The sequence below is a fragment of the Lonchura striata genome, chromosome 2, assembly GCF_046129695.1.
Source record: "Lonchura striata isolate bLonStr1 chromosome 2, bLonStr1.mat, whole genome shotgun sequence".
Classification (NCBI taxonomy): domain Eukaryota; kingdom Metazoa; phylum Chordata; class Aves; order Passeriformes; family Estrildidae; genus Lonchura; species Lonchura striata.
In genome coordinates, this window is record NC_134604.1 from 47,774,859 (window position 1) to 47,840,490 (window position 65,632).

Here is a 65,632-nt window from a genome sequence, read left to right on the forward strand (position 1 = left end):
AGAACAAATCAAAGAGCTGGATCTAAAGCTCGGAAAGGTAATAGGGATGTTCAAATAGTGCCCCAAGTTTAGATATTTGCAGGCATTCATACAATCTGACTCTGCAGGAAATAGCGTGAGAAAGAAGCTCTTGCTTGGACAGCTTTCTGCTTATTATTTATCATGCTGCCTCTGTCATAACAGCTGATCTTACCAAATAAAGAAAAAAAAAATAGAGCAATACAGGAAAAAAAAATAGAGCAATACAGCTAAAGTCTTCCTTGCCTTTTTTTTTTTTTTTAAATTTATTTATTTCTCATGGCTGCAAATTTAGAGACACAAAGAGAATCAATTTTCATCTTGGAGGGCTTAATCTAAACATCGTTGGGAAACAAGGGACTGAGCCATACTGGAGTCAAAAAAGTACATAACCAGATGTAATTCTGATTTCACATGTTGCATTTCCACACATTTTAGTCCCCAGGAACTCCAGAGACACATGTGTTCCACAGGAGAAGCTCAAAGAATAATTTATCTTGGGAAGGAAGGAAATGAAAATGTATACACGTGTGTATATAATTTTGACAACAATCTGCAACCAGATTGTTTGCAATGATTTGCACTTCCATTTATTCATTCCAAATAAACATTTTAACTCAATGGCATGGGTCTATGTAGCATGTTTGTCCTGATTGTTATGCTTTCAGATTTTTGAAATAAAGCTGAAATACAGTTGAGACCAAATTAAAATTCCAAAACCGACTAATTCTTTCTCCCAGAGGTTAGCAGGGTCTTCTCAGCATGAACCTAGACTTGCATTCAATTCTACATTTTGGTGCCATGTAATCAATGGAAAAGGGCAAGCCCCATAATGGGGCCAGCTCTCCACAATGAGCACATCCAAACTTAAAAAAAGAGATTTTCAAAGAGGGGCGAGTTGTTTGTATGCAGTAGCATCTAGAGGCTGCACTGCATTTGGAGCTCTTCTGCAGCACTCTAAATATGCATACATACATGCTCTGTGTGTGTACATATGCACTACCCATGCATGTATATCACATATATGTGTACTGTACCCATATATTCATACAATACAAACTGCTTCTCTACCTGATCTTTAGGAGACACATTGATTGAGCTTAGAAGGGAAGCTGGAGCAGGGAACTGTGTGAAGAGAAAGTGAAGAAAGGGCTGGAATTGTTCAAGGTAAACCCCACCTCAGGAAACCTCTGAAGACTGCTCAAAGGCAATGCCAGTGTATGATCCAGCTAATTTACAAAATGGGCTTAACCAGGACAAGAATAATAATGGAAGATCAAAGGATAAGCAGCAGATGGGCTTCAAAACTGCCAGCAGAATTATCATTTTTTGTAGGGAAAATCAGGTGAAGGCAAGATTCAGGCAAGATTTAGACCACCAAACTTACCTGTGGCTACCTATATCCAGGTAGCCAAAGGATCCTGAAAGCCTGTACTAGAGAGCAGCACCAAAGCCTGAGGATTCTCCTCAGAGCCTCTCTGGTGAGCCTGGGAGCTTCCAGAATCCCTTGCCTTGAGCACAGTCTTCTCCAGGAAGAGGCACCCATCTGCCACATGGGCTCTGCAAGCTGCTGCTTCACATCCTGCAGAGCTTACCTCTACTACTGAATATAACAGACCTGGGACATTAAAATGCTCTGCATCTTGAAAGAGGTGTTTGGTGCATCCAGGGTCCCCTCTGAGCATACCTCTGGTGCCCTTTGTGCACAATTTTAGTTCTTCTGGTCAGAGCATGGTGCTAATAATGCCATGGTTGTGGGTTCAATCCCTGTATGGGCCATTCACTAGAGTTGGTCTTGGTGATCCTTGTGGGTCACTTCCAACACAGAATATTCTGTGATTCTGTTAATGTCTCGAGAAAGTGATTCAGGCTTTACCTACAAAGCTTCCATAAAGAGCCCATGGTGAAAAGAAGTACCTTGCCACTGGAAGTACCTTGGCATTATCCCTGGGCACCTTAACTGGCTGGACAGGGTGTCAAGAGTGAGTTGGAGGAGGAAGAGGAGTTGGGGGCAGAAAAAACTTCAGACTTATTGTCAGGGCATAGAGCTGAGAAGAAATAACAGACCAGCTTCCACAGTTTTCAAGTCACTGCATGTCTTAAATGAGACCCATCCCCAGTCTCTTTCCATTTCCTAAAAATTCCTAGCTATGCCAAAGAGGTAACCTCAGAGAGCTGTTGCTCATACAGAGCTGGGCTAGTTAGGGGAAACTAAGGTGGCCTCTATTTCTGTAGAAGGAAAAAAACACCATGAGTGGAGGCTCAAGAAATGGTACATTCGCATGAAAAATTGAAGTGTATCACAGCATCTTCTTTCCAGATGTGGAGAAAAAAAATATGAATGCTTCACCTCTGACATCAGCCCCACAAAGCTGGGAAGGCGGCCGGGGACAGTTGGAATGTTCACTCCTGCCCCACCATACAGACACTCATCCAGGGCACAACAACAAACAAACAAAAAAGTGGTAATATTCATAGCTGCATAGTTACAGAGTTGTGAACGTAACATTTGGGGGTTTTCAGCATAATTACTACATTCCATTTATTTGGATTTGTTAGACCAAAAAACAACTCTCTCGGAGGCTTTTACCTCATAGTTAAATATAGCGGTGAAGCAGTTAACATAATTTTATGCATCACCCTGTTGGCACGGGGTTTTTATCTTTTATTGGCACCATTTTATCCCCAGAGACAATAGGAGATTGTTCTCACTGTGTGTAAAAAGATCTTGTTCTGGCAAGTAGGGTTTTCCCAGTCAACAAGTTTGGAATCCTTGGTAAGGGAGAAACAGGCCGTGTTGGGACTGGCCTGCTAAGCACCTCCTCACTGCAGCAATCACTGTGCCATTCACTGCTCACGGGGCTGCTGGAGCTCAGAGCTCCTGCCTGCAGCCCAAAGTGGTGAAGGATGGAGCACCAAACCCACAAGCCTCTGCTGTACTGCTATTACAAAGATGGGACAAAAGTCTCAATTGATCTTCTCTAGGCATAAACTACATCGTAACTGCTAGAAACTGTGTGGCAAGAAGAAAATACATGTGCTTAGAGGCCTTTTTCTTTGCTAAAACCCACAAAATCTGTATGAAAATAAAGATTCTGATTCCCCGATTTGGATGCTTTTGTGTACCCCTAAAAGACATAAAGCATTTTCTTTTTCAATCGTCTCTTCCTGGTTGTATAATACTGCAATACACAATTACAGCAGTCAGAGGCATTAGGGATAAGAAGGTATTTACATCAGAGATGTACATATAAGATTATGTGAGAATGGTAGTTTTATCTCCATCTTTAAATAAATATTATGCTTCATCCACACCCAAAGTCTTGAAAGAAAGCTGTTTTAGTGTAAACAATTAACTTCCTGGCCAATCATTCACTTTTTTTGATGACTTGCTGCTGAGAAATTCAGGTTCTGTACTGTAGACTACACCTTACAAATTTTGATCAGTCAGATAATCCACCCCAAAATCACTCAGACACTGCAGTTTATTTGCAGTCATACCACAACATTTGGCAGGCCTGGTATTTCAGTTGTTCTTATTTGCAGAGGCTATAAAGTGATTTAGTTGCTACTAGGATTGACAGCAATTAGGAACACAGGCATGAGCGATGGCAGCCTTTGCTGTATATTTCATGAGTGCCCATAGTTCAACCCTTCTGCAAAACATGCCTCAGATCTCAGATTACTGAAAAATAAAGTCTCTAGTAGTTAAAGCTGCAGTCAGCTTTCAAAATGTTTACTGAGCATAAGGCAGTGCAAAAGTGATTCCAAACCCAACCAAAGCCGCGGGCTCTGCGATGATAGGAACCGCCCAGGAGGTCAGAGCTGAACTGAGATCCTGCAGCCATGACTATTTTCCAGATGAACTGAAATTCATCATCTTGTGGCAGACAGAAAATGAAAAGTTATCTCCTTGCCCTGCAGGGATCAACCTGCAGCTGCACTTCTCTCACTGCCTTTTCTCTGCAAGGCCCAGCAAGCTATAGATGTGTCAATAAATTCCTTGGGTTTCTTTCATTTTACTTAAGTCTTGAAAATAAACCACTGAAGGAAATTAAAAGGATTTTTTCCAAAGCAAAATGGGACTTGCAGAGCCATGTCCTTAATGACATTGAAAAAAACCAAACTGTTTTGTGGCACATGAAATGCTCAAGTGGCCGTTCTTCAGCATTATCTGCAAAATTAAGTAGTGCTTTTATTCAACAGCTAGCATGCTGGATTTCAGAGATACTGGTTCAGGATGTGGAATCCTTAGCAGCCATCTCATGGGAGAGGATCCTGCCTGCCCTGACAAAGCAGCCCTGTTCTGCCAAGCTCTGCTCCTGGAGTGGTTCCACTCCTTTGTATAAAGCAATTACTTAAATATACATTGAACAAAGAGAGAGGGAAATTACTTTAAGGCCTATCAGTTAGGGCACTCTACTGGGAGGTAAAGCAAACCAGTAAATAATTCATTAATGATGTTGCTATTTCAGAGACCTAATAAATTTTTATTGGGTAAGAATAAAGTCATCATCAGGGACTGGGAAAATAGCCCCCAGACACCTTGTCACTTGGGGGTGCTGTTTTGGCATGGCATAACTGTCACGTTCCAAATGGATAGGGATTTAAAAAATCCCCTGCAGGTAAAATGAGAATTGCAGCTTCCCCTGGCAGGTGTTTTAGTGACACAATTTTTGGACAAAATGGGAAGTGAAGTTTGTTTCAGAGCCTTAAAAAGGCTCACATCTTAAGAGAATTGCAGCTAAGGTTTTTAAGGAGCTTAGGTCAGATAACATCTTTAATAAATTAAATAAACTGTAGAATTCCTGAACTAATTGTTTTAAATGCATCCTCCCTGCGTTATTTGCCAGCTCTGGACTCTGGGCAGGGTAACTCTGGGTCCCACCAATGTCTGTTACAGCTCCTTTGCTCACTTGCAGCACAGCCCAGGAAGAGGTAGGGCAGACAGATGGTCTGAGAGCAACTTAGACACCACAAAAATTAATAACAGGCTCCTACATTTCCTAAGATATGAGAAAGAAAGATGACCAAGATGCTCAACAGTGCCACATCATACTCCCCAAGTCTTGCTGAGGCAGGAACTGGCAAATCCAGCTTAATGAATCAAGTGTCATCAACAGTAATGACCATGTCTGTCACAGAACTTTATATTTTCAGCTTCAAACCACAGTAAAGAAAAGGAGGATGACTAGCTCCAAAGGTAAGCTAATGCGATACAATGCACATTGTTGGAAGATTTAGACACACCTCCTGTAGAAAGTGGTGACAGGGTGCCCTGAGGAGAGCTCCTTGTCCCACCTCTTTCCTGGCCATGGAGAAGTCTCCCTCTTTCTTCCAGAGCCTGAAAGCTTTGCCATCTGTTCTCACTTGAGAAAAATTCCCATTTTATCTTTTCCAGTTGTATTAAATTGTTTTCAAACAGTAAAGGTTTAATATGCAGGCTGTGCAATAGTGAATGATACAGTTAATTTCTCTCACCATCTAATTTTAACAACATATGGAGACTGGCCTAAGCTGCCAAGGACATAAATCTATCCTTGCCTCCTGGTTTGTTCACTGAATCTCATTTTTTTATTACTGCACATTCCTCCACAGGACTTCACTAAAACACCTGGCAGGGACCTTCCAGAGGACAGAATATCACTCTTCTCAAAGAAAAAACTTCTCTTCACCCCACCCCCAGAAACAGCCCACCAGTCTCCTTCCTCCCAAATCCAAATTCCCATTTCCATTGATAAACCACATTCCATTAACAAAACTGACTCATATTTACCATGTTATATACACGTCTACACTGTTTCTTTAATGTTGTTTGACTTGTGGGTCATTTGAGAGCTCCTGATGGCATGGAGCATTAGTATCAGCTGGAGCAAAACCAGTGGCAGGCAGGTATTGTGCCAGCTTCCTCACCATTTTGCCAGCTGACCTCACTCCTGACACACCAGTTGGCTGCTGTTCCCTTCACATGCCAAACTATGCAGTGGTTTTGAGATGCATACAAATAAACTATCCAACATGGTGAATAAAACAATGTTTAAATTCAAGTTCCAGGATGAAGATATTTACACAAACCTTGAACTCCATTGCAACCAAATTTGGGCATTTCAAGGACATTGGATATCACTTTTGTAGCTTTTATTACTTACTGTAGTGAAATTGCAGATGAAATACTGGAGATGCAAACTATAATGACAATTTTTCTACACAACTGCAAATGGGCTTACAGAGCAGCTCACTGGAAAACCATAGAAAAGGGAGTAACACTGCAGACTTGAAATGGGCTTTTTTCTTTCACTTTCCAAGTACAACTTCAAGACAAACATGGATGGTTTTGTCCTTCTCCTTGCATACAGCATTAAATGCTGCATTCTTAGCTATGTAGACATGAAAGATGGACTCTGCTTGCAATCAGCCTATGCATCTGGTCTCTCACACAGCCTGTATATGAACAGTAAAATGGAACCAAATCCAAGATGTGAAACCCACATCTGCCTCAGGTGAAACCAGATGCTAATTGATGCCTGCTTATTCTCCTCTTTATGTATCCTGTCTCTTTACAACATATGTAATGTATATATTTCATCTTCACTGTAGCAGTACAAATACCTTTCAAGTCTGTCAGAGATAGAGGACTAAGCTGTCATCAGTACAGGCTATGAACTCCTTTCTGTTAAAGGAAAAGTTAATTATTTAAAGTCAGCTGGTGACATTTTCTTTAAAAAGTCTTTGCTAAATGCCTCTAGAACAAATTTGACCAGAGTTCCCTTTGGAAGTTAATTCAGCCCTATTTTCATAAAAAATACCTGGCCTAGTAACGTTGAGCAATAATTCTTTTTTTTTTCAGTATTTACTGAAATATCATATGATGAACTGGATTATTCATTATAAACTCCTGCCCTATTGTCTTGCATACTATGAACTCATCTGGATTTCCAAGAATGTGCAAAGTTATATCTTCACGTTTTCAATCACTCTTATTAATTACTTTGCTTTGGATTTCAGGCTTCTCACCCAGTTCTAGCTCTTAATCACATTTTCAGGAATACATTATGCCTAAATAATATCAGCATGCAAAAAGTCTTTTTTTTACAAGGAACTGTCTTTTCTTTTTATGGAGAAATTAATCCAGAGTTTGTGTTTGGAGGAAAAATCCCAAATCTGAGAGCAGCAGGTAGAGGAGGAAGAGGAAGCAGGGCATGTTATGCCCCATCCAGACAGAGGCTGAGATCTCTCCTTGACACACCAGATCCCAGCCCAAAGCTTTTCGGTGCTCGGACGCACCTCGCCTTTCACAAGCAGTGAAAGAAAGGAGGCTGTATGGTGCAAACGCGATTTTATCGCTATGTCAACAACAGTGTGGGCCCCAGCATTCAGCAAGAGATGTTTGCATTGGACCTGAGAAGTTTCTCATCAGCCGGGGCAGACAGCACACACCACCAGTTTCACCACAAGGCCCCTGTTTGTTTTGGTGTCGTTACAGCAAGGTGCAGAAATGCCTTGTCCAGCTGCTGTATTTCTCAGGTGGAGAGTTCAGGTCAAGCTCTCACTGCCTCAGGCCCCACGGAGAGGGGATGGGGAGGAGGAGGTGGCTGTGGGGCAGAGAGCACAAGGAGCTGCCTCCCATCCACACTGTTTGCCAATCTGGAAAGGAGTCTCACAAATAGGTCACTCATTAAAACTTTATATAGCTGAATTCAGGAAGCCTCTGCTCACTAGAACAATGGCAAAAGGAAAAAAAAAAAACAACAAAACAGGTTTTTATAGAGCCTTCTGGGTGGGCACAACCACCAGGGATGAAGACAAAGCCCAGGTGAAGCATTACCTCCCAGATACCCATCCAGCCCCTCAGAGAGCAGCTTTATGCTTGGGCCAACAGCTCTGCCATCCTTTCTGTACCTCGTTACAGAAAACCAAACGAGGAAAAACACAACTAAAATATTAAACAAGTCACATTTTCTGTGTTTGCTCCTTAACCAAAAACTTTTATTGAAATAAAAAAAAAAAAATCAGAAAAACCCTTAGTCCCCCAAAGAAAAGGTCTCTTCTAAACTCCCCCACTCTTCAACAGCAAGGGGACCACTAACAAATGCAAAGTGAAGATTGTGCGCTAATGTTGGCAAGATTTGAGGCCTTAGAGCTTATGAAACTACCCAAAGAGTGGTCTTCCTGCCTGTGTATTCTGTAACACACTGTCCTTTCATGATTGTTTGGACTCAAGGATATTTTCAGAGCTCTCTGAAATTTCCTTCCTTTGTGTGGAAACTGCCCTGCCAGAAGATGGGACACGGAGTAGAGGTGGCAGCAGGCAGGCCCTCCTATGTCACACAGAATGAAAATTAACATGCTCCTTCCGCTACCTGCCTGGAAGTCACACAGTCACAACATTTTAACTTATATAGTGGTGGTGAGGGTAACTTTGAACTTACAAGTGGTGTTAGACTCTCCTGTTTTCCATTTTGGATCACTTCTCATGTCATGTAACAGATTAAACCATTCAGGCTTAACCTTCCAAATCACAAGAAAATCTTGCTTATTTAGGAGCAACTGACTCATTTTTCCAGAGCTGACAAGTCTCCACTACCTCTTAAACAATATGGAGGTTTTTCTCAGACTTTGCCAGCTTGAGCTTGATGCAATGTAAATTTGTGGTGCCATGAAAATAGGTTTTAAGGTTATGCCCACATTGATCAATGAAGGAGCCATGGATTGAAAGCAAGCATTAGAGCCCCAGTATTCTGCACACAGGAATTGCTAGGTCATTCTGTGGTGCTATTTTGGACTGCTTTAAGTTCTCTCCCCATTGACTGGACTTAGATGCAGCTCAGGCATGAATTTATTCTAGAGGAGGCTCCCAGCAGTCAGGTAGTATGACTCAGACTGCATCAGGTTTGACTCTCTTTCCTCTTCTGTCTCAGTCCTCCAAACACTGTCTCAGAAGTCCTAGGACAATTGAGTATTGTATGTATATATATGCAGCATGGATGCAGCCAGTCTGCTGCAGGCCTCCTGTACCACTCTTCTGCACACTTCTGCAAGCTCTTCTGCACCACTGGCCTAGGTGTCAAGGATTTCTGCAGTTACACTGAGTGTCCCAGGCTGCCTCTGAAAATCAGTTTAATCCATATTAGTCCATGTAAGTTCATAAATCCCATCTAGAAAGTGTTGTGTAGTGGCTGAGCAGCACTCCTGCAGCAGGATTGTTGTTCTTTGTGCCAAGTGTCTAAGTAAAACTCAGAACTGGGGGAGTTCTCGCAGTTACAGAAGAAGGATTCAAGAATCAAATTGAGCTGTAGGCCTTGGAGCACTTGGGTGACCCCCCAAAATCTCAAAATTACTCAAGTAGCAAATAATACCAAAATAACATCCAGAAAGATTGCTCAAAAACTAAGTAAATGAGCTGGGAACATGAAAATTTTTGACCAGCAGCTTGCTGTGTGGCACTTTTAACAAACCTTGCTAGCTCTATCATGGAAACATGCAGCCCCAACAAGCCATACCAAGAAGTATCCTGGCCATGGAAACTGGTTTCTTTGGTCTTTGTTACGAACTCAGCCACTTTAATCACAAAAATTACCAAAATACTGGGGGAAGGAGTCCCATAGCTTAATAGTATGTTCTGTGAAAAAATGTTGACATCTGTATACTTGCTTCATTATATCCTGACAATTCTTGGATCAGAAGGGAGCAAACAGCTGATCCTTATTTGCTTATGAAACAAAGTCTGTAGGAAAACAGGATTTCACAAAGCCCAAACCATTCCATTCAAAACACCACAGAGTGAAGTCTATTGCCAAATACACGGCTGGATCCGGGAGAAACCCAGGGGACTGGCAACTCTGGAAGTTGTGGTATCCTCAGCCACAGGACAGATGTTCCCCAAGGGCAGGAACATTGGAAACCGTGGAAAATTGCACAACTGAATTTCACAGAAGAAAAGCAATTTTCCTATAACTAAGGAACTCTTCACCAAGTCCCAGTGACACCAAAAGCTATTGTTTCCTTAGGCACATTTTTGAAAGGTAGAATTTTTGAAAGGTACTGAAAGGCGCGGTTTACAGTCCCAATATTTTAAACGCTGATTCCGTTGATTTCAGTTTGGACATATGGCTTTGGGTGGAAAAAAGCATCATTTGAAATTGCAGTTCTTGATTGGTGACAGAGTAATCCCTGATAAGTAGCTTAGACTAGATGGCAAATGAATGCAAACTTTTAGGCAAATGAAATTAGATTACATGAGTCCTGTGGCAAGTGATCCAGGCACTTAAACCTACAGTTAGTCGGAAACAGGAATCATGGAAGAATATCCAGATGCCATGTATTGAGGGAGAGGCCTCATGAGGGAGATAATTTCAGGAACAATTAACAGTATTCACAGCATCCAGTGCCCTGAGTGCTACAATGCTTAAACAAGCTGGCAGGAAATAGCAGGAGATCCACAATCCTTTTTTTGGTGTTGGAAATGTGAGCAATTCATTAGAGTTTGGACATTCTTTCCCTCCAAATGCCTTCTGCCCTTTGTCACTTGACAGCAGAGCAGTTTTCAGGGCTGCTCAGTAACCCAGAGACCTGGGTTACATTTCTCCTCATGGCAGGGTTCCCTTGTCAAGAGAGAGCTCAGAGCTCTGGGGTGCTGTGGAAGGACACACTGAGCACACCCCTCATCAATACTTGGTCAGTGATGACAACACAGGGATAGTCAAACACTGGGACAAGTCATCCACGGCATGTGGAAAATCATTGTGCTTTGAGGTTTTTAAGATCCATCTGAAAAAGTCTTAAGCAATGTAGTCTGAATTCAGCACCAGCCCTGCTTTGAACAGGACCTCACATCAGATTCCCTCCTGTGGTCCCCTGTCACCTGAATGACTGACTGTGCAGTGAGTGTGGAAATTACTGGTCCAAAGGAGTGCAGGTAAGAAGCTGCCCAACCCTGTAAATTAGCTATAGCACTCAGAAGTTGGGATTCTTGGGAAAGGTGACTTTTGTTCATTCTAAATGTAAAAATAACCCTGAAATAAGAAATTCAGGACAACCCATTGTACAACCAAGCAATACATCTAAACCTGTCTTCATAAAGGAACTTAAATGTAATAGAGATCAGTCTGATACTCATTTCTCAGTATCATTAAAAAAATAACTGGTTAATATGTATAATCAAGATGTGTTGAAGAGAGTCATGTTCATGCCCAACTTGGCCCCAAAGGCAAGTGAAGTCAGCCTCATGAAATATGTTCTACTTTCATTACAACCAGCCATATCAAACCCAAACTGGTGCCACATCTAAATTTCTGCACCATAATTTCCAGTAGTCCTGATCAACTAGTCCTAGTATCAACTAGTCACAGTTTAGGAAATTAAAGATAGCTCTGGATGCAGCCAGATCAGTTGCAAAGGTCTTATTAGCTTAGGATCAGGGAGATTGGGTTGCTATGGTAATTTTTCAAACTCAAACCTAAATCCAAGCTCTTAGCATGGTTGCTGTGACTAAATGGATCCATACACAGACTTGAGTGCCAAACAAGACCAGGGCAGGAGTCAGTCTGTGGGATATACCATGAAGATAGATAAGCTGCCACTGGATAGCTGAGAGCTAATAGTATGGTATTTATCATTTGAAGTGCAAAACAACTCTGTACTAATCAGGAGTACAAATAATACTGGACTGAATTCTATGCATTTCACAAGCCCCAAATCTGGATTAAATCACACATGTGTTTTGTAATGTGAGCTGTTTAATCACTCTTGTAACACAGATGCTCTATAATTGGAAGCTCTGAAAAAGATGAGGAGTGGGACTGAGCTAAAACTTGCACAAGCATTAACGCAGGCATCAAAAAAAGAACGAGTACAAAATCCAAGGAAGTAAGTATGCAAAAATCACCATTACAATTAACAGTTTAGGGCTGAGATGCAGAAGTAATAAACAGTCTACTGAAACTTCTAAAGTGAAACAGAAGCAAACTTTACTAGACTTTTTATTTAAAAAAAAAAAACCCACACAATCTCTTTTCTCTTAATAACTTAAATGTATACTGCCCACACATAAAATATAGTAGGTCATTTTATAAGCAGGGACCACAGACCAAGATCAAATTCTATATATAGTACTTATATAGCCCAAATACCATGAGTAAGTCCTTAGAAAAACCACAGGGAAATAACAAACACCAAAAATGCTGTGATAGCATTTACAAAGTTAGTTGTAAGAAACCTTTAAAGGTTATCTAGTCCAACCACTCTGCAATAAGAAGGAACATCCTCCAACCTGGGCTTGAACATTTCCATATATGATGCATTTATCACCTCCCTGGGCAACCCTTCCATTGGTTCACCATCCTCATAATAAAAAAAAAAAAAAATCTTTCTTAGATCTAGTCTAAATCTAATATCTTTCAATTTAAAACCATTACCCCTTGTCCTATCACAACAGACATTGCTAAAATAGTTATATCCCATCTTTTCTGTAGGCCCCCTTTATGCCCTGGAAGGCTGCCATAAGAGGTCCCTGGAGCCTTCTTTTCTCCAGGCTGAACAATCCCAATTCTCTCACCCTTTCCTCATAGGAAAGCTGCTCCATCCCTCTGATTATTTTGGTGTCTCTTCTCTGGACTCACTCCAACAGGTCCATGTCCTCCCTGCGCTGGGACCCCAGAGCTGATGCAGCCCTGCAGGTGGGGTCTCACCAGAGCACAGGGGCAGAATCCCCTCCCTGTCCCTGCTGCCTGCACTGCTTTGGATGCAGCCCAGGACATGTTTGGTTTTCTGGGCTGGGAGTGCCCATGGCTGGGTCATGCCCAGCCTCTCAGCCACCAGCACCTCCAAGCCCTTCTCAGCAGGGCTGCTCTCCATCTGTTCATTCCCAGCCTGTGCTGACACCATGGCACCCCCAACCCAGGTACATGACCTTTTACAGTTATTTGACCTTTTGAAAGCAAAAAGCAAATAAAGAATAATGTATCTTGCCATACTACCAAGTTATTAATTTTTATATTATAGAATTAACAAAGCTGCAGGATCTTCTTGCATTATACGCCTTTAAGAGAATTGAGGATGGCAAGAATCATGCTAATGTCTTGCATTACATATACTTGTCAGATTTAACATCTACAGCCTGTCCTAGTAATTGTACTGGCTTCATGACACCCCATTGAAGGGGTGATCATGGAGGTAAAAAGAAAATCCCAACAATACTTTACCCCAGAAGTTCCTTAGAACTAACAGCAAGTGTGCAAAATTTCAAGGTAATGATTACCATAGAACAGATAGCTGACAGACTTATTTACTTATCTGGGGGAATGGAGAGAACAACACACAATGGCTTTTGCTTTATTTCTTGGCTATACCTCCTTGATCAATTTGATTCTTAAATTCTTGATAATTCATTGCTCTTGAAACTTTCAGATTCACACCTCAAAGATGCATAACCCTCTAAGAACAAAGTCACTGAGCCTCTGACAACTCTTACATTCACCATTTAAATGTGTTCTACCATCATTCATATTAAATGTGAAAATCAAAGTTAGAAGTAAAATAACACTGCAACATAATTTAAACGGTAAGCAAAACTTTTCACCCACTGAAAAATTAGTAAGAAGTGCTGTTGCTCTGGTCTATGCTCCCCCTACAACTGTTGCTGCTAGTGAAAAGATAACATTTCTAGTATGCAGCAGTTTCTCTTTAAAAAGTGCAATTTTAAGACTAAAATGCTAATTCCTAAGCAGCCTGTCACAAAATTTATTGACTCTTTGCACCAGGTAGCTGTAGAGAAGTCCTGCCAAGATCAGGAACAAGTGTTAATGAATGCATCGCATCCACCTCTGAGATTTTAAAGAGCATTCAGGGAGGGAACACATCTTTTTCTACCCTAAACTTGTGTAGGTACCACACTAAGCAAAAGGGTAAGGAAGGTGCCAGCATTATGAGATTTGTGTGACAAAATACAAAGTTGTAAATACTGATTTCTTCATTAATGTAAACTTCAGTGTTGAAAAGCTTGAGTCTATGACATTATAAAGAAAAAAGATAAGGATCTCTGGATGGTGGAAAATAATAACATACACTGGAGAAACAATAGCCTGGACTCTGCTGTTTCTGGGTAGCTGTGCACATGTTAATCATGTTTTAGCATGATTAGAAATACTTTTTTGCCTTAGTGAGAGACGTTTACTTCCATATCAGAGGTTGTTCATCTTCTCTTCAAAAGTCCAGGAAGCTATCTATAGTAATTTCATGAGATGAATGTTTTTTGCTCGAGCGAACAATGTAAGCAACCACACAGGAAGGACTAATGCAGAGTATTTTGGGAAAACATTCTCAAAAGAAGAGAGATTAAAAGCTTTCTGATGTTATGATAACACGCAAAGTCACTTTTCCTCACCTGCTGTCATCATTCAAAGGTAGGCAAGCAGATACAGAAAGAACAGGGTGTTGAAAGGTGTTGCAGGATGAGGACTGTTGCCATACCTTAGGTGAGACAGCCAAGGGAGCTTGGAGGGGACCGAAAGCGTGAGTGTCTGATCATTTCTGAAATGTGCTAATAGAGTCCCACAGACTGCCTGAATCACATTCAAGATGTCAATATTCCTGTGATAGAAGTAGATAACAAAACTAGAAAAATTTCAGTGCCACTACTCAAATAAAACAGAACTTTCTCTCCCCACCTCCTCTCCTCAGATGTTTTAGTCCCAAGCTTCAAAGCTTTATTTGCATTCATGCAAAATCTGTTTACAGTCAACTTCCCTGCAATACTGGAGCTTCTCCCCCCACACCCCTAAGACACAAAGCAAAGCTGGCCAGGTGTCTCTAAACCACGGAGCCAGCTGCTCCAAACCAAGCTCACAGGAAATAGCAAGGAAAATATGCAGCATTTGACACATCTGGAATAGATTGCAGAGTCTTTGAAAATACTGTGCCAGTTCCCTTCCTCCTGCTGATGAGATTTCAGGCTTCTAAACTGATGCACAACTATAGAGGATTAGATAATGTGTACATTTTTAACCCTGCTATTCTTTCTGACCAAATGAGAATTTTTCCAAGGTAGTACACAAAGTATGTGTATGAAGCGTCCAATAAAATGCATGGACCAAACAGAAGTAATTCTACCAGAAGTTGCTACTTAATATGGGAAAATTGAATATAAAATAAAGTTGAAAAATAGTGTTAGTAGATTTTGGTAAACATAGGAAATGAAGCAATATTGTCTGCTTTGCATGGTTGCATTAACTCCTTATAAGAAATGTCCGCACAGTTTGTTACCATAGAACATGAGATGAAAAGGAGCAGAGAGGATCAGCTAGTACCTATTTTGCTATATAATTTGTCTGTAATTCCAAGCTGACACAAATACTGCAGTATGCATTTTTCAACATGAAGTACAAAAAAAATCCAAAAAGGCATTAAGTCTTAATTAGCAAAACAAAGCAATGCTTTATTATTTGCTTCTTTTTCATCTGAACAATGAATGCAAAAGAACACAGAAGTTTAGAAGGAAATCCCAATAGGATATTGAACATAATACTTAACTTCCTTCTTTCCATAAAAAGCTGAGAAGTAGAGGTGCCCCTAAAGTTTTAGTCACTATCAGTTATCGCTGAAAGATTAGGAAAATTAAAATGTTTACATATGTATATTTTAAACATTAATTATAGATACAAAACTCAATACAGCACTAGCTTAACACAACATAAACCTCACTGGTTTTAATGTTAGTAATAAAAAAGAAGAATTCTAATTAAAAAGAAAAATGGAGGAAACTATTTGTACTTTTTTCCTCAAAGGTGCAACCAACAGCCAATGTATTTTTGCAACTGAGATTCCAGTTGTACAAAGGACTGAGAGATGTCTTCTCCTATTTAAAGAAGAAGCATAAATTTCACAAACTTTAAAAGAAACTACACATGCATGAACGGTAGACAGTACCCCTTAGAGAGATGATAAGAACATTATAGCATACCTTTAATGAATAAAGGGAGAGGTAAAACACATTTTCTACTTTCAGAGCTTTAAAATATTTTTTCCCTTCATAGATTACTTCCCAAATTACCTTGCATTTAAACTTGTTTGTTCTTATGAAATAGCAATGTATTTATTCTAAACAAGCATTATAAAGTAGTTTTTTTTGAGAAGCACTCAATGTGGATGTTGTATTTATAGTGACCTCAATAATGCAAACCTCCAAAATTACATCTACTATTAACTAAACCTTTAATAGCCAATTAACAAAAAATATGTATATAGTTCTAAGATTAAACAAAATTTAGAGAATATGCTGTTACAAAATATATTTTGACATATTTCCTAAGAAGCAATTAAAACAGTCATTTATGCAGAGTTATTTACAGGGGACTCAAAGTGTATCAGTTTTAGCACAAACCAGTATATTGGGTTGAATTCAATAAAAATATTGGCAAATATAAGTTTGTGACAAGGGATTTTGGGGTTTAGTAAACTGAAAAATATTCTATACAATCATTAGATGAATCTAAATTATATAAAAAACCTGAACTGGTTAATCTGAATAATTTAATGCATTTCATTGTACTCAGAAGTTTAGATCACCAAGTCAGTGGTACATACAAGCTGTGAAACAAGTTACCACTCAAATCTTTCAGATACAACAAGCACAGGTTAACTGAGTCTGACTGTACCTAATCTATACTTACAGATAGTTTGTTCTTATTTCAATACTATCTTTTAAACAAGCACATATACAAATGTGCTAAAACAAAAGGCAGTAATTATAAATATTTACTAGAATGACCAGAACTGGTACTTGATCATAAGCCATCCTGTCATTCATTTTTGAAGCCATATTTTCATTAATTTGTCTTCTGGTTTTAGTAGTCTTCTATCTTATTAACTTGGAAGGTTAGAGATCTGGAAGTTTCACACCAGCATAGGAAAGGAATGTCTGTTCGATGCAGTCTGGAGATAAAGAAAAATTGTACTTCAGTTCATCACTGTGACGCACCAAAAGCAGCATTGCTAAGTGACCAGCAAACTTACCCTGCAAGCAAAACAGCAGCCTCCCTACCCCCATGTCAGGATTGGAGAAAATCCACAAAAAGTTACTGTTATTTTGTTATTATTTCAAAAGAACATCTGAGAGTATTTCCAACTGTAGGGATGTTATTTGTTATTTATTAAAACTAATAATTAGTGTGGAGGAGACACTTTAGAGGAGCTTACGTATCTATGCAAGAACAAGGACATTTAAATGTAATAGCAATTAATTTGAACTTGTTTTAGTACTTAAGATGCTTCAAAAGCATAATATTTATGTGTTTATCAATCTAAGCATCCCACAGACCTTATGAGCCCACAACCCACACATCTCAGTGATGTTTACAAGTAAAGAAAAAATTCAAAGCCACTGAACTCTGATAGGACAACTCATTAACTTCAGTAAGTCCTGGGTTAAACAGTGTTTTGTCCCAATGCAGAATTCTAACTGCAGAAGAGCACGGAACCCCAGACTGCATTATCCTACACTTTCACTATTCTCATCAAACTACAGTTCTCAAATACCATTTAGTCCTAACAGCTGTTTTTCAAATAGTACTTTTAAACTTTACTGTAATGAAAGCAAACAGGTATTTTCAGTTATATCTAAATTTCAGTATTCTGAAGAGGTTACCACAACACTAAGAAAAGAAGCCATATCTAACTGTTGTAAGAAGGCAATGCTGCCATGTAGTTGCTAATTTATATTTGTTGCTAAAAGGCATTATACAGCTCAGTTAATTAACTTATTGCATAATTCGGGGGGAGAAAAAGCATATTTAAAAGAAATATTATGCCACAGTTACATTAATAGATCTTTTTCATCAAGTGTATATTGTATAGCACACATTCATCATTAGCTGTTTTAAAATGTTTAGTCCTGTCTAATAAAAAAGAACCAGTTTTTTTTTTTTCAAGTCTGTTTTTAGGCTTCAAAAGTGTGTTGCAGGTTAATTCAAACTGATCCTGTGATCAATCCTGGGGAAAATTTATAAAAGACTTTTTTTTTTACAGCAAACATAGCTTTTCAGGTATGTCAAAACAGTCTTTAAGCATTTTTAGTAAAGTGCAGAGCAATGAAAATGCTGCAATACTTATTTCTAGGCTTAAATTTATCTTGTCATGCAATTTAAATAAAAAAAGTTGAATGCAAATAAAGACCCCTGGTTTAAGTTACACAGTGAAGTCCAATAAATCCACCTAACGGATAAATAGTATTAGAAAAAAATAGTGGCTATGTGCCAGACTGATTAGTCAGCTACCTGAAGGATACATAAAGCACATTGTTGCATACACAATGATCATACTTGTACATGACTGTCTTAAGCCAGTCATGTAAAGAGAGACAATACTCAACTATTGTTTGCATGTTCAGACCCATGTCAATCAGATTTAATATGCAGGCAGATTAGTGCTTCCTAACTTGCTGACGGCAGGTTGACTACAAAAGCCAGTTTTTCCAGCACAAAGGACAGTATCCTGACAGCAGCAGATACTGTTCCTTAGAAAAAACACGTTCCTCCTAATTCTTGTTGCTGAACATTAGTTCCAGGGAAGACTGGAGGCAATGAGGTTGCATTATTTCCTTTCAAGTGAGAAACTTCACATGTCTCCAAGCCCATGAAGAATATATATATACAATATTCATGACAGATGTTCAAAAACCATGCAACTTCTACTTTGTGACAGAAGTTTAATTATCTATTTTTAATATTTCTTTCTTCTTCATTTTCCTGGGAAAGATAACCTCATCACTAAGAATGGCTTACCTTCAGTACAAGAAAAAAAATCTTGTTCTGTGAGCAGCTGCCATGCTTTCAGACATATTTCTGACTTTAAGATAATTAACAAAGCCTCGAAAGAACAGAAGGAGTCCTGAAAATGTAGAAAATGCACAAAATTAAGATATTAACATAAATACACACTACCCCACATTATTCTTATTAACATAATTTTTAAAACCTAGCTTACAAAGTAAATTGAAGTCTTTAGTTGTTGAATTTGTGAATGACAAGTCAGCTTTCATCTTGTGATACAAGGATTCAATTTTATGAAAGGTTTTCACAAAGTTTAGTGATTTTCAGTTCGAGTGTCATCTGCTAAAAAGACTGCTTGAAAATATTTACAAAGATGAAAGAAATACAGAAGCATAAAAGAATCTGATTTGCAAATTCTTTTCAAATAGAACTCTCAAAATAAATTACTAGTATGCTAGAAGAGTACCTGGTTCACAAAATGTACCTTTAGCAATATGCCCAATAAATGCACTGTGAGTCAAAAGAGAGAGAAAAAAAGTCTCTGCTCTAGCAAGAAGCCAGTAATGAATTACAGTAGGTTAGTTGGGATTTAACCATGTATAAAAAAAGCACCAGTCAAGAGGAGGAAGAAAAATTGCCAAAGAAAATTACTCAACATATGTCAATATTACAGTTTTTGTCAACTCCAAATTTCAAAATCTTTTAAATTATCTACATTTCACTGCATTTGAAAGAATATTTCAGCTAAGAGGAAAAAGATGCACACAAGAGTCACAGTGAAGTTACATTTGCAATAATGGGACCTTGAAGATACATGCTTATATGAATATACACATGTGCATTAAAACTCCAAAGGTTCAAATTAAAATCTAAACTGAGGTTTTACAAGTTCAGTAAAGGATTTAATTATTTTCTTTCCTACATGATGCACTTTTCCTTCCAGGATGCTATCCTGGATGAGCCCATGATTTTCTCCAATGATCAACTCCTCTCTAAATTATTTTTATTACTTTATCTTTCCTTTTCCAAACCAAAACTTCCTTAGAACATGAATGCAAAAAAAAAAAAAAAAAAAAATACAAAAGAACTGTGCTAACCAGTGGAACTTCAACTGGACACATTTCTGTGACTAAGGTGAATTCTGCGTAGAAAAGAAAACAGTAAGATCTTGACTGCAAGTCTGCCACAAAACCTGCAACCCAAAAGCTACCAGAGGTTCCCCCCTTTCAACTGAAAAGAAGCTGAAACAGCAAAATGAGGGCAGGCAGCTCTTTAGGTATTTGATAGAATACTTTCTGCATTATACATGTTGGAAAATCAATCCAAGCTCAACCCATATTTTACATTTCTCTGTTAAGGAAAGAAAGAAAAAAACAACCCACTTTCCATTGTGTTCCTCAATAAGAAACACTGGCTAACATTTAAATTTAAAATTTAGAATTGTCTCCCTCCAATTTTTTCACTGATACATGACAGCTCTTTGGAAGTAGACCACTTGGCTTTTTCGTGACGCACAAGCAGATTTTTCCAGATGTTGAAAGAAGAAAAGCAGAAACAGATCGATGAACACCAGAAGAGAGGAGATGGCAGTAGGTGGGCTGAAGGATGTCAAAGGGCTATGCAAAAAAAGACTCCAACTCATTCACTTCTGGAGAGATGCTGGACATACTACTTTGTGTGCTCTAACAAAAGGTTATCCAAAACAACAAAACACAGATCTGGCTGGCAGTGTTCCCATGACGTGATAATACTCCTCCATGTCCTGCTAAGTAGCTCTTTTAGGTAGACTCCTTCTACGGTGTTCTAGCAATACCATAAAGCCACTTCATCAGTTTAAAAATATTGTTGGCATACTTCATGCAAAACATACATAAGTCAAGGGAATGCTGACTGCCAGATGCACACTGTATGCCTCAGAGTGCTTTTTATTCCAAGGCATATCATAAACTTGTGATTTAAAGAAAAGATTAAAAATCCTCAAACACTTCAGACCAAAAATAAAGCTTTCCCAAATTAAAGTGAGCTACTTCCTTAATATGTGCAAAGGACTAGTAAAAAGAAAAATCATGGCTTTTTCCATAGACATGCAGGGGCCAGGGGAGTGTTCGGGGAAGAGCACTATTTTCATCCTAATGAAAAAAGGTGTCAAACCTCAATTTCAGGCACCATAGGGCTTGGTTTTAATTAAAGACTTATCTGGAGATGTTTGTGCCTGCAAGAGTAATTTCACTTCGATGTCTGCTTGTGCCTGCAGAGTCATTTTACCTAGTTCAATACAATAACCTAAAACAATACGAAAACATTCAAGGGACCAATGCTGTGAGCTGTTAAGCATTTGCAGGTTTTATGTATTTCAAGCAACCAAGTGCACAATAGCAGAGCAAGGTGGACATTAGATAGTCTGATGAATACCCTTGAACACTACTAAAAGTTCAGATAAAGAAATTTTTGTTAATGCTGTTTAAGACTTTTAGCATTACTTTCAAGACAAATAGTGAATCACAGTGAAGATCTCAGAGTTGGTCTTTTTTCTTAACTTACTCAACACCTCATTCTAATATTTGCTGTTAGCCACTTGAATCAATTGACACAAAGGGAAGAGTGCCACCTACTGAACCAGCAACATTTTACTAGGCTTCTAGAGCTGGAAACAGAAATTTAAATGCATACCAGCACTCACTTCTGTAAAAGAAAATCACTCCAGATTCAATATTCAAATTACAAAATCCACAGTTAGAGAAAAGTTATAGTGGTTGGGCTTTGGCATACCTTTATTAAAAACAAAGAGAAGAGCAGAATTTTATGTGCATAGGACTTTAAATAAGGGCAGACAGAGCTCTTAAGAGAAAGCTGACATCATGGGACCACTGTGATCAGCAAGCATGAAGCCATTCTCTCATCCTACTGAGTAACTGCTGATGCAGTTTGCATTTCAAAGGACTCAAAAAGGACATTTTGTGACCTGTGCACAAGACAGTAGACTCCACCTTCCTGGGTTCAGTCACATTTCTTAAAATTTAACACTTGATATATTAGGTTTATACATGTAAATACTACTTATCACATAATGCCAAAGTTTCATTACACAGTTCTGCGCCATTAGATCAGTAGAAGTAGCTTAAAAAGCACAAGTTGCAAGTCTCACCTTTACACATAATCCCTTATGCAGAACAAAAATTTTTGAGCTGAAGAGTATTTGAATAGTCCACAGTTTACACAGTAACACCACTATGGCAACCAATAACCTCATTAATACTACATAAATAAAAACAACATACAAAACTATCAACAGCAAAGGAAAAGCACATAGCTAAACATGTTACAAAACTCTCATTTACAATTATATGGTTCATCTTTGAGTACTTCCACATCAAAACATAAATTAATTAAACTGCCACTTACCAAGTACGAGAAATATCCACCAAAGCCAGTACTGTCCATTGAAATATCCAGTAAAATAATCTGAAAACTAAAATTCACACACGAGGCTTAGCTGCAGTAAGATAGATGACTAAGACATATTTAATGCACTAAGCAAATAGAGAAAGCATAGAGAAAAAGCAAGTTATAATAAAAATAACATATCCTACTAAAATGCAAAAGTAGTGTATGCACAGCAGTCTAATGCACAAATAAAACACTTCTATTGTCAGTTGGTTTGCAGCAAAGTAATTAAAAATCTCTAAAAAATATGTGTGTGTACCCATGTAAAATATATATATGAAAACACCCTTGTATTACTTTCCAGTAATCTGATATTTTTTATTATAATGAATCACCACTTGTTGATTTTCCCCTTTTCTCCCCAGTGCCTGCCATCCCAAACACATTACAGCAGCCTGCTGCTTTAGATATTAACACGAAAAGCCACATTAGTTTAATCTTATCAGACAGGGATGTTCTGCTGACCCTACAAAAGAAGAGCTTTTGACCTTCTGTATACCCCCTACTGTTAATCGCTGCCATGAATACCAGCCCCATAAAGACCTCCAACTCATTAAAGTCTTTTCATTTTCAAACCAGCATTCAGTTCCTAGCAGTGAGCTGAACGCAACTAAATGAACCTTGAAGTGCCATTTCAACTGTTCCTGCGAGGACCATGGCAGACAGTTTTGTCCTCCCTGTGTTGTGGGAGGCAGCTGGAGGGCAGGGTGTGATCGTACTGGAGACAGGTATCTGTGCCTTTACCAGACTCCAGACTTCATGCTTCACTGATAAAAAGACTAATCAAATGTCTCCAAAATCTCCACAAAAAGTAGGGAGATGGGGAGATGGCTGAAGAGTTGCCAGAAGGAGTAAAACAATCTACTCAGCAGCTCTGCACACTTTCCATACACTTTCCACACTTTCCACCCTGGGATCATTCATTATGTTTACTGCATCCTGACTTTTGTGCTTAGTGCTTCCTATTTGCCCTTTCTAGGACATTTCAGTGTATCAACCAAGAAGTAATAGAGGGGAAATAAAAAACCCTGAAAAAGAACCCCCCAAAAACAACAAAACAAAGAAACCCAACAAAAAAAGCCCCAAACAACAAAAAAATAAAGATACTGGGCCACATATGCAACCAGACAAAAATCTATGACACAAAGAACTGTAGATAAAGCTGGCTTTTTTTTCTTCAATTAATCCACAGTTTGCTCCAGAATAAAGCCAGATTATGTGAACTCCTTGAGAGTTTAATCTTATATGAGTATATAAGAGTATACTTATGTAAGAGTATGAATATTAATCACTATCATCAAAGAAAAAATAGCAAGAAACAGAACTGCTAAGTTGAACTAAAGAATTGGTATTTTCATTATCCATATATAAAGACTCATTTCCTAGGATTTTGACAACACAGTGACATTGATCCCATATTACTTTTTAGTCAGTATTTTCAATTCTGTAAACATTATACATGCGTGCATATAAATATGTATATACACAAATGTATCAATATACTTTTCCATTAATTCACATTAATTGGAAAGAAGATTTACCAAATACCAATAATCAAATACTTGCCCATGCGCATTACTCTCCTCTCCTACTCTCCTTGGGCAGAAGCAGTCATGATTGCAGAACTTCCTCAGTAGTAAAATTGTGCTTTTGTTGTCCCTACCCTTCTCCTTTACCCTGCCCCAGTAAAAATTGATACAGATCAAGCATACATTAATTCAGGCGGTTTAGACACCAAAACGTTTTTGCACTACTGACCCTGAGTGAAAAAGAGTGACACAAGCCTTTGGAAGAGCTTGAAAGAAAGGAACAGAACAATTTGGTGCACACAGGCCTGCTTGTGTGTCACCATTAAAATGACAGTCAACGCACACCTCACAAGCTTTCTGCTCTTATCTCTGGGAAAGGGAGACAATAGAGGAACATGATCATCTTCATTATGAAAAACTCCACCCCTGAGGTCTTGGAATTGGCCAGCTCTAATATTTTTGAATTAGTATTGGGTTGCATATAGTAACTTAATTATACTCTAGAACACAGTAATTCTACAAGGAAGCTTAGCATATATTAATTTTTATATTTGTTTGGAGCATATTTTCCAGCAGAGAGGAATAATAAAACTGACATAATAAGCAATTTCTGCCCTCTGTTCAGTATGCCTTAAGAGAAGCTGAAAATATCCCAAATGAACGCATAGATGAAAAATGTATGTCTTCTCTCTCCACTAAGATAAATTCCATCTCTGCCCCTGAATTCCAACAAATACACCAGAATCACATCTGGTCCAGCAGCATTTCCCTGCTCTGAATGAACAAAAAGGAAATTTTAAAAAAAGCTCTAAGAAGGATACCGTACATGGTCCAGGAAGGACCATGCAATCTTTCGACAATCTTTTTTTACTATCATGCTAAGACTAAATCAAGTTACTAACAGACGCAGAGGAAAAAAAAACATTTAAAAAAGGTCATTGATGGCAGAATATGAAAGATATCTAAGTTATCCAGGATTTTTTTCTTCATTAAAAGGGACAGGATTTTAAATGCTGTGTTTCACAAATAAGCAGAATTCAAGTTCAGAAAGCAGCATTTTATTTCATCTAGCATCCACTTAGCTAAGTAACTTGCTTTCGGCTAATGCGCCTTTTGGAAAAGTATCTAGTTTTGCAATGAAAACATTAAGAATCAAGTATTTAAGATGGTAAAAATGTGACTAACTCCATATTTAAGTTGGACTTGATCCCATATGTATCTTACAAGGAACAAAGAATTAAATACAAGGAAGATTCCCTTCCCAACAGGCTAAGATATTTATAAATCTTTTATACATGACACTATAATACCAGTGATATTTTAGGTACTTGTTCCACTTCTTCTACAGACTTTTAAATTCTTGTACAAGGAATGAGTCATTCAGCATTTATTTTAGTGGAAATGTGAACATCAAATGCTGTATCAGGTAAAAAAATAAAAATACTGGTTTTCAATTCCCTTATTATATCCTTGAATAACTTGTTATGGGTTTGTTCTAAAGAATCTGTACAGTTGAATCAAGAAACATACCCGTACAATGAGAATCCATTTGATCAGGGAGAGACCAAATCCACAGATTGCACCATACCTTCCAGCTATGGTATTTGTTATACAGAAGGATAAACAAAATCCAATCCAGTTGAAAATAAATGCCACTATAAAATAAAAGAAACAGTAGCTTCTGTTAATCTGTATAGCTAAGCAAACAGACTTAACAGTAATTTCACTTTTAAACTGCTACAGACACGCTTACACAGTCAGTTAATTCTCTTCCGGTAATTCAGGCTTTCAGAGGTTGACTTTGAACCCAGACATTCCCCATGGTAGAGTCACTTAGTGACAAAGCAAATGGTAAACAGGCTGGAACCTACTACTTTACACAAGAGAAAATTCCAACATAAAAGAAAGTATTATACTGCAATAGACACCTAACCAGATTATACTGGACAAAGAAAAGTAAATTCACAAAAAGGACTATAACATACAAGATTTGGATTAAAACAAAGACCAAAAACCCTTTCTACACTTTTATAACCAAAAATATAGTTATATGCACACATACGTGCATGTATCATGGCTGCATATTAAGCTTTATCCAGTTTGGATCAAACAGAATAAAAACATCCATTCTTGCTCCAAAAACTTATTATAGATACAAAGGTAAGTTGAGAAGATGATGTTTCATGGGTCTCTTTTAGATCTATATTCATACCTTCTCTTTTAGATCTCTATTCATAAGACATAGGAAGCCTTGGAAGTTTTACACAGAAGTTAAAAAAAATATCAATGAACAAACAGGACATTGAGCATAACTTGCACTATTGTTTTAATTAACACTTTTACACAGCCCCAATTTAACAAATTAAAGTCTCATATCTACATATGTACTCAGCAATCAGCATTGTCTGTATTAACGTCAGGTTGCATGCATTACATCAGAGTGTGAGAATTCACAATTAGGGGAATGGCCCAGCTTGGGAATCAGTGAGGGCATCCAAAAAGAAAACCACCAAACAGAAGAGCTGCAGGAACTGGTAGAAGAAGGTAACTCAGGAATTCTGGAGAGAACATGACAGCAGAAAATTGAAAACATTAGGGAACTCCACAGTAAACACAAGAATTACAGAGGAGGGAAAGAAGAATGGAAGAGGGGCAGAGGGGAACAAAACCCCTGCCCAGAAGTCCTTAATGTTTTAAATCCCAAACTTAGCTATATAAAATTCAGACATTAAATTCTCAGAGGAAAAATGAGTCTGTCTCTTCAGTTAAAGTTTGAACACACAACTAGGAACAGAAAATTGCTCAATATTTTTCTTTAATTAAAGCATTTTGAAATATAAAACCCCACTATTTTTATACTTTAAAACTTTCTTACAATTCTTACAATAATCTACATGAAGATGCAATGATATGCTCACAAATACAAAATTAGGTCTGTAAAACTGCAGTAGGATTCCACAAACTTTAAACACACTGAAGTTCCAAAAGTTTTGGAAGGCTTCACGTTGAAATAGTCATTTAGTACAAAGTGGAAAAACATCTTGCATAGGTCAAAGACATGGGTAATAGATGGTGACAACAAGAATTCTTACTTTTATACTAATTACTAATCTAAAAGGACCCCAAAAAACAAAATTTAAAAAAATCCCCACAACTTTGAACAGATGCTGCTCGGCATCTGCAGAGGAGAAAAACAAAACCAATCCAACCCCCACTAAAAAAAAAACCTGCAGAACAACATTGTGACCCAGAACATTAACCTATCCTTCCAAGACACATTTACATTTTAGAGAGCCTAGATAAACTGTTTTGATTTCCCTATTTTAAACAAGCTCTCCAAATCCACCATCCTTTAATAGTAACAGATTTCAAAAGCTCCTTATTCACTGCATTCTCTGATCCTGCCTCAGCATAAGAGCTCACTACTCTTTCTCCCCACTACTCAAGCTACTAAGAGTGACTTTGATTATAGTTAGGCATATCTAAAGACAGGTATCTTACAAAGATTCTAATGGCCTATGAGGACTAGGGAAATTCTCAGAATATGTACAATTTTAACAGATATATATTTTTTTTAATTATCTCATTTGTAAATGCATTATAAAAATTAGAGATTTCCTAATCAAATATAAGAGGGGAAAAATTAGTTTTTATAATTAAAGTGGACCACTGACAATTTTACCCAACTTTCAACTTGAACTAAAGGAATATTCAAAATAGAATGCATAAGTCACTGAGTAAGTATTTGATGGATATTTAATATCAAGGTATTTGCTCAACTCTTGAAAGTAAAGGCATCAGCATTGTTCCAGTCTTGTTCATAGTAAGGATTTTTTCTCCCTAATAAGTCTGCTGTTCTATCAAATTACATAAGCAGCAAATACATGCAGGAAAGATATAAACCTTATAAAAGTTGCAAACTATGCAAGTCCACACATTCCAATAAAACTGAAGTACATACAGAAGAAAAATCTCATTATTTAAATTTTTATCTGTAACCATTTGATAGAAAACTTGAACAGTGAGGACCTAATAAAAAATCTGTGTCTTCAGCAGCACAAGGAACATGTTACTTCCATCACTCTAAAACACAGGCAATTAGGGAGATTCTCCCAACACTGCCTTGATGTTGCATCATTGTAACAAACTTAAGAAGGGCAAGAATAATGTCTACATGTTTTCCATCTTTCCCATTACTACACTCTTACATCCCACATTCTGCTACTACTTTGAAAATCATTCTTTGTCTCAGTCTGGTTGCAAAATACAGTATTTGCTTTCAGAAATGCATCTTCTGAGCAGACAGTAATTCCTTCCAATTGCTTTCCTCTACATGAAGATCAGCCTCATTTGCCCATCTGTATATCTTTTTCCATCATGTGCATCCATGTGTATCTTCTGCCAGCCACACAAGCTCTGAGCTTTATAGCTGGCAAGAGTTACTGCAGTTAATTCCTGTCTCAACTTATTATTGCGATGAAAGTTCTTCATAATTTTCATCCCTATGTTGTCATAGATAAGCCACAATACAAGCTCCCCAATCAAGCTGAGGGAGAAAATAGGCCAGTGAAGGGAGTGACCAGTAAAAAGAATTATGCACTAATTTCTCTAGAATTACAAACTTCCTTCTCTGTCTACTAGAGACAATTAAGTTGTTGTACAAATTCCTTGCTGTAACAAATGCTATACTCCACTATTTTTCTGCATCCACTTACTCTGTGAAATGTAAATGACACTGCTCAGCTGTTCAAGAGATGACCTCACTCATACGTCATACAACATCAGCTTCCTGACATTGCTGCACAGACAATGTACTTGCCATGACACTAATAACATGCTATCAAAGTCATCCCTAAAACTGAGGGGGAAAATTTTGGTGAGTTGCCACAACCACATCATGACCCTAAAAAAGAATTCTTATCTTCTCCTTGCTCATTTTCTTCACACAGCTAGATTGTGTGCATCCTGTAGATCTCCACTGCCAATCAAACCACTGAGCAAGAATTGTTTTCTATCCCAAAAGTGATTAAATGCCTACTTGAGCCCAACTTTCAATTACTGTCAACTTTCTGTCAACACATTTCAGACATTTAGCCTAAACTCATGCTGACTGCACTGGCATCATGATTTCAGTATCTACTTTTAACACTCTAGCACCATGCAGAGAAGTGGGATTGATAAAAGTATGGTTTTTGAATTTTATAATTCCTGAGGTGATTACAAGAGGAAAAAGTCCATATAAATGTAATTGACATAGGAAGAATATAAGCTTTAGCATTATCTCATCAAGACAACAACTACGTGGGTCACAACGACCCACATAAGAAATGGGCCTTTGGGCAGAGGAGGGCTGGACTAAAGGTCTTTTTTAATAAAGAGTGTTTGTGATCCAATGCAGTCCCTACATTTTTGCTGTATTTCTCCTTAAGGTTTTCAGTAAAATAGCCCTAACCAAAACACAGAGTACAAGACTTTTGAGTTGTACATTTTGATATACATCAGATTAAACAATAAAGACAAGCACATTACATTGTGATTTTTCCTCAGCTGCTCCAGTACTTCATCTGCTAATCTTTTTAACTTAGCTTTTCACAACTACACATTAATCACTTAAGTTTTTAAGTATCATGAAAAGAAGCCAGTAAAACTGATCTGAAGCTCTGTGTTCCAAATTTTAGCCATGACTCAAGTCTGTAAAAACATTATAATGGCAACTACATATACAAAAAGCAACTTATGCTCAGTTATACCCTTTACTCCACAATTTGTTTGTTCATTTACTTACTATTTTAATATATAGCAAGCACCAATGAGCTTAATGCTTTATATCTGGCTTAGACTTACTAAGCATACTGCAATAATAAATAATCCTCTCCAGGTCTTCATGCCACTAGAATTATACTCCTGCATAAAATTTGTTCCATTCTTTAATGGGATTTATATCGTTGCTCCATCCTAAGGGTTCACTTACAGACTGATGATGATCACCAGAAATGTTGGCTGCCAGTTCCCAGAGAAAATAGATAATTTTTTTTCTTAGTAATTAATGTTCAGAAACATTCTTTGGCAATTTAATCCTACTTCTTCATCACTCTTATTGCTATGCTTTTCTTACTACCCAACTAGAAGCTTCCTCATTCCAATTGTTTTGTATATCTAATGCATACAGAAAAACTATGTAAGTCAAATTGTTTCTACAGTAAGAAAAAAGTTAGGTGACTGTGTATAAAGGTCAGTCAGCCGGCCCTAATAACCAGAGAGAAATAAGAACTCAAAACAGTTTATCTACCAACATGTAAAAATTTTAATGAAGTAACTTCCCCTCTGCTTCTCTTACATGACCAAGGGAAACCTGGATAATATTTGTGATATAGACATACAGAAGTCAGGTTTCCTAAAGTTACACAGAGGAAGCCTCCCATGGGAATTTCAACCATGCTTACCATTCCTCAGGAAGCATACACAAGGAGACTGTGCTCACCCTGAGCTTGTGCTCCAACTCTGCCTTCCAACTTGGGTCCCCTTGAAACCCCAAAGTAGATATCCAAACTTGTGTGCAGTTTATTGACTGTTTGAGACACTTGACAGTTTTGAAAACTGTGTGAACCTTAATTCACAAAACTTTGTTATGGTTATTTTCTGTTCCAGTTTAATGTCTAGGACACTATGTACATTTATATTTCCCTGTAAAAACAGATTTTATTGTTGCGAGTTGTATACAGTGCTTAAATAGAATAGATGCTTAAAAAGGTTTGTCTCAGATTTTTGTATGAGAATTTAAGCTTTGGTTGTACTACTGAACACTTTTCTCTATTTTTATCTCCTTATTAACCTATCAGTGAAGTTCAAATTCATTTTCCTATATTGTAGGGACAACCCAAAACTCCCTTACATGGTTTCAAAGAATTCAGATAAGCTCCACAATTCCTCTTGGGGTCCACTGGAAAAAAGGCTGGTTCTAAAGCATTCCTTAAATATAAAGGAAAACCATATAAACCTTTTAATAACATCCAAAAGGACCTCCTTCAGATAATTTACCAGCATGAGTTTACCAGACATAATTCAAAAGACTTCCACTACAGGCAGATTAAGCATGAAAACCAAACCCATTGTTCATGACAGTTACTTGGTCTATCACAATTACAGCTGTGTTCAAATTGGAAAGATACAGTTATTTTTGGTTGCGCATGCAAAAAAAAAAATACTCTGAGAAACTCACTAACTTCCTCTGGCATTCTAGAAAATTTCTATCATGCTGTATAAGGCACAGCTGACTTAAACATAAAATAACAGAAACAGAAAATAACACATGAAGTGGTCTGGTAGCAATTTTTTTTCCATGTTGCATTCATAGCAAAATGAATATATTAATTTCCCTCAAAATAAGAAGCTTGCAGACACCATTCCTGACCATTGGAGAGCAGATTCTTAGCTCACCAACATAACCACAGACTAAGGGCAACACCAATTTCCTGAAACATGGTTTCACCATATATTAGAAATAAAATGGGCTGGTGTTCCAATTTTTTTCACCAAGTTTCTGGATCAAGCTAAAAAATCCACCTCTTCCTGCAAAGAATTTCACTTCTTTAGTGTGTATTGTCTTATTCTGTTTAGTCCTGCTAAACAGAACTAAACATTATAGCTTAGATGGGAAACATATCTATATTTGGCAATGGACTTCTTAAAACAATCAGAACACCCCCAAAAATACAGATCTGGCCACTAGATGGCCTGGAGACAGCGATTTCATGCAACGTGGGCAGCTACCACTAGATGGTGGCTACATATCGCTAACTGACTGCAATGTGCAGGTAAGCTCAGTAAAAAGTTTATTTAGCTACACTTCACGAGAATAAAATAAAATTAAAGAATGCTAACTTACTCTTATACTTAAAACACAGCTCTCTGCCCCCGCTTCCATCCCCAAGATTTTCCAGTGCTGTACTTGACAGTCAGGGAGGAGGTAGGAGAGCACACTTGTAACAAGACATTTATTCACTCTCCTTTCACTACAGAACAGCTCCTGATACAGCTCTCTTACATTTTTTTAACTATGTGAGAGAATTTGAGGCTGTGATCTGCCACATCTACTTGCAGCATTTAAAAATATCCCACTCTGAAAAAAACCCCAAAAGATAGGCTTAATATAAATTTCATTTTAATTGCTGCTCTCCTATACCTATATACATCAACTTTCTGGAGACTTTTACAGGAATACACAATCCACATATAAAATATACCCTCATTATTTTAAGCTCATTTCTAATTTACTTTGCCATTTTCCTAAGAAAAACTACTAAAAACTAATATCTCGGGTCTACTACTACCTATAACTGTTTTTGTGAACTCCTCATACTATGAGCACAAACAGCAAGTTTACCAATTTACCTATGTAACCATATATCCCTGTGTAACCAGTATCCATAATAACCAACACATTCCAATTAAATACACATTTGCATAAACACCTTACAATGTGTACACACATTTTATGCATTTCCTTCATAGGTAAGCAAAGTTTGCAATAAAATAGTCTCAGAACAATAATGAAAAATTATTATCTACAGAGTATTTTTGTCCAATGTGTAAGAGTACTGTTTTGTGCACTCAGACTCAGCTAAATATCTATTTGAAGAGAAGGTTGGCAATTTATCCAAGTACATACTTGCATCCTTGAAGGTGGATACCAGGTTCTGGGCATGCAATTTTGGACATCTGTGACTTAAAGGACTTAAGACATATTAAAGCCAACAATCCCCTTGGCCTCCTAATGCAGTGCTAATGAAGGCCTGAAGCAGAATTTAAAAGGAAGAACAAGTTCACACAATAAAGGATCTAAACAGGTTAAATACAAAAAGTTATAAAAGATAGAAAAGGGAGAGGAAAATAAAGCAAAAAAGAAAAATTAAACCACACTTCCTTTTGCCCTCAAGAATATACTCTTTTTATGCTCCAACCACAGAAAGAGATCAGACTACAGATTTCACTTTCCTACTCTATAAACATCTTCACAGATTTGTTTTATGAGGCAGACACATATATTTTTATCCCAAGATGCTAACACCGCATCACACACCAACACGAAAAAACCTTCTGTGAAAGGTGTACCCTGCATCTGCAACAGTTAAAGAGATTGCAAAAAAGATTACAGAAGAACTACTATGAAGCCTAGGTTAAAAGACATAATGGAGACTTCAGTAGATAATCAACCAGCTTTAATAATGATGAATTCTCAGCAGAACAGATATATCCTCAACACCAAACTTCCATCCAGGTTGCCAAACATTTATTTCAGAAAGAGAAAAAACGCTCAGAAATTCAAAAGAAATAAGTAATTGGTAAAACTAACACAGTTTCCTCATAGAAACAGCTTCTAGTTGCTAAATCTAACTTTGCTTAACGGAGTACACAAGTTACAAGACATGCACAGTGTACACACAGTACATGGCAAAGAGCTACAGGAGGGCTGGTTGAAATCAGAGGTTACCTGAAGACAATGCACTTTTATATAAACAGTGGTTAGTTCAACCTGAAAATAAGTATGGTTGGATTTGCTCCAAAAATCAATCCATGGCTGTTTAATTCACTAAAATAACACCAGCAAATTCATACAGCCCACCACCTCTCTCAAATTTTTTCTAGTTAAAAATCAATTGCCAGATTTCTGTGAGCAGGCTTTTAATTCAAGTTGGTGGTCCAAATAGAAGATGATAGAATTTCCAGTGCTAGACTTTCAAGTATTTACTATGATTTTGCTTTGTCCCCTTATCTGTAACAGATGCCACCAAAAAAAGGCAACATATTTGCGGAATCTGGAACAGGAAGTGTTTATATCTGAGCACAGGCAGAAAAATCTGTTCATTACAGTACATTAATGCAATTTATCACAGCTCTCTTTTATATTCCATAGGAAAAAGGTACAATTAAGATATACCTCAGTAGGTCTGGGATACAAGATAACTTACTGAAAAATGCCAACATGAAGATGCCATCATTGCCCACTCTAAGCTGATCTGCATCACTGAAATCATCCCGTGGTGGAAACTCTTCTTCCTGGATTTACAGGTTAGTGATAATTTAGTGAAAAGTTTAGAATAACTATCTATAGGATAAAGTATTAATCATGTTTCTAAAGCTAGAAGAAAATTGACATTTCTGCAACATGTCCACATAAAGGAAGTTTTTAAAAAAATAATTTATAACTATAAAACAAGTCTTATTTGTTGCTTCTATTGACATAGCCCACATTTTCTGTAGAAGATATGCACACACTGTCTATTCATCTTAAATGAAGGTAGAATTATTTCAGATTAGTACTTTGACAATCAAAACCAACATAAATTTTATTAAAATGTAACTATATTGATATGTAGCCAAACTTTAAGTATTTTTTTGAAAATACATCACACAGTATGCTCTATATTTTCCTGCTGGAAAGGTCTTCTAATAATTTCCGTAATATAAAATAAGGTTAGTATCTTAAAATCAAGTGCTGATGCAATGGCACTGCACTAGCCAATTTTATAACCCACAGCAAAACATGCAAGGCAAAGAACACCTCCAGGGTCACTAGAGGGCGCGAGCACATTAAATGTGTCTAAAAGGCTTCTACACTCAAAAGGCACAGCACTTGAAGTCAAACAAAAGCAAACAGAGACATCAGTCAAAACGATCCAAAGATTTCTCCTATTGAATTAAAACGTTGGACTTTAAAATACTGAAAGTGAGAGCTGCTTTGTTTCTCAGCCCTCGATTTTCAACAGAACTTGTCAGGTATTATATATGCAGTTCTAGGCACAGGTGGAACATGGCTCCAGCTCTAGACTGGCAAACACAAAAGTTTTCACAAAGACAGCACTTCTTAAAGAGCCTGATTTAAACTAACACCAATTAAACACCATTTTTATACTTAGATGAGTAACATCAAAACAATGCAGGATGATACAAGTTAAATAATGTTGTCAGTAGCAGCAGTAGAATGGTCTAAACAGAAGCACAGGTAACATTCTTTTCCTAATTTTTCCTCCTATTACCATAATGTATTGGAACTGGCATAACAAATTTCTTATAAAAACAAATTAATCAAGAGAGATCAAGCAAAATTTACCTGGCTGTTCCACCCACAAGCACTTACTACAGAAATAATGTTTATGACTAAAAGGGCATTAAAAAACCACAGTGATCTAAAGTTCTGTCACAGGTTTTCCTTTGTCAATAGAGCAAAATAAATTATCAGGGTATGGCAATTAGGTTAAAAACGTGCTCGAACAACTGCTGTACCAACTCAGAGCAGTCAGGTTCACCCTTAGTAATCCGGCCGTGAAATTCCAGCTGTGCTCTGTATTTCAGATTAATTAACCAAGACACTGTATCAGATAACTTACTTTAAAAACACTGCTATTCACACAGATGATTCCAATGAAAGCACAAAAAGCCAGTTAAACAACAATTCTAAGGGGATATATATAATTCAACTCAGGTACTCCTAAATTATCATCTTAAGTGATTAAGAAAGCATCAGTTTGTTTAGCTGAACTTTGCTACAGATACAAGACTGATGGAGAGGAAGGGAACAGGAAAGAAGGGCTGAAAAAGCATTAAAAAAAGAGCTGTATTTGAATGTGTTTATCTCTGAAATGTATGCCATAGAACTTCCTTTTTCAAGTTAGACAAAAAAAAGGCATTTTCACAAGGTCTACAAAACCCCATACATAACAATTTTGGACTTTTTAAAAAATGTCTGCTAAATACTGTACTTCGTACTGGCATTTCCAAAATAATTACTGAATTATGCTCCATGTAAAAGTTGCCTCAGAAAAGAGAAAATTTTGCTCAATGACAGTAAGAAATTTAGCAGAGGCCTCACTCTGAGCCTTACACATGTGAGAAACACTGGTCAATAAATACAGCTCAGGAACAAGACAACAGATATTTGCAAGAAGCATGGTTGTATTAAGCATGAACAAATATTAATTTATCACACTCCATGTCAAAAAGGAAGATGAAACTGAGTTCTCTTTACTGTCTCAAAAAACCAGCATGAGTTTTTAAGATAAGTGTTTAAGAAATTAAATACTTAGAATACTAACAAATTAAATCGGCCCATATCCACATCATTTAGGATTTTGAGGTTTTATGAGCAGTCCTGCAGTCAGAAAACACTAATTGATCACTGCTCAAGCCCCACTAATACTGGCTGTCTTTCACTGCTCTCACTTGATGTGTTTGGTGTCAATTGCCATAGTCTTTCTTCAAACTATAATTGTTTGCCACCATGCATTGAGGAATGAAAATGGGCAATGAAGAACAACTGTTCTCTATGGTGATGCCTATAGTTAAACAGATTTTTACTAAATACTTCTGCTATATAATAACATTTTTATCAATGAGGTAATATATTTATATTTTTCTTTTTTATAAGAAGAATGTAAACACAACACACACAAACCTGTAAAATATGCAACACTTTCAGTATGTCATAGATTTTTGACAAATTTAGCCAAGTTAAGATGGACAGCATTTCTTGCTTTCTAAATAAGTTGACGTCTGTAGGAACAGAAAACTTACTGCTCCTATGACCAGCGAAATGTCTAAACAGCAAATTATATTATCAACATAAATGGCATGTCACAGAGTTATTTCTCTAAACAAAAGAGCATCAAATGATGCACAGCATCTATTGAAGTTGAATCTATTAAATCCCCATAAACTACAGTGCTCTCTGTAGTACTCTCCAAGAGGAGGACCGTTTTTTCTCCTCAATGTTTTTTAGCTTTTTTTCAAACTGAAATCTAGCATGGCATAAAGGGAGACAACAACCTTAATCAAGTAAAGAACCACTGAACTGATTTAACTCTTCCCAATGCAATGTTTACAGAGAAAAAACTTCTGAGGAAATGGTCAAATTACTTAATAAACCCCATAAATTATACCTTCAGTATACAAACCAATAGGGAGAAATTAATAATGGGGGGGTAAAAGGCACAATTAACTCCAGAAGCATTTTTTTGCCAGCAGGAAAATTCATAGCAAAGTCTAAACTAGAGAGAACTATACCATACCTCTGGACGACTGAGGAATATTTCATCAAACAGACTCCTAGAATCCCTAAACTGGGCGTGCTAAGCATGTAAAAACAGAAAAACATAAGACAAATGCAACTGAAAAGCATTAAGTAAAAGCCATTCATTGCAACATACAAACAAAGTCATTAAACTGTTAGCAGCATTTTTGTCCATTTAAGTTGCCTTTTCAAAACTGACCTTGAGAATTTGAAAAAAAAAAAGCCAGGATAACTAATGCCATCACTACTGATGACACAGGGCTAGTACAATTTTCTTTGATAAATGAGGTATCTCAGAGCATTTGAAAGGAGTACATGTTGTTACACAATCTATTCCTGCAAAATAAGCTAGACAAATTATAAAATTATTAAAAGTTTCAGTAAATGTTATGTTTGGATTTTTTATATTACCTGTTAATACAGGGCCTATGATAAAGTATTTCATATTATCACATTAAGGATCTTTTGAAGAGGCCTACATGTCTCAGGGGAAAAATATGAAAGCTGCATAATAAGTGTGCTGCCCTTCCATGGCATTTTCCTCTCTTTTGCTGAGTAGATTTGAACCTTCACTGCACACTTTGGAGCACACCATGAAAAATATCAGCTTCACACATCGCTCAAGGCAATATAAGGACATTTAGCTTTTTCCAGCTGTTCACATTATTGCAGTGAAGAGGCAATACAGCCTCATTTACAAGGAAGAAACCAGAAGCTTAGAACACAGCAGAGTTCACATTTTTAAGAGCACTAATTTCATAAGGCTGAAAATAAAAACTGAAAAACCTACATGTTACATGATTTGTCTATGTTTTGCAAAGTGCGTAACATGCAGGTCAGATAATGTCTGCAGCTGTCACTTATGAAAGTGAGAAAACAATTGAACTTTGCACTACTGTTACATAATTAAGCTACTTATCTGTTCTTCCATGAGTATTCAGAGCTAAATCCTTCCCCTAAAGATGGCAAACCACCACTCAAACTGTAACAAGAGTCTTCTTTCTTATTACAGCCATCTGCCACATTAAGACATCTTTGTTACACAGTCTTAGTCTATCTCAGTGTAAGTCCAGAGGTATTAAATAAGGTAGGGATTTTGTGGAAGTATCATGTGGTGAGATAATTAAAACTGCACTGGCACATCATTTTCATATTATCCACAAAGCTGAAACTCAGCTTCATTATTTCTTACTTTTTCCAACTTTGCAACCTTAATGCTGTTTCTCTAGAACAGCTTGTGTGTGTGCATGCATTTGCTTAAAAAAAGAAAAAAAAAAAAACAGAAGCAAACTGAGCAGAATTACTGATAAATTTGAGCTCTTCATCAGTCAGCAAGAATGTAACTTTCAGATACACTTCTGATACTAACTTAGTACTGCCATAAGTCTAGATAGAATCTTTCAGTCCATCTCTGCTTTGGGGGAATGGTAGTGTGTTCCTACTGATTTTTCATAAGTGAAATTCTTGTGGTGTCAGCACGTAGTTCTTGAATTTCAATCTCTCCTGTATGTTCTAGCAAAGCAGACTGTGAAAAAGTTTATTTCTCACTTGATCACTGCATTAAACTCTCTTGCCTCTAGATTTATTTTCCCTCCCTGGTCTTCTTTTATCACACACTAGCTTCTGTTCCTTTCCCAGCACTACATTTTGTCCCCACTTGGGTTTTTTCCTCCACCAATCTCAGTTAACCCTTTTCCCTGCTGTCTCATCTAATCTTTCTTCTCTGTCCATACCATTGCCTTACATTCATCCTTGCCTTTTCTTATTTCGACTTAGACTCTGATCCTTGCTAGAGTTACCTCCCTGCTAAATCAAAACCAGACTTCTCTTCCCACAACATGTAAAGCTCATTCATTGTCCTTCTTCCCCCCACCCACCACTGAAGAGAGCTGAATCTAGTGGCTTTTCCCTTCCCTTCTAACCAAAGGCTAAGAATAATAAAACTGCTTCAGGGCACACCAGAAATTGCTATTTCTCAGGACCAATGTTTTCACCAAAAGCAGTCAAGAGCAGCAATAAGGTGTATCTACTTTTAGCTCTGTAATTCTACTCTGATACAGAACATTTCAGAATGTTCTCTGGGAACAGCACATCTGAAGTCCCATTCCCTCCAGAGCTATAAGCAGCCTAAACCTTTTCATGCAAGACCATCTCCATGCATTTACAAAATCTGAAGCTGTATTTATCAACTGAGGAAATTCATTTTTCAAAAACCTGTGGTTTGACCAAAACCAGGCAGACTGCTTGAGGAAGGGCAAAAGATGTTTCTGTTACAGTGACCTAAACTTGTAAGAAAGAGTAAAATAAAAGTTTGAAATTACAAGAAAAAAAATACTTGCTCTGTTTTGGAGTTTTGTTTTGCTTAGCTTTATTCTGGAAATTGGCTGAACCTCAGGCTGAGTTGTCAAGGAGGATTACTTGTATGTCTGAAATTTGTGATTCATAGGGTTCTACATGTAAGAACAAGAATCTTGCGAGAGATGCATGTCCTGTCTGCAGTGTCACAGGTCCTCTACAAGTTAGGGTTTGTGTTTTTCATGCTCCAAATTCGTAATTTCAGAATAAGGGTTTCATTCAGACTGGTATTTCAGCAAAAGTTTTACTTAAGTGATAAGCAGGAAGGACAGACTACAAAGAATCCATGCTCCTGTTAGAGTAGACAAAATGTGACATTGGAGATCATCCCCTCACTGCTAAAATTTGGCAAGTCAAATGTCAGTGGTTTCCTACCAAATTCAGTCAAACAGCTTTGTGTGACATCATCACTGGTGATGTTACACAAACTTACTTTAACATTAGCTGTGCATACCTTAAAGTGAGTGTTGTGCACTGCAAGCACTGTGCAGCAGTCAACAAAGAACCTGCCTCCTGCTGGGTGAGTAAAGGCTTTTTCCCACAAGCACACTGCAGACAGTAAGATTTTAAATGTATATCATATGTAATCACATTTGATCTCAAAGAGGAAATTTTAGTGAAAGCACTGGAAGCCTTTTTTGGATATAGTATATTATTGTCAATACTACCAAGCAGCAGAATTTCCACATTCCAGAACTTCAGAGAAAAGAAGAAACTTGCTTAAAAAACTAGCATTTACCACTAACTGCAGATACCAATCTTCTGAAATGAAGACTGTTTTCTTCATAAGATTAATTCTTACAAAACTAGAAATACTGAATATATGCCTACTAATTGTTTACCACAACTCACACAGGGGCTTTTTTAAGTACTTGGAGCATTTCTTTGAACTTCAGTATTTAAGTTTCCATAGATCAAACAACAGGAATTTTTCCTTTTAAAAGCTATCTACACGATTTGGGGTCATAACTCTTCCAGACTGTTGGAATTCTCCCTTCCTCTCTACAGGTAATTCTTTTGTTTTTACCATCCAAAACAGTACACAGTGATAACTCTACAAAGTAATGTTAGTAGAGGATACCTATTTAAGAGTTGACAAAATGCAGGATAAACTATTAAAACAAGGCAATATTTGGCTTTTAAAGCTGTTTAGACAGCTATGTCTTTCAAAATACTGAATACAAAGTGCTTCTTATAGTATTTACAAATAACTTACATCAGCTATATAAACCTAAACATCCAAAATATTTAAATCATCAGCCCATCATTATTATAGTAATGGGTCATAATATGGGCCCAATAGTTATAAGTAAGTAGCCTGACAGGTTTTGCAAAACAAATACAGTAGAACTGTATCACTTACTCGTTGGGCAACTTCAGCTGCAGCAGCTGCCATGGCCGCAGCTTTGGCCTTCTCTGCTTCATCGTATGTAGGAAGAGAGGTAGCTACACTGTATGGAGGCGGTACAGGATAAAACTCATTGTGTGTGTCTGTTCAAAATAAAGAAGTTATTTATTTTTAAACCAGAAAGATATTACTAATATTAACTTGCACATGCACATAATTATTTGCCTTTAAAGTATATTTTTTTACTGAGGCTAAAACTGAGGATATTTGCATTTTAAGTTCTTAAAAATACTTTTAAAATAAAAGCTTTTAACAGCTTGATAGTACTTTGAGCTGCTACCCAAGGCAGAAACTTTGACACAGATGCTGGCAAGAAGTCAACAAATTCATGAAGAAAAGAATCATATTTGGTCAGTTATATCCTCAAGCATTCCAACCAAATGCTTTTTACCCAATCATACAAGAGATATACACATAAAAATCTTTAAAAAAAAATGTTTTCAAATATCAGTATCAATCTGTTACTTCACTACAGTAACAGCCATGCTGTATTCTTGTTAGTGTGGCCTTGTTGCCAACTCCAGTTGCTCTCTGAAAATCAGTTTTTCAAGATTTCAATTTCAACACGTTGTTTTAAAAATTGTTCCTTCCATCAAAATGGACCACAGATTTCACTCTTCTGTGTGTTAACAGCAAGACATCACCATATAAAATAGAATTATTAACAATATTAATTAAAAGTACTTAAAATATGCCATGAGTTTCCTCCTACAGCCAACATAGCTCATTAAAAGGCTGCTTACATGATAAAGATTTGTCAGCACAGGTCACATGGTCAACAGATTTGTCAGCACACCAACACAAGGATGTTATATATAGGGATAATTCCACACAGCTACATATTATACTTGCAAACACTGTCTCAAAGAACAGGGACAGGAAACTGTTCTTTTAACAAACATTTTAAAAAATTAGGTTGGCAGCTACTCCTAAAATATTTATTTGACACATGGGAGACACAAATCCATGCAGCTTTACTTAAACAGGAACTTTGATGTTAGCTGCTGTTAAGTCTCCCATAACCCCAAGAAAAGTCAATCTCCTAAGAAAGGGAGCAGTGAATAAATGGATAAAGAGACCCATTACTCATTTTTCATGAGAAGTTTTATCAAGAGTCTTTAAAGCGAAATTAATCTTTTCATGGCAATATTTTCACCAAACCATATCACACACTAAAGAAGTCTGAAGAGTTTTTTATAGAGGCAATGAAACTTGCTAATAGGTTGATAATGGAGCACTACTCAAAGATGCAGATTAAATGTGGAAATGAACTATAAGCAGACTTAAATAAAACCTATTAAACTAATTAATGAACATCCATTTAGTCTAGCTATTTGGAACAATCAGCATAATTTACAAGTGTGCTTCTTCTTCTGAACAAACCAAAGGGCTGCACATCAAAGGCCAGTTTCTTACTGCAATTGTGTGCACAGAAAAAAAATTACACGAGAGAATCAGACCACTTTGAACCAAGAGCTGATTCATACACGCTCATCCCTGACAAGCTGCTATGTGAGAAAAATACCTGAGGTTGCAGCTGCTTCCACAGCTATGCTACAGTAAGGAGGAGGGGAAGTATCTGCCTCAGGTAAGGCTGCTGGCTGCGGAGGCTGCGGAGTCTCTGCAGATGTCGAAGGCTGCTCAGTTGATGAAGACTCTGGGGGGTCATCCTCATTGTGAAGCTTAGGAGAAAAACACACACATTTCAGAGGCATTCAGGGAATACTTCCCATGACAACCTAATATTTGCAGAGACATGTTCAAAGAGGGACAAGATTACTCTCATCAACAAAACAAATCATTTACAAAATAGCATGCAACCACTTCAAGTAGTCCACCTAAATTCTTTTAAGCAATCAACAAAAGATTATCTTAACTGCCCTGCCTTTTTTTTTCCCCCCCAGGAAAGGTTTTCTTCTCAGTGATTTTCAGGGAGTCATAAAAATCTGGAGTTTTCCATGTTTATTATATGGCAAAACATTATTATATGAATATTTAACTACCATTCTATTTTTATTCTTATGTACAGTCATAAAATGTATTAACTTATTTTAAAACACATCATGTGAGAAATACTGTTGTTTATTGTATTTATCTAGAAGAAAAAGCATTAAGACATTTCTGCTTCTGTAACTGGTACTTTCATTCTCTTGCATCTAGTCAAAGAGTTTCTCCATGCAAATTCTAAGACTTCTCAAAATATTCTACTTTTCTTTACATTCTAGAAACAATACTTCCTTACAAACCTTTAAGGTGCTGATTTGTTTGGGGTTTTTTTATCTTGATTAAGATGCAGTTTTAAAAAAAGACATGTCCAGTAAAGGACATATACAGAAAAAAGAATTTGGAAAAGGAAGAATGCTGATTAAAACTGTGGAATTCAGATCCAGCAGCTAATATATTTTCCTAGAGAACACATTTTTGATTATTTTAGCTAACTTGCTAGTTTTTAGAATGTATTAGAAAGAAAGAGTACTGGAATTAGAAAAGTGCTAGTTCCCTGTAGTGTGAACTACAAGATAAGATTCCTAGAAGGCAAAAACTGAAGTACCACATGTAAAACCCATACCAAAAAATAAGATTAAGTTAAACATATCTAAAAGAAGAATTCTGTAACTTCAAACACCCTACAGCAAAATATTATTTCAGTAACAAATATTAAGAATATACTACAATTATTTTCTATTAGGCAAAATACAATCATGTCACTGGAAAAAGTACCTTCTAAGAAGAACACTAAATTTCTTATTAAGCACTGTTACACTGACATCAAAACTGTTTTAATATGCAGATTATATCAAAGTTCACAGAATGGTTGATGTTGAAAGGGACTGCTGAGCCCATCTAGTTCGACCTCTCCACTCAAGAAGCATCTACAGCTGGATGTACAAGACCACATCCAAACACCTTTTGAATACCTTCAAGGATAGAGACTACACGGGCTATGCAGGAAACCTGTTTCAGTGCTCAGTCGCCTTCACATTACTAAAGGAAAAAAGTTTCCACATGCTCAGAGGTCACCTTCAATGGAAATGATAAGTATTTTTGAGGGTTTCTGGGTCCTGAGCAATCAGGTCATTTAATACCTCATCAGTGATCCAAGAACTAGCAGCAATATGATAAATATTTTCAGCCATTTCAAGTAGTTAAAGCCAAAGAAAACAAAAGCACTTAAAAATAACCTAACATATTCTGGGCTACAGAAAGCAAGTGAGAATACAAAGCAGTCAGCTCTAAAAAGGTTGATTAGAAAAGCAAGCTGACAGCTATAAACATTATGGTTCTATATTAAGTACAGTCATTCACAAGAAAAATCTAGTACTGCAACAGATGTAGCCAAAATAAGCTTATTCTTAACTAATTTGATTAACTAAGTTATAAAGAACAAAACACTATTGGTATAGTTCTTCCACTGATGGCTGGTACACTTACCCTCATTTGGGATGTGTGTGTAGTTCTGACTACCCCACCAAAACAACCTGGTCTTTAGGCAGAGGAAAAAGTAAAGGAAACTTAAATGGATCTCTGTTACTTCCATTCTTCCTCTCCTGCCCTGCTCCTCTTCAATCACTGCAACTTTTTTTTCCCTACAACAGTAAATGCTGTTGCTATTCTGAAGATAGAGATCCACAAGCACATAATTGGTCAAAGAGCTTAAACCCCCCCCCCCCAAAAAAAAAAAGCTTTGCCATTCCCCAGAAATTCAATTTTACAACTTCTACATGCTTTCTTGAAAGCTTTTTTGCCTCAAATTATTTAATAAACTAACAGTGGAGTAATTTAGTAGATGATGGAGTTAACATGAAGATCAGACAAGAAAAATGAGACTTCTTGCCTTCAAAGACAAAGTTAATGAGTCATTCAATGGTTATAGCAACTGCAATTAGGAAATGGAAAAACTCCATCCTAAGGGTTCCATACAATAGAAACACGTTATACCCTTTAGTGTCACTCAAAGTATCTTTATTTTGTAATACTTGGATTTAAGAAACAAGTATTTCTGTTTATCCTCTCTTCTATTATGGAGGCCTCTCAAATTCTGAAAAGCATCAAGGTAATCCTAATGCAGCAACTTAAAGATAAATCTGCACCCTTTTATTTTAAAAAAGGCAACAAAAAAAAAAAACCACAATAACCAAATTAAGTAGCTTGACTGTTTACAGCTAGAATAATAAACACAAGTTGTTCCATGAACACAAACTAGCTTTTATTAGCTCTTGTTCAAGTGTCCTGTATCCTGCTCTCTCCTCAGGGCAGTAAGTTCAGCTCCTTTCAGAGGATTACTTCACTGGGTTAAAACAAAACAAAATCCCCCAGCTGCAGCAGAACTTGCCCCAGTAAACTGGAAATTTTGCCCACACCAGGGTTAGACAGTGATTATATTATTTTGTCCTGTAGCAACTCTGCCTTGTCTTCACAGAGCACTGACTCTCCTCTCTGGAGTCACCAGCTTGTTTGAAACCAGTAGGAATCTGAATACATTTCAGCCTCCCCCTTCACATTTAATTTTGGTTTCTACTGGCGGTAAATTTAGAAGTTATATTTGGAGACAGGGGAAGAAGAGGCCTGACACTCTTCATAGGCTTCATTGCCATAGAAACCAAGCTAAAAACACCCAGAAAGGAACAGAGAATGCCTGTTTCAAGGTATTACTTATGCTATGTACTTAAATGCCACCTGAAGCAGCAGTTAACATTGAAAGTATATAAATAATATCCAAGATTTTCTTTTTCCAATAGTAAGAATGATTCACCTAATGTTTAATTAAAGGACTAAGGAGAACTCACAGGTCATCATCTCAGCCCCTCTCAAGCCTCCAATGAACCATAATTTGGTAGTAGGCAATATAGCTGCTTTTGTGAGCATAATGGTCAAAACAATTACTAAGACCTATTAAACCACAGACAACTTTAAATTAGTAGCCCTCTCCCTCACATTTTAAAAGTGGGTGACACTGAAATTTTTTTTCCTTCCTGTTTAAGTCCGTACTTGGAATATCTGGCTAACTATATGAAGCTTCACTATAAAAAGAAAAAGTGTGTACTTTGCTATTAGACACATTACTCTCAAACTGTTAATGCTAGTATTTCAATCCCTGCTTCTGCAGCCCTCAAACTGGAGTACATTACAGTCTCATATTCTCAAAAAGTATCTACAATAGGACATGTAAAATTCAAAATCAACTAAGGAGCAATGGCTCTTCTGCCAACAATGACTCAGTCGCATGGTAACCACAAAAGGGTGAACAGCACAGAAAAACATAATAGTTTCCTTCATATGATTTTTACCTTCTACTATCTTCAGTTCCCTTCCCAGAAAAGATCTACAAAACAGTGATTCACTATTACATTTCAGAATAAGTTAAAATCAATGCCAGATCTTTCAGCACCAAAATATTGTATAAAATACAGTTATGTTTATTTTCTACTTTTACATAAATAATTTCTTTTAAAAAGAAATTATTCTTATACAATGTACACAATTGGTCCTTCTACAACTGATTTCCTTAAGTCTGTTATTTTGTATAATTATTTCCAAAGTCACCAGATGCAATACCTGAAGTCAGCTGACAGCTTACAAAAAAACGTAACCCACAAGAAAGCCCATAGAACAGAGGCTTTTACTGAGGGGATGTATGCAGATACTTTAAATGTTTAGGCTAATCAAAATAAAAACTAGAAGTGGAAGATCTCATTATCTATTTAACACTTTTTATCTGTCTGAAACAACAAACTTTATCTGACCTACAGATGTTTGCTTTCCTGGCTAAACAGAGTTTGCTTCATTTCTGATGAAATGACTGATTGTACGAGAGTGGCAATATAAGCAAGTTATTCAATTATGCCATTAAAAAAAACCAGAGGAAAGGGATACAAGAAGATACATGTTATCAACTGCACTAAAAATGCAAAAGATTAGAATGATTATCTCTGATAAAGTGCATTGAAGTATAACATGCTAATTCTAGTCATAGTGTACAAACACCACTCAATTTCTGTAACCTGAATTTACATTTCAAAAGCTGCTCTTTACTCCTTTCATAGAATACTATTATGGAAACCAGTATATTATAAAATTATTGAAACAATTTCAACAGCATATTGCACATATTTTAAAAATGTGCAATTTTATTTAAACATTTAAACTTTTTTTATAAACATGTTTTTTTGACTCTGCTTACATAATTTCTTTAGCATAGCACAGAATTATACAGGAGATACTGCAATACAAGTTAAAACCAAAAAATCTCATACAATTAGCCAGCTTTAGTTTTCCCGTTTATTTTAATACCTTTATTACCAGCTCATTTTGTCAAAATGTGACTTTTAGGTAAATTTTAGCAGTGATGGTTCTGTCTGGGGCACCACAGAGCTACACAAAATTCTCATTAGCAATCAAAAATTAAAAAGCACTTTTAACATATCCTTCTTTCTACCTTTCAAATGAAATTACATTTTTGAAGAAGCTTTGACTCATCCAGTTTTAACCTTACATCGATGAGTTCATGGGTTCTTCCAAACTGCATTAAAACTAATAAAACACAAAATTTTCATGATGTTGGACCTAAACCTTTGCTTCAAGTAAAACTGCGGAGACAGCCAAGCAGATAATGCAAGTTCCACCTTTGTATGCAAAACAGTACATTGAAGCACTTCCTTCACAAAAAGCAACACTCTTGGCACTTGGTAGAACACTTCTTCACTTGGTAGAAGTTACTTTGGTGTTCTATTACCATTTATTCACATTATGACAAAAGGTCCACCAAAAATATCCATTTATTGCAGCTTCTAGCATTGGAAGGAAAGGCATGACATATTTAAGATTGTCGGTGCCGTGCGCAAAAAGAACTCTGATATTTCTGCATTAGATTAATGACATTTTCTATACTGGTACACACACATTTATTCCACAGAAATCGTAACACTGTAAATGTGATAGGTGCAACAAACAATTGGTTAAATTAAAAACTATCCTCTTCAAAAAGCTACCAGCTTTTCATATCTGTGTTTCACCTGATGCCTTCATTTGCTGAAAAATTCAAGTCCTTTAACACTTGCCTACTGGTAGTGATTTTTAAGTCTGCAATAAACTACTCTATAAATGAGGCATGAAAGAAGAGACCTCTTGCTACATAAAAATAACTTTAACAAATACAAGCTGCAAATGCTCTAATGCTTGTTTTGTAACCACACATGGCATTTTTCAGCTTTACTTGTCTAAAAATAAGATTTATTTATCTGTAAATAGCAAAATCTTAATCTTGGTATTTTCAAGGCAAAAAAAGATCTTGAGATAAAATTTGAATCTGAACCTGTTGAAAAACACTTCAGGATGTTTGTTTTCTGAATGCCACCTAATTGTAACAACAGCTCATATTATCAGCTATTATTTTTTTATTTTTAGAAAAACACATAAAACCTGTATCATTAAACCATAATCACCATTAATAGAATCATAGAATGGTCTGTGTTGGAAGGGAGCTTAAAGATAACATAGTTCCGATCCCCCCACCATGGACAAGGACACTTTCCACTCGATCAGGCTGCTCCTCAGATGTGGGGGTCCCACAGCTCCTCTGCACAACATGCTCCAGTGCCTCACACCCTTCACAGGAAACAAATTATTCCTATATCTAACAAAAGTCTACCTCCTCCAGTTTGACACCATTCACCCTTGTCCAGTCACTGTATCTTCTTGTAAGACCCTCTCTGGCTTTCTTGCACAGCCCCTTCAGGCGCTGGAAGGCTGCCATAAGGGCTCCCTGGAGCCTTCTCTTCTCCAGGCTGAACAATTCAAGCTCTCAGAGCTTCCCCTCACAGGAGAGGTGCTCCATCCCTCTGATCATTTTGGTGTCCCTCCTCTGGACTCACTCCAACAGGCCCATTCCTTCCTGTGCTTGGGACCTCAGACTTAGATGCAGCACAGAGTAGAGGGTTCAGAATCCCTCCCTGTCCCTGCTGCCCACATTGCTTTGGATGCAGCCCAGGACATGTTTGGTTTCTGGGCCATGAATGCTCCTGGCTGAGTCATGTCCACCTCTCACCCACCAGCACCTCCAAGTCCTTCACAGCAGGGCTGCTCTCCATCAGTTCATCCCCAGCCTATGTTTGTGCTTGGGATTGCTCCAACCCAGGCATAGAACCTTAAACACTGGGCCTTGTTGAAATTCATGATTTTTGCACCCACCCACCTCTCAAGCCTGTCAAGGTCCTTCTGGGTGGCATCCCTTCCCTCCAGCATATCAACCACACTACACAGCTTGGTGTCATCAGCAAACTTGCTGAAGGCAAGAGCTAAGATCAATTAGCTCTGATTTAGGTCACTAGTAGCCACTGAAAACTCAAAACTAAAATAATATGTAATTACACTTAGGTCATAAATTTAAGAGCAGAAGATCTAAATAAACCTTCCTGCAAAATAATTTTTTTCATTTTCTTGTTTATTTGGAAAAGAAACATATCCACAAAAGCTTTCCAAAATAAATATTGTACAGTTTTCCAGAATACAAGGATTCTTGAGAAAATGTGAAACAAAATGCATGGTATTTTAACTTACTACCTTTCTCCACGGTATCAGGGTTTTTTTAATCCACAAATAAGGTAGTTTACAACATGTTTTTTTCTTCAAATATGTGTTTTAACACCAATTTCCCACAAACCCAGGCAGACCAGCTAGCAGGAAGGCAGCTATTTCCAGTTCTCTACCAAATGTATGCTCTGCTGCAATATGGTCATAGCCACAGCCACAGCTCTCCAAAGAAACACCAATCCTCCCAAGATTGGTGAGCCTTCAGATTAATAAACTGAACTACTTAGCAATTAAGTTTACAAGGCATTTCAGTAAGACACAGAAGTGAAGAAATTTTCAGCTACTTTTTGCTTTTATGTATTCAAAACTAAGTGATCAAATCTGATTAGAATTTCTGACTGAACAGAACAGATGCACATCATTTTCTTTTCCTCACCATCCCATCACTTGGCAAGCATCAACTACCCAACACCCAGATCTAGCAGTACCCCTTCATGACAACAAAGTGGGCTGGTTTGTTGTTTGGTTTTGGGGATTTTTTTCATAAGGCATCTCTGCAGAAAGTTTTCAACAGTAGTTAATATGTCAGAAGGTCAAAGGTGTAAAATCTGCACTAGAAGCAGAAGTCCATTGCTGCCGTTCCACAGCTGTGTAGAAATACCAAGTGTGTCGCTTTAACAGGGATTAGATACCATGGAAACCCAGAACCTCTGGAGGCAAACTTTGAAAAGAATCCGGAGATTTCTACTGAATGTTGTTGAAAAGTAAGTTGCCAAAAGAATGGCTTTTTTACCACAGTGAATTTCCTTGTGCAAAAATAATCTGTAGCAAGTGCAAGTGCTTCACATGTATTTAAGTAATACTTAAATTATCTTAGTTCTCTTTTAACTAGGGATCTTTTCCTAACTAGGGATCACTAGTTTGTTTTTTTTTTTAAAGAATCCTATAAATCTGATAAAAAACCCCCACAAACCAAGTAAAATAATGGTGATCAGGGGCTTTGTGAAAGAAATGAAAAAACTTTATCATGTATGTGTAGACAGATGTACATAGATGTGTCTCTCTGTCCATCCCAACAACTACCTCACATATAACATTTTACATGCTCTTTCATTTTACAGGTATTATTATTCAGATTTAACCAATTTAGTTAACACGTTTAGTAGCACAACATATACATCTGCATTCATTCCCTATGGCTTCTATTGAGATTACTCCCATTCCAATCCTTCCCATCAATAGTAAAAGAAGAGGTATTAGTGCATATGAGAACATATCTGGTGTGAATGCATGAGCTCTTCTGGAAAAATGAATGTTCTAAGACTAGTGATATTAGAATTAGGGTCTTATTCTTCAAAGTATATCCATTTCTCTCCCCTTTTCTTGAAGGTTTCTTGTCTACTAATGAATTATGCCACAATAATTTTGAATACTGTAATTTTGGTATGATCCAAACAGATACATGCTTCATATTAATTGTAAAAGTATAAACTGGGCATTGTCTCCTAGGGTTCTTCCTATTACATAGGTATAGGAATTAACAGATAAATTTGCCAACAAAACAATGCTATGTCTAAATATTAATAACATCAACTGCTGGGACCAACATTTTCAAATCTTTACACATAATATAAAAAATTTCTAGGAAAAAGTTGTTAAAAGCTTACTCTAAAGCTTGTACACAGTGGGTATTGCAACTCTGACTTACTCCAGAATGTAGAAGCTACTAAAAACATTACCACCTATCACATAGCCTTCTGTTTGTCAAATAGTAACTTGAGAACAGCTTGACGAACTGGTTTAATTCTATAAACAAAGTATAAAATGAGGTTTTCCTCCTTGAACCCTTTCTAGATAGAAGAAACTCAGTAACAAAACAGAAGCATGTTACTGAGACCAGAGGTCAGTCTAAGGGTGTGTTCTGTCTCCAACACAATCAGCACACTAAGCTTAATCACCTCTTTGACATCCATGTTCCTCAGATTCCCCAATAAGCATAGCAGCTCCATGACAGCTGGTAAAGTGTGCATCTCTGCCTATTCCACTTGCATCTGTTACAGATTTGATGCATGTGAGTTTGTTTTCTTGAATATGCTGGTATAACTGCCTGTATAATCTTGTGTATCAACAAACTGCATATGTTTGCTTCCCTTATGTACTTTCTTTTCTAAACCAAACCCTAGTGAGCACTCTACAACTTTAATATTGCACAATTTGGTGAATAATAGCTCCACAACTACTTGGTGACTCTGCAGGTTCCAGTCATTTCCAATTCCCACCTCCTATTTCAGAGCACTTTCAAGAAGTCCACTTCCCCTTCCTTTCTGTAGCTCCCCTTGTGATCAACCAAAACTGTGGACAGTACCCAACACACAGGCAGGTCTTGTGTCTTATACAGTGGTACTTCCTGTTAATTCTCCCTGATTCCCTAACGATGGACAGTGTTGCATTACGATTTGCTGGCATCTGCCACCTTAGTGGCAACAGTTTCAGCAAACCACCATGTCACAGGCCATGTCTTTACTCAGCAGCAGCTTCACGGAATCAGTACAGAAAGTAGATCTGGGTCACATAGAACATACACAACATGTAAACTGTAAAAGCAGAGGGAACAGGAAAGCCTATAAAATCAGGAAACAACACCAAGAGCAGACTCCGTATTCAACAATTAGTTCCATTTCCATTTTAGCTTACATTCATTTGGGCTGCAAAATTTAATGTTAATTGAAAATGCTGAATTTTACTCTAAATGCTATACATATTTCAGTTAAAGTACAACATAAGAGCTCAAGAACAAAAACTTCCTGAAGACTATGCAGGAGGATGCTAACATGATAAATTTATTTTAAAAGGGAGTAACAAACATGAAGACTTTATTCCTGAAAATGTATTGTGGAAACAGAACTGCAGAAACAGCACAGTTTCACCTCAAGGTCCTGATTTGAAAGAAGTAGGAAAAAAAGGACTCAAGTGCATGTTTCCTGTACCATGCATAAGTGTCATTAAAAATTCTTCAGAAAAACTATGAAAAACTTAAAAAGTCTCAAGATTATCGACCAGGAATTTTATTGCACGTGTACTTAAATCAAGTCAGGCTAGCAAAAGTTTCCTACCCAACATTGTAACTCAGTAGACCAAAATGAAATCATTAATTAAATAAAATATAAATCAGATGATACTATGAATCAGTAAGAGCAAACTCTATTCTTATTAGCAGGTCAGTCATGCTTGACTTTTTCAGTATAACCCATTTTTCTTAGTAATTGGAAATAGAGTAGTTGAGCTTTTCAACTTACAGAGATAATACAGACAAATTTCAACAGCTTAAGAAAACCACACATATACAACATCAGCTGAACACACTATGAGTTGCAAGAGCAGGCTCTACTGAAAAAGACTTTCATTTTCATTTGCAATTCACACAACATTTACAAATATTCAGGGTCATTCCTTTAAAAAAAAAGCATGCTTAGGTCTCGACAGGTAGCTGGGAATTTTTTCAACACTACTGTTAAAGAGTGCTGACTGAGCATTTTAAAGCAATCCTACAAAATAAGTGGCACAAAGGAAAATTCTCCGGACCTCTCAATTGCCAGTGAGACAAAGCACACACCTGAAAGCAGGAACTTTCCAGAAGGTTCATTGATTATGAGGCAGCTAAACAAAAAACACACAAGAAAGGAACACAAGCCACACCACCCAATATCAGCTGTGGCCCAGCACTGCAGGGATTTAGTGGTCAACTCCTTTATTTGAATTATGCAGTAATTCTAGAATTTGGAACAGATTTTACAAGCAAACAGCTTGTGCAAGTCACTTTTCCTAAGCATTTATTTCATATATTTGATGCAAGTCAATTTTATGACCACAACTCTGGAGATTCAGTTAAGAGCCTTAATGCTTAAGTACATTCCTTGAAAAATACCTAAAGGATTGTTTCTGTTAAATTTCAAGATACAATGGTTTCTGAAGTACCATGATCAAAATGAACAACTGGACGCAGTACCATCCAAGACCCCTGTCCCAAAGGTTTCATTTTTTACCAAAGGCATCACTTATTCCTCAAAGATGGCAAATGTTAATTACATCAACCATTACCAAAGGAATGTTTAACCACAAGCTTGCACAACTTTAAAAGAACCCTAAACATCTTTCCTGCAGGCAGCAAAGAACTGCTACTGTAAGTACCCTCTTTTCAATAACCTCTCCAACATATTTTTTTCAGATTAATCAGGGAAAAGCAAAAGCATGTTCCACACCTGAAGCTACATATACATCTTTACCAAGGACATGATTCTGACCCCCCTTACAAGAACAAGCAGTGAACATTTATAGGATTACCTCAACAGGTAAATATTGCTCAAAGCTAAAATGAACAAACCATGTTTGTAAATAAGTCACCCTGCAATAGTAGGCAGACCAAATTTTCTTCATTTTTTACATGAAATGCACATTTTACAAGTAAGAAGAGTCTGCCAAGCACCTAGTAACCAAATAAAAAGGTGGGTTTACAAAGAAAAATATAGCAATATAAAATTTATTACAGATATTATATTGTCTACACCACTCAAAGTTCAGAGGACTTTTTTTTAAAATGTTCTGTGTATTGCAAACACAGCTGGAGGCACAACCATGGATGAGGCTGGGGGACACGACCCAGTATCTAATGTTTTGGCTATGAAGTGGTTGAGGAGTAAGTTAGACTATCTCAGTTTTAGGCTAATCTTAGCCTATGATAATGGAAACAATACTTAAGTGGAATAAAGAGTCAAAAGTTAAAATGGAAATTTATTTTTCACTTTCACTGTAAATCACACATGGTCTGAGTGCAGGCTGTGCTTGACAAGACTTAAGCACAAACCAGAAAAAGTTAGTCATTCTCGTTAAAAAACACAGCTGGTGAAGGGGGTGCCCAATTTACTAAAATCAGCTACTTGTGACAGTACTTGCCCAGGAAGTGGGAGACTAAGCCTGAGGCAGCTCAAACCCACAGTATTGGCTCCACAGTAGTTCAGTTTCAGGAGGAAAAGTCGGCAGGGCCTCTCCAACTTTGAGTAAAAAAAGAATGAAAAATATTGGCAATTTATAATCTCTTTGGATTGCTTTTCTTCATTTGAAAATGGCTTCTCTGATTTGAGTGTACTGGTATATGTTCATTCCCCTCTCCAAAACAGCGAGAAATCAAGAGGGAGATTTGAGGCTATGAAACTTCAGAAAATACCGAAATCTATGACTAAGTTGAACACTGAGGTCTCACAAAGTTAGGTGTGACAACATTACCAGTTGCCACATCTTCCTTATTTTGTCAACACCATTACAGGGAAGAAAGTTTCAAAATATGCCCGTAATTAGCTATTTGTCAAAAGTAACTAATTTTCCCCTCATTTAGAAGACTACTACCAACAGTTTGTATTAACACAGTGCTTGATTTCTGAGGTTATGCTGGTGTGGTCCCTACTACATTTTTCAGATATAAACAAGCTGAGAAAAGGCTTAGAGCTTCTTCTTTTTAAAGTACCACAGAAAACATCTGGTTTGGCCATAACACAGCTACTCCTGCTCAGAACCCTGCTATTTGAAGTCATTTGATTCATGTTACTGAACTTTCCTAATACAATTAGAAGACTTACTAGATATGACATGCATGTCACAGGCTGAAGCTGCCTCTACATTCATGACTTTATGTCACTGCACAGATCAGGTACCTCTTTCTTCAGGCTTCATGCATCTTTCAAGAACCTAAAAATCCCCCAGTTTCACAAGATAGGCTCAGCCACACCGAGATCTCACTGCCACTAGAAAGGCCAGTCCTGTTCCCAACTTCTCCTCCTGTACTACCTTTGAAGAGATCCAACCTTAGATTCTGGACTACCAAGACCTTTTGTGAAAAACCTGAGTGGAGCAATCCAGGCACCTTTTGCTGGTTTTACTCTTTTTTGTTTGGTTTTTTTGTTTTGGTTTGGTTTTTTTTTTTTTTTTGTTTTGTTTTTTTTTTGCTCAGTATGGTAAAACTTATGAAATTAAGCCAATTTGTGTGCAAAGTTGCTTAGGTCATTCTGTGCCCATGCCAAAAAGAAAGGAAACTGCCCACATAAAAACCCAGAAAAAGTTACTGTAACCACTGATATCCTGATCTACCAGTGAGCCAGGGTTTCGTCCTATGAATCAGCTGCAGAGCTGTGTGTTATGTTTGTGGCCCTCCAAGAGATTCAAAAATCAGACAGTAATGGCAATACACAGTTAAACAACCCTGCTTTAAATTTATACAAAAAGTATTGTATCTGTCCAGTACTTCAGCACCTTAGAAGCAACATACAGAGAGATTTGAAGTTTTTCTGTTGTTAATATAAAATGAAAAAGTACTTAGACATTTAAATAAAAAGTGGAAAAAAGTGTAAAATACAGTCCTTTAAGTTAATTAACTGCAGCCCTATTTTATCTGCAAATGTCTCAACAGTTATAATTTTACTTGTTTGTAGCAGGATTCTTCATTAAAAAATAGCAAAAAAAGTTTACAAAAATATTAAAGCTATTTCTTCAAGAGAGAAACCATTTAATAGAGAAATTTTTAAGAGATGAGTGCTACAAAAATAATTTAAAAATTTTAAATTGCTAATATTACAGTCCAAAAAACAACTAAGATGCAGGGACAGATCACTGTCTGAAGGCAACATTTACCTCATTTCAGAGGAGCCTCATTTGCTTTTCTAAGTCTAAACTAGGTATTTCAAGTGCAAAAAGTCAGTGCAATGAAAAATTGTATCTTCTTATGATTGAGGTCCTATCACTAAAAAAACCTGTGCAACTGTCACAAGAAAACAACTGTAACACTTATCTTAATCTATCTTTCCTTAGTATTTTTCAGTATAATAAACTTAGTGCTCCAGATGTAGAATTCTATCTTCCAGTTACAACGTTACCCCATATCTCTGGAAAGCAACAGAATTTTCCTAAACTAGATTGAGCTGTTCAGTAACACCAATTACATAAGATTTTTCTTAAGACAAAAAATACTGTAGAAAATACAGTAGATATATAGATATAAGCTAGCAGTCTTACATCAAAACTATAGAATTACCTACATTTGGGAGTTTATTTGCCAATCACTATTAGGCTCAGTCCCCGGAAAAGAAAGAAGGAAGAGATTTTTCTTTGTTCACATTTCCTGCGTAGGTTGACTTTCATGAGCGTTACAAAGACTACTTGACTTTGCTCAAGGTTTTTAACCAAGTAACATTGAGAGAGTAAAGAGTCAGCAACAATGGAGATAACAGATACAGAAAATATAGCCTTATCTGAGTTTGTGTTTTGCTATAGTGTTTACAGAATAAATTTTCATCTCTTAGCCCCATTTCTAAAGGCCCACACAGCTGACACGCATACAACTAAAATCTCTTTAAAAAAAAAAACAATTTCTTTATCCCTGTATAGTGCCATAAAACAGCAGGCAGCCACCAGTCTTACCTCAACCATTACTTACAAACCCTACCAAAAGCAAGTGCTACAGTGGCATGGCAAGTTCAGTAACAGCTGAACCGACATCCCTGTGGAGAGTTGCCTTTGGCCGCACCCAAACGGGAAGGTTTGTTACCTTCCCACTTTACCATTTACCTGTTTAGCTCTGACCAAACCCTAAGTCAAAGACTCAAGACTACCTGACCCCAAACTTTAACCAAGAAAGACTGGTTATTACAATTTGTGAGCAGTACAGCTTGTAAATCCTGAAGCCTTCAATACAATTTCTGTGCCCAAACCACTCACACACACATGAAGTCTTCCCTCATGACTCAGTTATCTGGAAAGCCACATTTCTAAGTAAAAAAGGCAACTTCAGCTTTAGTGCTTAGCTGGTCTCTCAGATTTACATGCTGCAGAAAACAGCTGCATTTCATCCTCTTTGTTTCTGTACAGATTCACAAAGCATCATTCCAGTCACTTTTTCTGCAAACAGGCTGGACTAGAAGCAGACAAAATAGCAACGCTATTAAGGTCAGATGACAAAGAACTAGAAGGTAAAAACAAACGAAAGAATGATTACTGAAGAAGTTTTATTATCATTTTCCTAAACATGATGCCTTATCCAACAAAGGGAAGAATAGGGAAGAAACAGAAAAAATACAACAATAAGTAAATTATACAGCTGAACTGACTTATACCTGCAAGGAATGTCAAATGTAAAATCTAAGATACATTCACCAACAGGAATGCAGTCATTCAAGTGACTAAGGAAAAGAAAAAAGGAAGTAAAGCAAGACAACAAAGGTTGGCTACTTTACTTCTAATGTCATACTCCTGCAGGGAAGCATGACAAATTCTTATCCATCAATTATTTGTCTTTTTGCCCTACGAAGAGAGACAAAACAGGAGGGCCAGAAAGCAATACAAATCACACATGCCCGCGGCAGAGAGTTACGTAATGCTGACGTACTGCCTGCTCTTTGCGCACAACTTACTTTGCTGCAATTCCAAGTACCAGCTTCTAACAGCTGCCCGATTTGTACACTTTTAAACTGCTTTGTAAATAAAATGTAGACACACAAAGAACAAGATACAGAATGAAGCTTTAGAGCTATTTCCAACAGAGATAAAAATAAGTAAAGCAGAGGGCTAGCTTTATGATGAGACATTTTCTGTTTCATAAGAAGTCATAGAACTGGCTTTTTGTGCTAAAACTCAAAACTAAATTGCCTGCCCAACTAAAGTCTTTTAATTTAACTTACTTGAAGACAGCACAAATAAAAAGAGAAAGATAGCTCCTTCAACTTCACTGAAGTTCTACTGCCAGGAAACACAAGTCAGTAATTCTTTTGATAATAATATACACATAAAAATCTCTCTATTTAGAAGAGAGTTTGCCCTGAATGGAGTCAAAGAGATTAGCTAGAAGTAGAGGCAGAATGGGTACAAGCTGGGCCAAAAAGTATTATTAAACATGGGAGAAAAAAAAAGAAAACAAAACAAAAAAAAATACATCAAACACAACAGAACTGGCCAGATTTCATAAAACTAAATTCATAAAACAGTAATAAAATATGGTATTAACCATATTAAGTCATTTTTTCCCCCTACATTTTGTCTTTAAAAACTAGGACAAAACCATAAAATCTGTGGTAATCTACTGCTCAGTACCTATCACAGCCATTATGTAAGCAAATACATCACAACACTTAAGATCACATGCTTGAATAATCAGCTGCTAATTAAGTATATCTGCAATTGCCTTGTTCCTTCCTTTCTCTGACCCAAAACAGTAAGTAAACAACATGACAAAAATCTCAGTCTTCAGCAGTCAGATATAACAAAAAACTAAAACAATATGCTCCTTCCCATGGGGCAGTAATCAGTAAGGCTGTATTTTAAACTCTGGAGCACAGCAGACTGATTTATAACAAATGACTACACAATTTAATGTACACAGCAAACTGAGGAGGCCAACTCATACAGACAAACATTAAGCTAAGCCCTTTTGGAAGGCCACACCAAATAGTGCTTACTCAAAGCTGGGCATCAGCACCATCACTGGAAGTTCCTAATAAACATAGGATAAAAATATTACAGAGACAAATTATTTCTTCATGTGGTTTTTTTTACTCCTTTGAGTAACTAAATTAAAGTTTCCCTTCTACCTGTCTGACCTCTAATAACATATGCTTTCAAAGCCTTTTAAAACATGCCCAAGTTACCTCAGGCCTTGAGGAAGATAGTGTTTGTAGGCTCTCAAGAAAATGCTCTGCCAGCATTTTTCTTCTCTGTTGCAGAGAAGAAGGAATGACTTCAGGACTTCTACTGAGTTCAAGTTATGGAAGCATGGTGCCACAAAAAAAGCAGCTGGTGACCATCTACCAACCTAAAGGAATACATCACAGGGTGTGTCACAGGATTGTCACCTCTATGACAATCCCTGTATCTAAGTGCCCAAAACTATACAGAAATTTACAGTGCTGTAAGATTATCAAAATAAATATTCCAAATATAATAAAATTGTTTCCTGTTATTTTTCTTAAATCATAACCTAGGAACAATCTGAATATAAATAGTACTATTTATATATGCACAGATGTGTGATTACTTCTGTGGACATTCTTTTCACTGCTCAAGCTGTAAAACACAAATATTAAGATAAATAATTCAGGATTTAGCTAGAAGATTACAGTAGAAATTTGAATCATAGAGAGTAATAAGATTTCAGACTTCCTTATCTTTACATTCAGAGCAAGGCTATAAAGTACAACGGGTTTAAGGAAAAAATTTAAACTTTTGAGGAGACTGACTGCACCTAAGTAATTTTTACATCCAGTAATGATGAAAGCTTACATATTTTGAGTAAAACTGACCTTAAGGTAATGACTGCAAGACTTATGTAATTGACATTAAACTGCGAGAAACAAACAGCACAATCAATTCGGGCAGAATGAAAACCTTCGATTTCCAAATTATTACTTCCGTGGTAAGGTTCGGGAACAAAAGAAAAATTGGTCTCAGTGACTCACAAAGCTGCGGACCGTTCCTGAGAATAGCCTGTTCCTGCATGTGCATACACACAGACACACACACTGAAGGTCAGTTTCCTCCCTGCATTTCACACTTCCCTCCCTCGCTCTAATCTTCACACAGGCCTTGCACTCTGTCCCTGTGCCAGACAGCTCCGGGCTTTCAGAAACCACAAGGATGCAGAGGTTGGCTCGCAGCACGCACCTAGCAGAGACAAGGACCCCTGCCCCTTCCTCCGCCGGCGGCCCCGCTCTCCCGGGAGCCGCACCCGCTCCGGCAGGGGGAGCGCCCGGGAAAGCCCGCCGAGCCCGGGCCGCGGGAGAGGAGGCGGGCGAAGGCGGCTCCCGAGCAGGCCGGGCAGCGCCCCCTCCGCGGCAAGGCCCGGCTGTCAGAGCCCCTCCGTGGGACGGGCCCGGTGCCGGTCCTGGTCCCTGCCAGACCCCCGCGCGTCGGAGCCGAGAAGCGGGGGGAGGGAAGGGCGCCCCGGTCGCACCGTGCCCGCCGCGCCGGCCCCAGGGGCGGGGGCAGGCGAGCGGGGCCTCGCCGGGGACGCGGCGCTCACCACTTGGTAGCGGCTGACGGGCTGGTGGTGATCCATCCTGGCCACCCGCCGACACGCACGGGCGCGGCCGCAGCTCCTCCGACCCGGCGCCGCGTCGCCCGCTCCGTCCTTCCCTTCTTCCTTCCTTTCTTCCCCCGCCCGCTCGCCCGGCGCCGCCGCCGCCCGGCCCCGCCCCGCCCCGCCCCGCCGCGGCCGCCCCCCGCCCGCCCCCGCGGCGGCGGAGCGCCCGGGCCCCGCCCCGCCCGCGGCCGCGCTCGCTCCGCCCGGGCCCCGCCCCGCCCGGGCCCCGCCCCGCCCGCGGCCGCGCTCGGCCCGGGGAGCTCCTGCCGCGGTTGCCCAGAGCCGGGCTTCTCCGACATTCCCCGCTGTTCGCTCGGCAGCAGCGTTCTCTAAGGCTGTTATGGCCCAAGCCCAGGCCTTGCCTGGGTATTTATCGCTATTGATCACCTCGGGGCAAGAAGTACAATATAGCACAGAAGACATACTGCGGACCCGGAGAGCGATTTTGAATAGGCATCTACGTAAAGTTATTAAGAATCCTGAGTCCGTTTGTTTACTGTTCCTGTGAAGGCAGAACACCGTTCTGTGGCAAGGAAATGTGATTTTCTTCTTCTCTCTTCCTAAAACTAAATATTCAGATGCTTATGACTTCCTGGAGTAAAATCAGTCAAAAACGCCTGCACCCATAAAAGTCTATGGGATGAAGCTGACTCATTTGTAGGTTCCCAAACTGCCAGATGTAGCTGTGGCACGCAACAACTTCACATAGCCGTAGATCCATCTCTTGGCTGCAGTGGGGAGGAGTGTCAGCGTGTGCTGCTCTATAGCTGATCTGCAAGGCAAATGCTCTCACAAAACCGGCTAGCCGCTATCGCTAATGGCCGGCACGCAGAACTTTATCCTGCAGCTCAGGTCATCACCTTTGCGTAGCTGCTTGCTGACCTGAGCAGCAGGGTGAGTGTTTTTGTGCGGGCAGTCATCCCTGGCGAGCTGGGTGAGGACCTGCGGGAGCGGGGGGAAGAGCCAGTACGGGAGCGTGGCAGGGCAGAGGAGCGGAGCGAGCTCCATTATTGGAGTTGTGCTCCTAGCTGGGGGTGGGAGTGAAGATAGGCAGGATTATAGGGGAGGAGGAGGTGGAAGCGTGAGACGTTGTGTGTGTGCCTGCAACCGTGCTTGCAGCCCATACCTGGCTAATGCAGCAGTTACTAAAGCTATCCAAATGAAAAGAAAAATATGTTTGGAAAGTTCAGGCCTTTTCTGTTTGTTGCATTTGTTTTGTTTCTTGCACAACTGTGTTGCACATCAAAAGCACCAGCAGTTAGGAAACAAAGCTGGTTAGAAATGGATGAGTTTCTATAGGTTAGAAATTGAATAATATTATCTTCCTAACAGGATTTTTCTCCTTTTTCTTCATTATACATAATAAATGTTTAATTATTCTGTTCTTAAAGGAACAGTTATTAGTAAAGATCATCTTGATTTTAAGAAAGTTTGTACAGAGTGTTGCAGTGTGTTTCCATTACCAAAACCTCTTAATTATATTTCCAGATCTCACGAAACATAGAAATTGAACCAATTTTGTAATCAGTTTAACATTTTCTGTATCGTTAGCAACAATTTTCTCCAAAGTAAACTTTTTCTGAAGCGTTGCATGTGACATCTCAGCTCAGGAAGTTGTCATCTGATCTCCATGGCTTTTTAAGTGTTGTGTCTCAGCTCTGCGATGCACTGTCCTAGAAACCCCAACTAGTTAAAAGCTGCCAAATGGAATTTGACACTGCAAATGTCGGAATACAATTGAGTAAGCATTTATTAAGATGTAACCTTCAGTTTTGAACTCATGCAATTCATGTCTTTTAGAAGACATGAAGGGAAGAAAGGACAATAGGCAAGGACCAAAGAGTATTTAATAGGAAAATTGGCAAATATTCCATAGTGCTTGGGAAATGAGTCAGTGGAGGCAGGAGCAGATTCAATAGAGTTAATACACTTGTGTGTGGAGAGGGAGTTTCATATGTAGGGACAAATTTTGGATGGATGGTCTAGCTTATATACAGAGACTAAACTTTTTTTTACTTCAAGAATATAAGTGTAGTTATTGGACTTATAACAAAACAGGTCATGTGACTCATTTAGGCTTTAAATATGCCTTCTTTTGATTCTTATTCTTTCTAGAACATCAAAATATAAAAAAAGCATGCATTTCTTTCAGATCTGTGTATTTTCAAAATAGTGTTATCTGTATATTTTAATTTAACTGTCGGATTCCAGAGGTTTTGACCATGGCATAATATTAATCTATAATGCAAAGCAATTAGCAAGCACTAAGGTTCCTTAAAATCACAGAACCACAGAATGGTAGAGGTTGGAAGGGACCTCTGGAGGCTATCTGCTCAAGCAGGAATACCTGGAGCAGGCTGCCCAGGACCGGGGGTGTTTTGAATATCACTGAGAATGGAGTCTCCACAAGTCCATGGGGCAACTTAAGTCAGTGCTTAGTCACTCTCACAGTAAAAAAAAAAAAAAAAAAAAAAAAATCCTGAAGTTCACAGGGAGCCTCCAGTGTTTCTGTGTGGGCCCATTGTCCTGGTTTTGTTACAGAGCACTGCTGAGGAGAGCCTGGCTCCATCTGCTAAGCACTTCCCTTCAGGTATTTATATGCATTGATGGGGTCCCCTCTGAGGCATTTCTGCTCCAGGCTGAAGGGCTCCAGGTCTCAAAGACTTGCTTCACAGGAAAGATGCTCCAGTCCCTTCATCACCCTGGTGGCTCTTTGCTGGACTCTCTCCCATAAGCCCATATTTCTTCTGTGATCTCTTGTGCAGAATATATACTGAATCCAGGAAATGTGTCTCTCAGAAGTGCTAGGATTTTATTACTTAGATGAAAAATCATGTGGACTGTCCTGTAGACTAAAACCCTTGAATACTAGTCTTAAGATTTACTTTTTTATTTTGACCTTCTTAAACCTTAATAGGCCTGCAATAACAGTATTGGGTTAGGACTATATTTTGTATCCTTAAGAATATTTGTTTTCTGTCAAAGAATTGTATTTAAAGAAACAGAAATAGTACTCTAAATAGCATGTAATCAAAATAGTTTCAAATTTACATTTAAAAGGAAGTATTGCTTCAGACTTTTTTTTTTTTTTTTTTTTTTTTTTTTTTTTTTTTAGGAAAAAAGAAATCTAATTGCTGTTAGTCAGCAAGCTTACAACAGTTTAAACTTTGTTCCACCATGAAAATGAGCCAAGAAAAGATTCTGCTTGGTAACAAGCTTTTGCTTTTGCAAGCCCAGTTCTGTGAAAAGTTGTCTTGAAAGATGGCATCTGAATTCTGACAAGTCTGAACTTAATTGCACAAAGGCAAGGACTGTTAGCTATTTTAATCTGGTTTTCATTCATTATTCAACCACTGGCCACCAAATAAGAAAGCACAGTATTTATCTTTACATTTCTTCACCTGTATAAACCTATTCAAATTTTTAAGGTTTCTTGTGGAACTTACAGAGTAGGTAGATTTCAAAAGTATGTTAATTTTATCTTAATAAAGACATATAAACCAAATACTTATATTGGTTAAAATAAAAATATTTATATTACATTTATAGTATATAATTTTGTATTATTTTAAGTAAATATAGCAGTTACTATAGTATTTTACTTACTGTACCATACAAACAATTTAAAAAATTAAAAATAAAAGCCTACATACCTATCCAAAACCTGGAAAACAAAGTAAACTTTTTTAAACTCTGTTTTACACCTTTAGCATGTGGTTTTAAATCTCTAATACAGGTCATGTCAGTGAGAAATAAATACTTTGTTCCCAAATGTAAATCTAATTAAATTTATGTACTTAATTTACTCATGGACCAGTCCTGTGGTCTGTGAATTTATTGATTGTATTTATTTTCCTCTGTATTTTCAAACTCCTTTTATAAGCTATTTGGTTTTAATTCTATATTCCTGCACAAATTTGTGATCTCTCTATGGGCTTAGATAGCTACTTTAAGCAGGAAGTTAGCTTAAACAAACCACTGGGACTGAATTTCTTAGAAAGAAACAGCAGGACTTTGGCTTGTTTTTCTTCGTTTTTTCTTCTTTTTTTTTAGGCAACATAGGCAATGCCAAAGCCATCATTAGCAGTAACAATGGGCTACTTTTAAGATTTTTTAAGATTTTGTGGCCCAAAGTAGATTTTCAATTGCATTGTCATCATCTGTGTTCAGTGTGTATATACATTTGTACAGTCCTGTAAACCTAGCCTTTGGATATGTCTAGATATCATGCAGATGTGTCTGAACCAGGTTTAGAAGTCATTACTGCAACACAGAGGTCAGGCTGGGAAATAGCTCAAATATTTGCCTTGGTCTAGGACAGATTTTGCAGCCTGCATGGATCTCTTTACTGCTGGAGCTATTTCCTGCTAGTCACAGAGACAGTTCTGAAGTAGCTCAGATATATTCTGACAAACTCCTCACAGCTGGGCATTGCACATCTGTACTTTGTCTAAGCCGGTAGCATGGTTAGATCCCTACCTCTCTTGTCTCCCTTAGAGCCTGTATTAATTACCTTTGCTGACTACAAGCACAGTTAAAGCAGGACACCACAGAAGTGAAGGAACACCATCTTTTAAGAAGGCCTCAGACAACTTCAGGGAGACAATGCTCACACTGGCAGCAGTACAGCTTCTTCAGTACAGCTCAATGGATTTGCAAGGGGAAAGAAAAAGCATAATGAGCTGCCTCTGCAAGATGATTGCTTAGCCAGTTCTATGCAGTAAGCTATTAGTCTAGAGAAAATGGTACAGAGTCCATAAATAAAGGCTGAAGCAGTGTGTGCTTGTCTCTCAGAATAGATTCTTCTTAAAAAATGTATTTCCATATAATGTGACACATTGAGAATGAAGAATGAGTGTAAAAACTGCTGGTGTTTCACACCAGTGACAGAGGAGGGTCTAACGATGAGAAAAAAAGGACCTACAAAGTCACACCTTTTTGGAGAGGCCCATGTATGTGAGAGAAGTCAGTTTAAAGCAGGAGAATCACAGGAATAGACACGAGTGTGTGCCAGATTGAAGTTGTTCTCTTTAAAGCTAGATTTGCTCTTTAAAAATGTGAATTGATAGCTATTTTTTTTAAATCCCTTGTAATAAAATATAATAATTTAAATATTTGTGTGTGATGAACACTGATGGTGGACACTACCTAAACACACCACAAATGTCAAAAGCAGAGAAGTAACTAGAATTTTCTAAAATTCCTATGGGCTAGCTTTTCAGTATGTTTCCAGCTACAGACCTGATGTTAAAAACCTGATGTGATATTATGTAAATACACAGTGTTTAACAAAGAAAAAAAATCCCTCTATGGCTTTGAAGTTTTCATTTAACAAGTGAGGTTGTATGGGATGTGCAGAAGTCAGTCAGAGTCAATAAAACCAATGACAGTAAATTTGAAATACAGAAT

General features: G+C 37.7%; 1 protein-coding gene across 2 annotated transcripts; it reads right to left on the minus strand.

Annotated features, from left to right (window-relative positions):
- Window positions 1-15,421: 15,421 nt before the first annotated feature.
- Window positions 15,422-60,331, minus strand: NDFIP2 (Nedd4 family interacting protein 2). 2 transcript variants are annotated; one of them, XM_031504915.2, is made up of 9 exons: window positions 60,164-60,331; window positions 42,107-42,263; window positions 40,537-40,664; window positions 36,817-36,876; window positions 33,721-33,808; window positions 25,283-25,407; window positions 22,182-22,248; window positions 18,792-18,897; window positions 15,422-16,944 (listed from the first exon to the last, which is right to left on the minus strand). In XM_031504915.2, exons 1-8 carry the CDS (start codon window positions 60,197-60,199, stop codon window positions 18,794-18,796), a joined length of 765 nt encoding a protein of 254 aa, XP_031360775.1. In that variant the 5' UTR covers window positions 60,200-60,331; the 3' UTR covers window positions 15,422-16,944; window positions 18,792-18,793. The 2 variants fall into 2 exon arrangements, with proteins under 2 accessions (XP_031360775.1, XP_021385057.1); XM_021529382.2 differs by lacking the exon at window positions 36,817-36,876.
- Between the last annotated feature and the right edge of the window lie 5,301 nt (window positions 60,332-65,632).

Bases quoted from the DNA above. Each gene is read 5' to 3' on its own strand.
- NDFIP2 (XM_031504915.2), bottom strand. From the start codon at position 60,199: ATGGATCACCACCAGCCCGTCAGCCGCTACCAAGTG. The intron at 36,877-40,536 runs GTAAGTGATACA...TTACATGCTTAG, and splicing joins CAGCTGAAGTTGCCCAACGA to CACGCCCAGTTTAGGGATTC. The intron at 25,408-33,720 runs GTAAGTTATCTT...TTTATTTTATAG, and splicing joins CTTCATGTTGGCATTTTTCA to TGGCATTTATTTTCAACTGG.